Source organism: Chroicocephalus ridibundus, chromosome 5 (genome assembly GCF_963924245.1).
Source record: "Chroicocephalus ridibundus chromosome 5, bChrRid1.1, whole genome shotgun sequence".
NCBI classification, from domain to species: Eukaryota; Metazoa; Chordata; class Aves; order Charadriiformes; family Laridae; genus Chroicocephalus; species Chroicocephalus ridibundus.
Genome location: NC_086288.1, coordinates 62,912,067 through 62,984,155, shown reverse-complemented (window position 1 = coordinate 62,984,155; position 72,089 = coordinate 62,912,067).

Below are 72,089 nucleotides of genomic sequence, written 5' to 3'. Positions count from 1 at the left end.
CTGCTGACAAACATATGCACTGAGGTTCAGAGTATAAACCAAGCTGGTGAGTCTAAAGAAATAGGAAGCATGAGTCTTTTTTTTTGGTTTTTTTTTTTCAGAAAAGGGGGAACTAAACCTGAATTCACACTGTCATATTAAAATAACCAAATCTCTAAGTGAAAAGGGAGATTTATCCTCTAGCTATGCTTTAAAGGAAAGCAGCAGCTATCACTGCGTGCTCAGTAATCAGTAAGTCTGAGGAAGCTTAGCAGATCATACCCCTCAAAGGAGGAAGGCAGTAGGTGCCTAGAGTCTGTATCCTTGAGTTAGGGCTGAATTGCTGAACTACCAGGATTGAGATACTTCTGACAACTGCAGTAACAGCGATTTAAGCATCTGGGCAACTTTAAGGTCAAGAACTGAAGTGCTTACAGATTACAGACCTGTCAAATATAAAAAAAGAACTCTGCAGGAGCTCTGGACCTCACAGGTTTAGACTAAGACTTCAAAATATGCTGCTCTTCCACTTCAAGTACTTAAATTCTTTCTGAGATCCTGCCTTTGGTGACTTTTTGTCAAAATTTGCTTTGAGTTTGCCCAGCAATCACATCTTCTTACAGTAACCAAATAGTTGTGAAAAAATTATAAATCCCAGAATAATTTATGCATTTTTATCCTGTAAAAAAGGCCTAAAATCTAATGAGACTTATATTTGATGTTTTGCATTGCTTAACTCTGCTCGTAATACAATGCTTAGTGCAAATGTATAGTATTGACCTCTATTGGATGTAATATCTGGTGTTCTGATAAAATGTATGACTATATCATATACTGTCTGTGTAAAAGATGTTCATGCAGTCTGAAATCTGACTTTTTCCAATGTTAGCCTTGGCCTATAGCCACTAGCAAAGAATATCTTCTAGCCAAACAGCAAATACCTGTGCTTTTGTTGCAGAATATCTTGATTTTATTGTTATCAAACTTGAATATAATAGTCATGATAATTCCAAAACGTTTTTCACAGTTTACATAAGATGAGTGTTTTGTTTTCTATTTCTCACAAGATTAAGGTAAAAGTTTCTGTCTATATGCTTCTCCTCTCACTATCTTTTGATTATTTCAGAATACTTTGAAGTGTTCAAATCTGTTGACCATTCTTTAAACTCTCCTTTACTAAGAAATCTCCTGGTAATTATGCGGGGTTTTTTTCAATCGCATTCAAAGAAATTTGTGTGGAGTCAGTTCTTCTCATTGATTTTGAATGGTTCAGAAACCTTTCAATGAAATGTTAAGAACTCTTGTATGCTTCTTTTTATAAAAAAGTTGAGGAAAAAGTTTCCAAATAGTATATTGTATATGTATAACCCGTATACATATGTTATATTATGTATGTGTACACTCTGTTTCTGTTAGAAAAGTATTTCTGTTGTTCTCCTCCTGTATTTCATCTGGTTTTAAAATCAGAAATACCCCGTAACATAAATAGCTCAGAAATACTTTTGTCTTTTCATCACGATGAGAACCTCATCTAATTAACCCATTTTAACCTGATTAACTTGGATAGCACTGCAGAATGAATGCATAAATGATAACACTGTAATATATACACATAATAATGGTAATTATTTTACTGCAAAAATTACTCATTAGCTCCTGGCATTATAGCAATATTTCTGACATTCATTAAAATGTTGCTCACCCACCTCAGAAGAACACGCCAAGTAATCAGAGGTAGTTTGTTCATTAATTCAAAGCCCTATGGAAACTTGACGCTCTTATCCACGTCAGAAAAATCCACCAAGTATTTGGTGACACTTTGTTCATGAATTCAAAGTATTGTAGCAAGCTGTCACTGCTTATCTTAACTTTCTTAACTCAGAACATTTGCCTACAAAAGCAACGTGATTTGAAACTGAGAGCATCTATCGCTTTAAATCCTTGTATAGTAGGACACAAAGTGATAAATTCTTTTTTTCTCCTTTTTAGAACACAAACCTTGATTAAGTTACAAGCAGACAAGCTGATAGCCTTTGAGTGCTAGGAACCATGACAATCAACCAGTCTGGCCTCTTATATTCACACACTATAGAAATTTCCACAATAATTTCTCCATTATAATCCATATAAGCCCATATCTCCTTTTTTAGCTAGAACACCTCTTTTTGTAAGACACTGGATTTATTTAAAGTTTTCAGGCAGTGAAAATCCACAACTTCCCTAAATAAGATTTTATAAAGATTAATTACTTTTACTTTTAGAAATATGTACTTTCTTTTTCAACCTTGAATTTATCTAGCTTCACCTTGAAATAAGAACCCTGGATCTCATTATACCTTTGCAGCTAAATTTAAGTACTCGCATTCTGTAATATCTTCTCATGAATGTGCTTATAGATAGTATTCAATAGGTTAACTCTATGCCACAAGTACACGGGGATATAACCTCAAAACATGTACTCTACCCTATATTTCAACATCCAAGAATAATTCTATGACGATCATTTAAAATGTTGCTAGATCAGCATGACCTTCATATAACATTCAAATAGAGCACTTCTATATTCTTAAGGAAAAAAAAATAACTTAATATTCACTTTTGGGCTTTGTTTGACACTGAATCCTGATGCACTTGACCCTAAAATATCGACACAGTTGTTATCTACCTTCTTGTTGTATAAGGTTTCCATTCAATAGATACTGATTGCCATATAAAAGACCTACATAAGAACACTGTTGACAAGACATTGGCACTAATTGTTATCACACAGAGCTGAGAAATGGAGAATTGGATTGACTTTCTATCTCAGTGAGACAGGAACAAATTCATCAAAGATTGCCCATCATCTCTGCAACTGCCAAAGCAGCTATGGATTAGGTCAAGAAAGATCAAACACTCAGTGCTTCGCTTTCAGTATCTTCATCTCCATGTTCACAGATTGGGAGAAAAATAGCTTTTCACACAGCTTCTATATAGAAAAATAACATCTAAAAAAGTAATATTCTAAAAAAAACCCCACACTGTTTTTAAGACAAATGCAATGTTTCTGCATATTCCATTGTATATATCTTAAGCTATTTATTGACTTAGTTCATACTAGTAAGTAATTTAGCACAGCAGAGGAAGATCAGTAGATCAAAACAGCTGTACGTGAGATGCAGCAGCAACACCCTGTATGGTCTGTGATTTTATTTTAGACCACCTTTAATCTAGTCCCCTGGACCAAACATCATCACCATATGCATGTTATGAAGGATCAGTAACTACCTTGAACTTTTATGGTGATGAAGTGCACAGCTAAAGCAGAGCTCCCAGATTCATTTCCTCTAATGAACAGCTGGGTTTTGTGCACCAAAACTTCCCGTTGAAGCAAAACAATGTGTTATAAGTGCAATTTATTGGAAGAATAACTTCAGAACTGGGCTACTGCTTCAAGTCAAAATGCAAGTCAAAACACCTGTTTGTCTGACCAAGAACTAAGTGCCTTTAAAACAGGGAGCTCTGTAAATTAGAGAAATAGTTCTATAATTGTTTAATAATTTGCTGTGCTTTCTGGAGTGTCAGCCAGAGTTTTCCACCTTGGTAAGAAACAGTCAGATGTTTATTATCCCACCCACTAAAATGTGTCACAACTTTATGATTCAGGTGTATATAAAGAAAAAGTTTGGTCAAAAATACAAGTCTTATTCTAGCCTCTAGAGCTGTCTGCTCGGGCACTGACAGACCACAGGAAGATATAATCCCATAACTTCACAATATATGTTTGAAATTCTATTTCTTCTGGCTTCACTTCTCAAGCCATTATATCCAGGAAGAATCTGTATGAATGTCTCAGCCTGATTTCAGCAGCTCTCATTCGAGGAGCCAGCTCCTAAATTCAGAAGCTTTAGATTATACCCTTAAAGGATGAAACCCATACGACATGCTCTAGTATCAATCCTCTTGATTAAACCAGCAGTCAAGTGTGTTCTACACTCAATGAAGCACCTAAATATTCTAACTACCCTAATACAGCATATCATGAGCCTTAAAAAAAAAAAAAAAAGGATGATTTGGGAGTGTTTAAGTCATTGACGTTGCCTTTTAATTAGCTACTTACAGTAATGATACAAAAGTATCATAGGCAAATAGTATTCCCTAAGAATCCAGAAGTATAATATTCTTTAAATACATACAAGGTGGCCTAAAAGACTGGTGACAGGATTGTGGTCATGCTCATCAGAAGTATCAGAATTCACATCAAATCATCTATAGCTGCTTCTTGCCAGTCACCATTGTCTTCGCCTCATCCACAACAGTGCTTTGGAGCCAAAAGACCTAGTCTTAAAAACACTGCGTATATCTGCTTCTTTTCATTCCTTTTATGATATGTCATCGTGTTTTTATTGCCACGCTTCAGAAAAATACTATCACCAAGTTTAAAGGTCTGAACAGTATTCATTTCTGTTTGTTCTTTCTCATAAATCCTCTAACTGGATTTATACCAAAACCTGTTTGAAAACTTTTCCAAAGGGACTGTACAAAAAAAGTGCAACCTATACAACGTTTTCATCCTCTTAGCTGATAATTTTATAATCCTGAACTTTTTTTTTAATTATGTAGATAACAATGTTCCAAGTTTATTTATTTGTAGGTACCAGGGGGTTCCAGGTGTAATGCTGAGCAGATACATGGCATAAAGCATGTTTGCTTTTTCTCAAATAGCTCCTTCAGTTTCACCACAGATGTTTTTAAGCAAGTTCTGTGACTATAGAAATCTGTTATTTCAAGAAACCTTGTAATGCGTTCATACCTTTGTGCTGCAAATTGACTTTCAGCTCCCTCCAGAAAAGCAGTTTTTAATGTATAAACAAAAGAAGAGGATTCCTTCTACTTTTCAAATTATCTTCAGAAAAAGAGATGCTGAATTTATTATGTAGAAAGGGATGCAACTGGCATTTTCCTGAGCAGGGAATACATACTGCTTAGTATAGTGTCACAGCAGATTATATCCCATGAACTCTGCCTGTGAATTATCCTGGTACCTGTTAGCACTGCCGCGGTCAGAGGTCCGGCAGCTGCACCAAGAGAACTGTTATTGCCAAGAGGGCTGGGGAGGTGTTAAAGCTCAGCCACTGACATGCATTGTTGCTGCAAAATTTCATATACAGATTCTACTCTGGCTTTTTCATTTGTCTCTTTGCTGTTCTTTTATTTGAAATGAGCTGTTGTCACCTTCAAAATCGATGCGAGAAGGATGCAAGTTTGCCTTTATGTATCTGTTAAGTTAAGTGAAGAAAAGGCTCACAGAGATGTGTGAGGCACAGGGTCAGGCAGGGGAACCTCAATAACACCATAAGTTAAGAGGGACCAGGCATCTGTGGTGCCAGTAACTGGAGAGACCAGACTGCATGCACACTGTGAGTGTAAGTGTGTCACCTTGTCATCACCAGCACACACCAAGCTGAACTCGTCAGGGAGTAGGATACGTGGCTTGGGGAGCCAGGTACGGAAGTGGCCATAGGCCCGGGGTGGATACGTGTGTGCACCTCTGCGAGGGAGACAACTGCTGGAGGGGCCTGGAGGTCCAGGCTGACTGCTAGAGAGACCACGGGGTCCAAACTCCGACTGAGAGAGAGACTGAGCGTGTGACAACCAGAGAGAAGAGGATGCACAAGCCAGTCACTGAGCAGCCTGAGTGTCCAAGATTGGTTACTGGAGGGATCCACCGTGTGGGTGTCTGCCTGTCCCTGTGTGCACGAGGGGACGTGGGGACCTGTACCAGCCTTAGAGGTTGCACACCCAGGTGACAGCAAGTGGGGAGACTGGGATCCAGCGGCAGCGACTGGGCAGACTGTGTCTGAGCCCGGCTGCTGGAGGGATTCACCTTGTGCATGTGTACAAAGATATTCCCATCAATGGATCTTCATCCTGATCAGCCACAGGGGGTGACAGGATGACGCCACACGTGCTGCTCGCTTTTGCATGAGCGCTGAATGCTGCTGTTTGTTTTGATCTGTGTGGCCAGACATATGTAAAAATATATATATGGTTTGTGAGTACGTGTGCCTATTAGGAATGCACGCTCAGCCTCCCTACCGGCTGAACCTCAGGAAAAGGCGCTGCAGCAGTCTCACCTCTATCGGGCTCATGGATTCAGCAGCCACTAACAACACCTGACTTCAGTAGGTGGACAGGCAATATGCTCAACAAATATGTTTTCTGCATACACACTCCTTTTATACATAATATAAAAAGAAGTATAAAAGATACATAAGCATTTTGATATAAAAATATTATTAAATATTATACCAGTTACATATTCTATTCTGTGACATTTTCAACGTATGATATCGGAACTTCATATATGTCTAAGGCAAAAATGACTGGCTTGCAAATGAGAAGTCTGCTCATAGAGGTACTCCCACTCGATTTGTACACCAGTGGCACTGTAGCTGTTATAGCCAACTCAATCAATTTCACTCATATTTGAAATATAACAAAGATAGATAAATGGATGTATAGCATAAAAAAGCTCAAGTATTTTAAAACTAAAAGGGGCCAAATCCTTTTTCTTCCATAAAGTTCTCTAGAACAGTGTAACTACCATATGGATGTCAAGCAGACAGGATTTGGCTTACAGTCAGCATTAATACTCAAGGCTGATGAAATCAATACACCGGCCGCTTTAAGATGAACATCCATTGGAAATGGCAATAAAGACCTTCTCCATCCTTCTGAAGATTACTGCTGTCACAGCAGAGCTATGGAAGGGATCACGTAAGCACTAAGTAACTTCATGCAAAGTATGACAGATAGCTCTAGATACCCAGGGTTAGACTCCTAGAAAAAAAAAGGAATTCACGCTCACTTCTTTTTAACTAAAAAGTAAAGCAAATATTTTTTAAAACTTCATTCAAATGCCCCTAATGCACGCCTGAATGTACCTACCAACATAAGAAGAAGTTGTAGCCTTTCACTCTTTTCCGAACTGAGCACACAGAGGTTAAAACTCCACCAAAGCTTGAAATCTTTGTAAGCTTCAGTGGAACTCGGGAGCCAGGGAGCTATCAAGAAAGTAGACAGCACCTCATAGGATGAACCTGTATTGCGTAACACCTGTATAATATTATATAGTATATGATAAACTGTCTTGGACATTTCATACTCTGCAGTAAATTTTACTCCCACAGGTAGTTCTGTTACCATCATTAGATTTTTTCACATGAATGCAAGTTCAGTGGATGCAGAAAATTAGTTTCTGCCTCAAGTTTTCTTGTTACCATAAGCATAAATCACACTATGCTAGCTGAATGTAGATTCCTGTCATTTAACAGGACATAAGTTTTATTAAAAAAAAAAAAAGAAATTATTTACCTTTATAATTCTCTTATGTGTCTGCAGACACTTTAATCAATAGCTACAGATTCATTTTCTCTTCTTGATACAACAGCCGTTTAACATGCCTCCAGTTTTAAAGTGTAGAGGAGAAATGACTACACCGGCTTCATCACTGCCACAGGGTTTCCCAAAAACTACTTAAAGTCTTTCAGCGCAGACTCATACTTCCAAACTACAGTCACTTAACAGAGTCTACGTTAAATCCCTTCTCTGTAGCCAAGAGAAGCTGTTCAGCCCGGCAGCCTGTTGTCTCCAGTCGGGGGTTGGTTTTGCACTCCTCATGTTACAGCGGCGTCGGGATGCAGCGGAGGATTCTAGATTTGTGTGAACACAGAAGGGAAAACCTTTGGGTCACAATAAGTGGGACCTGGCTTTCAAGTTTTGCTTCAGGTTCTGTTTCTCTACTATATCTAGCGAGGAACGCACAAATACTCCAGGGTGGAGAGCGTGTCCCCCACCTGATCCCACCACCGTAGGTGAGGAAGCTCGGCTGCAAGCTGGGTGCGCACCGCTTCTGCCCTCTGCCCTCACCAGCCGGTCTGTTCACAGCACAGACCGCAGCCTGCTGCTCTGCACCACATGTTGGAGGGAAAATGCCAATAGCTTCTTGGCACCCAGAAGAACAATTAATGTGCCTAAGTCCGTTTTGAAGCTTCACACAGAATGCTAAATCCAGGAGGAAGTGAGATTTCAGGATATGTTGTTCCTACTCCTAAAGCCATTTGCAGAACTTGGCCTTAATCCTCACTGAATTCACATTCTATTACAATTCAGCATCTGAAAAACCCCGAGAAAGCTTTTTGCTCACTAATTGAGATCTATTTTAGCTCTAGTAGTCGTAAGAAAATGTCTATGGAGCTGAGGACTCCTCTTATCCAGTTGGAGGTTATGTTTAATATTCTGGTCGGTTGTCTTTTGCATATGGATTTGCTAGATAACTGAGCTGCCAAATTAGAGTAATCCGAAAATTAAGAATAATCATCCACTTTGTAACATTTTAACCATTTCACTTTTACAAAGGAGAGTGTTTTCACAAAAGATTACCTTCTTCTCTATTAAAGCAATTGATAATGAATTCTGCACTGCACATAAGGTACGCCAGGCTCTACTTATTTTTCCCACATTCCAAAATACTGCATATCTTACAAAACCATTTATAGCAAATTGTTATAGGTAAAATGGGACATAGCTTTTGGTCTTTCAGGCTTTACGTGCCCTCAGGGTACTGATTTACTGTACAATCATAATTTTCAGAATCTCTAAATTTGATATAGCTTAGTCCATAGATGTTCAGTTTCAAACAAATCAGTTCATGTTTTTGGAAATAATTACCTGTCTTTCTATTTGCTATTGTTATTTCCCACAAAGGATTAACTTTCACTCTAGAAAGGAAGACAAGTTAAGCACTACTGTATCAAAGAAAATAAAAAAAAATGCATCTGCAACTACCAATTAACATGTCTGTAGACACAAAGGATTTCAAAATTAACATTTTTTTTCAGACTGAAGTTTCCTAAGATTAAGCCACAGTAAACAGTAAACAGCATGGTATGTGAATTAGGACAAGGCGAAGAAAAGCTAAATACAAAAGGTGGTCTTTCCTTCCCAGAATGCTGTGTTTGTGATATTTAATTATTTATAAGATTTGAAGATTCCAGTGACAGTAGTTTGCCTGTTCTTACTCCTCAAAGCATGAGCAGTAAGAATTGGGGTTAAAACTCTATTTCCCAGCTAATTGTTTCAGCAAAATAATGGAGATTAAAAACCAGCCTATCTTGCCAACGTCAGTATTCCACAAGTTCAGATCTGTCTTGACCCGTGGAACTAAGTCTCTTCTTTTGAAGCAGTTTTGTGCATCAGGCGTACTACACTGAGCCTGGCAAGACAACTTTGGGTTGGGTTTAATTTATTTCTAAGCCAACAGTTGTGACCAGCTATTTGCAATAAAATTGACTACGCATTACCAAATGCACTTGTTGCATGTGGGGTCAGTAGTCTAAAGTGATAAGCAGTGAAATATTTATATTATCGTGAATGCTGCTTTTACTTTCTTGACAAAAGTGTTAGCCAGAATTTGGGGATTGCACAGTTGTTTCTCCCAAGGCAATGAATGGCTATTCTTGTTTTAATCTTCTTTATGCAAAGTCATTTCTACTGGAAAGTGCTGGGAAGAGAAATCTTTCTTCAAAAGATATGAATCTGCCAATTGTGCATGAAGTTCGTGCGTTACTTTGCTGGACATATAGATCAAGCTCAAAGGCTTAACCAAATTCAGGGACCTTTCAGGCGCGAAGCTGAAATGCACCATTTCCTCTAATCTTTAGAACTGTGAGAATACAGCTGGTACCACATTTGGCCACTTTGAGTATGCAGCCTAAAGGACTCAGTATCCATTTACAGGGAGCATCTAGGAGAGCTTGATGTCTAACTTAAAGCTTAAAAAAAGGATATCTGACACCAAAAAGCAGCTATCATAGCACCATATTCTGTGTGGACCTCATTTTCATGGTGCCAGCATGCTCTGAACACACCTTGGTCTAGAGTCCTCATTGGCCTGTCACTGGAATATCACTTGGTCTTGGTGGTAAATAGGTGCCTACCAAGTGTCTCAGACTGAGAAAGCTGTTGGCGTACAAAGAGATGAAAAGCTACGCTCCTGACATGGCCACCATCACCGTAGAACATTTTTTACTCCCAGTGAAAACTTGCCCCTTTCACAGCCTTGCAACAATGGTAAGCTTTGAAATCTACAGCTTGTGTGTTACTTGGAAACTAAAATGATTTTTTTCAGATCATAGTTTGGATGCACGGACCTGACACAGGAATTATGAAGATTTGAGATGTCCAAACTGTTTCCTAGATAAAGCATTTTCTTATGTGTTTTTCTATTCTTACCCTTAAGTGTAAGTGGTGAAGATTATAAATATAAAAATAGATTGATCAGCTATTTTATGTCTTTTCATGCTTTTCTGTCTAAAACTGAATTGGAGTGCTATTATAACAGAGCTTGTGAAGGTCTGTCACGCTATGTCAAACATAGCCGGTGTCAGCACTACCACTAATCTTATCAGCAAGCCTTCTCTTGGCAATATCCTTTCCTACACCATGTTTTGCCATAACCCATCATTTCCAAGAGGGAGCCTGACTCACAGGTCTACGTGTTTATGCTGCTGTATTTCAGGATAACCCTGTTGCAAACTATGTGAAAGCCTGAAATGGGATGAGGCAACCCCAGCAGAACCGTAGGAACATTTATTTATATATACTCTTTATATGTGTATATATACAAACACATACAAGAATGAGGTAGGAAGAAACCCAGTACACCAGTGAAATACCTGCTCTGAGAGGAGCTAGCTGAGACCTGGTAGCTCCAAGCCAAAGTCCCTACTGTTCTAAAAAGCAGGAGGAGGGAAAAAAGTATAATGCACATATAACATCCCTTCTAAATTTCAGTAGCTGTTCTTTACACTGAAAAAAAGCTCATTGAAAGCTTTACGGCAATGCATACAATAGCATAAAGGCACTATTTACTACTGTGTTTCTCCTGTTGGTTTGCCAGCGTACAGTAACGCCGTGCAGTGCACCACTGGCATACGCGGATGTCAAATAGTAGAACGCTACATCCCCTCTGACATCCAGGGCAGGCAGGAGGGACCATCACCCTGCCAGAATAACGTGTAGCTACAACTTTAGCAATATCCATATTGAAAAGAGCCGAATCATAAAAAAGTAATTCAATTCCACAGTATAGACTGATATAAGAAGTTATCAGAGGAAGACTCCAATAAACAGCCTTTAGTGCTTGCCTTGTGCACGGCACTACCCCAAACTACAAACTTCAATATTTGCAGTCACCCATCTTTGGTATTTACATGTTCAAATCATATTTTAGGGGAGAATGTTTAGGTATTTATGTATGAGTGGAGAATTTAGTTGCTAGCCATTTGAATGTGGATAGTTTAGCTTTGCTTCTGCTGTTGCCAAAACTGTAATGGAGATTTTGATGAAGGTTATTTAAAAAAAAAAAAAGGAAAAAGTCTGCAAATTTCAATAACAGTCATATCAAAAATAAACAATAGTAAATAAGTATCTAGTTTCTTAATTATTTAATTGCTAAATTGTTAATTATTTAATTGTTAAACTTTGGTAATCTATCATTTCTGTAGAGAGATATTTTAAAAGGAAAATCTATTTATCAATTCCACACACATAAAATTCACAGTTATGTTATAGCAACACAGAAAATTAGAAGTGTTCATGCTTCCTATACAAGAACATTAAACTTTCTTTGAAAATTACTTTTCCCTCAATGACAACTAATTTAACATTCCAGTCGTCAGCTACAGTTTCATCAGAGAAATGAACACTGCAGAAAATGGATATTATAATCCTTTTAAAATAATGGTTTACTAACAGCTATGCATTGCACACAAAAAGAACGGCATGCTTCTTTTTCATTTTAATATGGACAATTAAATTCAGATATACTCATACCTTTTATATTGGGTTATTTTATTGAATTCTTATCTATATAGTGTTGGAGAGGCGATCCCATAACTGAAGTTGTGCTTATAACTCTCACCTAAGTCTTTGTTTGGTACAAAGTCATATCATAAATTTCAGTTTGAATTTTCTGAAAAATTGTCTCTGTACTGCCTGCAGTTTCTGTCTGATAACTCTAAAAACCTCTTCACATACTATCTCATCAAAATGAGCATTTCCAAAACATTTGCTGACTATGACACTTCAGTTTCCATTTTCTTAACCAGGGCTCCTTTTTGCCTGGCCTCTTCAATAAAATAGCAGAGAATTTGAAGCCCTGGAAAAACTCAATTAATTTTTACCACGGACTAGTAGGAAGCAGCTTCATAACATATGCAAATTGGGTGTCATTTCAGAACTATATTTTAATATAGTCCAGATAGACATTCAGACATACTAAACAAATGTTGCCACATTAGGCAACTCATGGGCCCTTTGATTCGAAGAGTAAGACTCTCTCAGGTTTTTCTAATTGTTTTTAAGACTGTTTTAAAGTTTTCCTGGTTTTCTACTGCATGCAAGCACCACCCAGTAAACAGGCCATTTCTGGCTACCAGCAACGTGAAGAATTTCCCCCCAGCCAGTACAAAAAAATCTCAAAGCCACACGAAGATAACACGGGAAAGGACAGAATCAGCCAGCTAAAATGGGGCTCTCCTTCGAGTATTAATTTGACAGGAGTCACAAAAGGTTGAGATACAGAGGCAGCGTCCCAGCCACATCAGGTCTCCAAGAAAGATAAACGATGTTCTGTAAATTCCATTTAAGGATGCCCTCTGCAGTTCAAGAGGAGTAACCATGATGGAATGTGTTAAATAAAATTCAAAAGATTTCTTTGACTTGCAAAGCTTTTAGTTGCAGAGCAGAAACACACATGATACACACACATACGGCGTGTGTATACACACAGATACAGTGAGACCACATTGTCATCCAGTGCATCAACATGCTGGTGATACTGATAACGAGCAACCAAAAGTCTTGATGCCACGGATGCATCTTTTGGATCCCCAATGAACCCCATTCACGTATGACTAAGTTGTAAGTTTTTGAAGGCACTTTTTACATGACCACGTAGGAGCTCTGAGGCAGAAGGAAAGCTAGAATTCACTTCAGAAAGCAGCACCGGGAAACTGGCTTCTCTTTTCCTGCAGTTTTCCATCTTTCTAATATTATTGGTATAGACAGTCTTCTGGTATATATAACACACCAGGTTTACAGAAAACACAGCTTTGTTTCTCCCCATAAAAACAGTAATGCTAACATGCTATTAAAGGTGACAATAGGAAACAAATTAAGGTGGTCTAGGCTTTGAAACCATAGTCACTTTGCTTTAACTTACATGGACTCTTTTTAATACAATGTTCTATATCAACTTGGAAGCAACTCTTCTTTTTTTTTTTTTTAACTGGCAGCAGATATGCTATTACAGCCCTTCCTTTTAGTCAATACGACTTTACATATAACAATGTAAGGTAGTTTCTTGCCTTTGCCTGTTTGTCTTTGAAGCAGTAAAGGAATCCTTTAAACTTCACCATATTTGAAGTATAGTTTGTAATATATAATAGAAATGAAATGAGGTAATTTTTACGTACCTTAAACCCTGTAAAACTGGAGAGCAAGATATATTAGTATCACAGTAATATGTTTCTGCCTGTGTAACACCAATAATGATGACACAATGGTTTTGTAGAAGATTAAGTTCCCTATCTGTGTTTCAGTCCTGTGATATAACTGCAGGCTTCATGAAACATTAAACTATCCATGAGCAATTGCAAAGGGTCTGAAGTCAGAAATTAGATGAATTTCAAAAGAGCAAGAAATGAGAGTCACCCTGTAATCCCTTAATCAGCATCTTCTAACTTAAAAAATGACGCTAATTTCAGCTTCTTACCCACTGAAACTTATTTATGAACATTTTCCTTACTAACATGTAGCAACTATAAGTAATGACCTCAGATGACCTTTACTTTCCAAGTAGAAGGCTTCAGGTCCAGGATAAGTATCAAACTTGCATGATTTTTTACCATTGTCAAATATAAAGGTCAGATAGGGGACATTTGAAAAGCCACAACCCATAACGAATAAACAAATCAAATTTCAGGAGCCGTGATCCTGAAGAGCATTACAAATTAACGCCATCAGTCAATGAGTGACCTTTCATAAATTTACAGACGTGTTTAATCAAAAAGCGTAAGTGGCAATTCAATGGTTAAAGTGGAACATCAACTCCCTTTCTACATCCCGCTTAACATCCTATTACTTTGAAGTGGAGCACTGAATTTATCTGCAAACTCTATAGCACTAAATATTGAGCAATATACCGAGGAAGATGTTTTCTGAGAATTAATGGAAATGGGATGAAGCGTACTTATTTGCTGCTTAAATACAAATTACCTGCTTTTAATGTTCCTTTTTTTATAGTTTCTCCCACTCTCTAGCAGTAGCTACTTCTTGTGCCCATTCCTCCCATCCACTTTCACTCTCCAGAGCTCCAGCTCATACTGTGGCTCCATGAAACAGTCAATCTGTTACTAAATAGAAAGGCACCAAAGATCGAAGTAAAATGAGCCAGTTGTATGAGACAGAGCTTTGAAAAATTCACTTTTTTAGTTCAAAAGGAGTCCAAAATTTTGAAGAGCTAACTTTTTTTCCATATAGACATTATTCCAGATCACATATCACCCGTTCGACTGCTTGCAGAAAGCCTGCATAAAACTGTTATCGGGTGGTCTTTGTGAACAGAAATGCAGCTGTGTCATATCTGATCAACTTGGGACCGTCAGGGAATTGAGTGCACAAATCCAGCGATACTGAACAGAGAGACATGAATTTAATAGCAGACTGAATGAAAAGCCAGGGATGCATTATTATTTCAGTTCCCAAACCAGGTAACTTCTTGCTTAAAAAGGTAGAGCAGGCTGGTGAAAGGGAAACCTGAAATTGTCTTTCAGTTCTTTCAAAAGTTCCACATTTTATTCCTTTAAAAGCAAGTTTCCTGGTAGAGTCTGGTAAACAGACTCTACCTGCAAAGACCTGAGGAATGGTGATGAGTGGAGGAACCGTGGCAACATAATCAGTGAAAACCTAATCAGTGAAAATTAGAGCACACTGAATCAGCTGCTCTTACGACTATCAAGAGAAAATGATTATCCCTGATGTGAAAACCACTGAGGTGAGTCAACAGCAGAAACTCTCACTCTCACAGGCCTTCAGACTAAAAGGGGATTACTGCCCACAAGGGTACAGGATTTACTACGGGATGGAGGGAGGAAGAGAATCTGTGGACTGTGTAAAAGTTATTATGGGATGTTTCAAGTGAAGTGTGGAAATGTTCAAAATTTTTAATGGGATGCTTAAGGGAAGGACTGTAGATGGGGAAGGAGGGTGACCAAGGTGAACAGGGGAGGAAAACACACAAGAAAATAGAGAGGAAACCGGAGAAAACCACTTTCATGTGAACAGGTGGCTGATCGGCGGGTTTGTCTGTCCTCATCACAGAGGGCAGGAACAGCTTCAGGCTGTTGGAGAGACTCATGTTTATGTGAGGGCTGTGTGTGTTTCTGTGGGTGCCAGTAGTGTCACCGTTCTTTGTGGTGGTCCAAGTGGCCACAGCCACGCCAGCTTTGTGTGCGCATACTGGGAGTGCCTCGCTTCTGGGGACAGGGAACTGCAGTGGCTCCCCACGCACTAAGCCGGGACAGGAGGGTCCCACAGGCCCCCTAGTCCACCAGATTTGTCTGCCTCTAGCAATTTCTGCAGAACAATTTTGAAGACTGGAAAAAATGATGTTTCTGCTATTATTTTTCAGAGAGGTATTGCAGACAGTCACCAAATCGTTTTTTTGAGCTTAGAAAGTTGAGAGTTATGACTCCAAAGATTCTCCGTCCCAGGAGATATTCAAAACTTGACTAGTCATGAGCAACCTGCTTTAGCTGACCCTGCTTTAAGCAGGGGCTTGGACCAGGTGGTTCTCTAGAGGTCCCTTCCAACCTCAGCCATCCTGTGATTCTCTGACGAAAAATTCTGTCCCCCTTTTCCAAATGTCCTAAAAATTATGCAGTGGAAACGGAAACAGAAAAGCTAAGTGAAAGCTCTTTGGGGACAAAAGCCACTTCTCAAGAAGCTCCATGGTCTATATGGCCTTGGCACAGAGACTTAAGCTTCTTCCACCTATGCTGTGACCCGTGTGCCTCTGTAGCTGCATTAAAGCAACGTGTCTCAGCAAATCATGTTAGACTGGATTCCTCACATGCCACTGCAGGCCTGTGGTTCAGAGCTGCTTCAGATTCAAGCAATTCAAAATGTGGAAAGATCATGAAAAATATAATACAGACATCTAAAGCAGGATCCTTAGAGATAGATACAATTAAATCTAGCTCCCTGTTTTATTATAGGGCCAGTAGAAGCCAATTGAAAAGGGAAAAACTAAAACCTGAGACCATTGTCAACATAAGGTACAGTACATTTATGGCAAAACATTGCCTCAGTGGAGAAACTGATACTTTCAAAAATAAAAATAAAATGGTTTCCTATAAAACCTCAACTCTTAAAATATTTATATTCCACTTGAACAGACTTGTCTAATAAAATACTTCATGATCAAGAGGAATCACTGAGCATTTAGTCTGCCTTTGCACATATCTCAAGCTAACAATATACCCAATTACTCCTGTAGTCACATCAGTAATAAATGGGTTTGACTGAATCATACCTTTCAGAAAAAACACCCAGGACTGATCTGGAAATATCAAGACGTGGAGAATGCACCATTTCTCTTTCTAAGTAATTCCTATGGTTAACACCAGCAACAGTAAAGATGTGTGCTTTATTTTTAACTTGAATTTTTTTGATTTTAACATTCAGCCATTAATTCTTGTTATGATTTTCTCAGATAGATGAAGGAGCCTTTATTACCCAAGATTTTCTCTCCATGAAACTTAATAACTGTAAATCACTCAAGATGATGGTGTAACATGCAGAAAAAATTACTTAACTTTAAAGAAAATTTAAGAAGCAAGAACAAAGAAAACCAAACAAAAGCTCCTGGATGTTTTTCCTACCACTCTCTAACACTTGTAAGAGTTAGCATTTGGGATCTTTTTAACATTTTTGTGGAAGTTTTTTACGGTTTGAAGACATCACGTTAGTATTGAAATAAAAACTGGTCTAAACTGTATGGTTCAGGTAGGTTGGAACCATTATCCAAATCCCAGATATGCTTATTTGGGTATGAATATAAGATTACTATTTCTAAATTGGCCAAAATAAAGGATTTCAGATTTAAGATTCAGCAGAGTTTCCTACTTTTATCACAAGTTTTATCAAAAACAGAAAAAAAAAAGCTTTTCCTTTTTCTTGGGTATGTGTTCCTAGGAACATAATTCTGTAGCTCAGTATGTTTAGTTTCAACTTCCTGTATTTAGCTTTTAGCATTATTTAACTTCTAGAGACAAATCTTAGCTATTGTGATTTTTGTTTCTGAAAATATTAATACAATTTCTAGTATTATTATATGGGGACACATTCTATCAGAGATAAACAGATCAATACTGAAAAAATAAGAGTGTATCTGACTTGTGAAGCCTTTTAAATTGTAATATCACCCTGTATGTCAGACATTCTATTTAAGATCACCTCTGTCAATGTACTCCAGGATCTCATGGGCTAGAAAAATAAAGAACTCACACAAAAATATCTTGTTTTGGTTTTTTGGAATCGTTTTACTAGGGCACTGGAAGACAGAATAAAAACATAGTGTCACAACAGAAAATACTGGTTATTGCACTGCTTCATTATATTTCTGAATAGCCATTTTGTTTCAGGCTTATTCAGAAAATCATTTTCTCCAAGTATTATAGCAGAGCGAGATATCCCCTAGGTAAGCATATATCATAGATAACCACTAAGGCCAACTTTTAATCGTACCCTTGATTCTTTTAGCTCCTCAAAAACCTTCCTTCTGGAGTAATATTTCTGGTCTCGCACTAAAGAAAAAGGAAAAGCAAATGTCTCTGCTTGAGTTACTATGGCATAACAAATAAATTCTGATTCAAAACAATTTGTGACAAGATAGACAATGAACTGGTCTGATTTTATGGAGTTGACTGAGATCTAGAATTCATTCAGCTATCATCGGAATCACATTACCATGACAGATAAATGCATTTAAAGGCAGGAATATATGTAGTCACTTTTGCACCTACCTTCAAAGATGTTGTTAAACAGAGAAGTTTAAATCCGTAAGTGTTCTCATTCAAATTTTACATTTGAGTTTTCTCATTCAAAAAAAATAAGTAGCAATTATTAAATTCCCTAGAACTGGTTGAGTTCCCGCTGAGAAAAAAGTATTCTGCGTTCAGAAAGTTTTAACAACAATTACACCACAGTAACATCAGGCCAGATGGTTTAATAGAGAGGGTATTTCAGATCTTGCAGGCTTAAGTTTCCAGGTTGTCATGGTTTGGGCTGGGCCGGCCACTAAAACCAATGCCAGATGCTCTACGGACTGAGCTATCCAGCACAGGATTTTACATGGTCTGCTTGTTAACTGCCTCCACCTGTACAGGATTTCTAAACTGGAGGCTTTTTTTGTCAAGAGATAACCCACTCCTCATCCCAGATTGAAATTTAATTTTTCCATGATATATTAATAGCGAAAACCAAACAAGACCCAGATTCACAGATGCAGTGAGGAGCCTAAACCTTACCAAAATCAAAGTGGCTTGGGCTTCTCAATGCTAGCCCCAAAACCCAACAGAAGAAATCCTAGCAGTTACAGATGAATTGTACCTTTGCCTTTCCTCCTCTTGGCTGGACATGAAAACACGTTTCTTAAGGACCCGCAAATAAAATCAAATTTCTTGAGGGATTGTTAGCATACAGGTGCCTGAAGTACATACAGGAAATCACAGAAACTTTTCCTTGTCCATCACTGATCTTACTGAATTTTGAAAGCAGACTTAAGTCATTCCAGGCCAGAGTCAGAGAAAAATTGTATGCCCCTACAACACCTTGCTTCCATTCTTAGGACGTTGCTCCTTCTCCTTTAGCTTTTTCCAAACATGAAGGTGGGGAGACAAAACTGTAGCAGGAGAAGCTTTCCAGCCCTCCATTACAGCCAGATCCATGAGGAAACACTCAGGCCTACTCCCAAACCTCCCAGAACAGCACGACTTATTACCTTAGCTGCATCACTTCTCTGTCTCTCTTTCTCTTCCTACCCTTTTTCTGCCCCTTCTAGAGGGCTTTGAGCTGGTGACAGTGAATGATCTTCTGTTATGTGATTGAATTTGAGTGAAAGCCAAGCAGCTCTGCTATCATAAAGGGCTCCTAAGCTTTGCTGTGAAAGGTAGTAACAGTAGGATGGTTTAGAGATCACACTAATATTTTACATAATGATACCTGTTACTGGGGCCCAGCAAGCTGTTATTGACACATCGCTATATTCAGTGACATGTAATTAACCATTATACCACTAACCAGTATCAATGGTTATAACTTTGAGGATCTTCAACCTTCCTACTGAATAACTTTCACTGGCTTCAAGTTTAAACTAATGGGAGGCTGTTTAACCTAAAAGCCCTGGGCCTGTAGGAAAGTACCCTCTTTTTTTGTCACTGGGATGTTTACCAGAATGCAATTGTACTGCAGTAGCAAAACATATGTATGCTTCTCTCTGATTGGAAAAACATCCCTGTCAAACCTTGGACATATAGCGCTACCCCAAAAAACAACACAAACATAAAAGAAAAAAAAACAAACTGATACTTTTTTTTTTTTTCACTCATATGCAAGGAGAGTTATTCTGGATGACCCTCCTGGCAGTAGCAACCTTGCAATTGCACTTTGCTTTTAGAAGCTGGGAAAGCAAAGCATGTGGAGAGAGCTATACTTACCTACCGATACTATGATATCTTATTTTTCCTTAAATCACTAGGTATTTGATTTCTGTGATAACAGAGTGTAGTCCCTAAAAAAAATGAAATAAATTAAAAAGAATAAAGAAAAAGGCCTCACATCTCTATCTCGTGTGGTCGATGGTGAATGACTGTATAAATACCCTGAGGATCTTGGTTTAAGACTCCCGCTGGAGAGTAAAATATTGACATGTGATTCTTTATGCTTGTATGTTTTGTCCTGTTGGAGCATTCCAGGCGTCACCTTAATGTTTAGTTTATCCTCAGCAACCTGTCTAAAGTTTGCCTCTTAGACACCTTCACAAGAGAACACAGATGTAAGGGCAGGAGCATGACAGTCAAGTCCTTAAGAAGAAAAGTTATAGTAGACAAATATGAGTACTTCTGTTTCTTTCCTATGGTACTGTTAAAACTAAACATGGATTGCATCCAAGTAGCACAGTTCAGCGAAATACATAAAGTTTTCCTGACTGAAGCATAGCATGAACAAATAGAAATGCATCTGCACATGTGCCTTCTGAATAGTTAGTTCTCAGAAGATCAGGCTTGGCACTAAGACAGGGTTTTTAGTGACTGTCTCCATCACGTTCCCACTTACATCAAACACAGTCATTTTCTAATTGAGTTAAATTTCCTGTTTCATTAAAGGGTGGCTCCAGCCTTGTGCTTTGTGGCAAAAAGGCAGCTTAAGCTCTTGCCTATATAGATTCCATAACCAGGCTGTCAGTCCTAGCCTAACTTATTTGGATGTATTGCCCTATCACATCTTATGTATTAGAAGCTAGGTGGTTGTTTTCATACACCAAACTACCATTTAAAAGGCTTGGTCTGTTTTTCTCCATTGTACCAAATGTCACTAAGTAGCCAGAGGAACGCATTTTGATATATTAGTTAAGTGCATATGAAAACACAAGAGAGAACATGATTTCGGAAGAAATATTGAAAGACTAAACTGGCATGAAAACATCTCAGCAAGTCTGTGGAATTAAGATCAAGACAATCACAAAGTAAATGAAAACATGAAAAATTCAGATTGAAAAGCCATAGATGATAACCGACGTTCAGTCAGTTTTAATTCATTTATCTCCATTGCACAGAACTCATCCGTTACAGCTCCAAGAACTGAGCCACAATTCTTTGTTTCTGAGCTGAAATGGTCTAAATTTAAAATGAAATGAGAAGGAATCCCAAGGTTTTTATTAAACCCAAGGGAGCTAGGCATTATCAGATGAAATTTTAAAGAGAAGGGGAGAAAGGCGCATAAAGCCACCTCCTAGTCAACAAGTCCAGTGCTGGCACCAGTAGCTAAAACCAGTTTTCCTTGTGCATTCAGGTGACCTAGATATCCAAAGGTCTGACAGAAGATAAATCCAGATAATCAGGTGGTTTCAGATAATATCAGATCCCAACTACCAGAGGTACTATCAGGAAACTAGAATCCATCCATCTAGGACGTTACCTTAGGGCAAGGTGAAAATAATCATAAAAAAATGTGGAGAAGTTACTCTATATTACATGCTGGAACTTCATATGGATAAATACTGCAAAGACACTATTTTTCTCTGAAATAATGTTACAATCCATATTAAAAGCAAATCCTGTTAAAACAAAAGTCTTGGACTAAACCAGGATGAAGATTTCCCTTTTTACTATATAGATACTATACGTTGAGCAACACAAGAAATTTTAACTTTTGGTGTGAACTTCTCATAAATGCTATTGGACAAGTTATAAATGAAACTTCTGGTAGATCAATGAGCAAGTTAAGCTAAAATTAAGCTTTCAGACTCTGAAAATTTGTAGGGTTTGATTCCTTGTTTGATTCCTTGAGTTTTGTGTTTAGGAACATTGTTTTTCAATGCATTTTTAAACTACAATAGTCATAGCTAGAAGCTCTATCTTTTCCTGTTTACCTCATTTCCCCATGCTGCCATTTCTATTGACTTCACTTAAATGAATACAGTTGCTGAAAGACTGTAAAGATGAATGGGATATAAGAGACCAAGAAAAAAAAAAAAAAGAAAAAAGCAAGCAGTGGTTTATTTCTGATACTACAACTTTCTCTCTGAATAAGTAATCAGTGAACAGAATATTGAGTAGAGAAAAAAAAGGGAAAGCAAAAGTAAAGAAAAAGAGGAGTGAAGAAAGACAAGAGAGACAAAGAAGCAATGCGTACCACCTCCAGCAGCCTTGATTTTTCACCAGTACAAGCCATTACAACCGTAATTGGCTTTTGGTATTGGCAGCTGCTGCTCTTTTGACAATAATAGGCAAAGAGCATAATATTACTCTGGTTTATCCATGACATTAATTAAACATTCAGCTCTGCATCACCCACGATGATTCACTACCCCTGCACAGTGTAATAAATATACATTCCTAGTTCATTATGAAGGGTAAAAGTGAAGCAGAGAGTCCATGACACAACAAATCATTTTGCAAGCAATTCCACTTCATCCTTTACAGCTTTACAGTAGATGAAAGTCAGCAAAGCATAAAGGGGTTTCATAAGACCATCTCAATTTCCACCACAGGCAAATGGCTTCAGAAAGCATGTCTATGCACAAGAGATCCTTTTCCTTTCTAAATCAATTCAGCACAAGCTACTGAAGAAATACAGATATGGGAGGCAATGGGATCCACACTTCAGTGTAGGAAGTGATTGAAAGTCCAAAGAATGGATCTAATACAAAGCCTACTAATTTCATGAGAAATATTTTTACTGTCTACCACCAGCATTCATCAGTCTTCCATGGGTATGGAAGCTCTCCTGTTCAGGGACCAGTTTAAGGGATAGAACATAGTTGAATGAGGTTTTACTGCATTGCACTATACCTGAATATCCAAGCCTATCATGTTTCCAAAAGTTTATGAACTTACAGATGTCCATACCAGTGGATGGAGCACTTATGGTACTTTTATACACTTAGTGTATAAACTGTTACATCTTCATTGAAAAGAATTTTAAAAGGTCTAGAGTATACCAGGTGAGGATTTAGCCAGCTATCCAAATTACATAACATAAAGTAATTTTATGAAATTTTCTATTTGAACATGTGATTGCAAAACTGTTTTGAACGCTTAATCAGCCTAGGAAGCATCATCCTGAAAATTATTATTTGCAAGTGTACTTGTGTTACAGCAAGAGTTATCGTATCTTCAGTTTCCTTACCATTGATCACAGCAGGGGTCATTTTGAAATGGTAGTGCCGATATCTGATAGTAATATACTGATAGTTCTATGAGGATTTTTTATGATTCAGCAACCGTAACAGCTCCTTGCCAAAGGAGTAGAGGTAGTATTGAGAAAGCATCCAGTCTGGGTGCTGATTTTCAGCAAAATCAATGCTTTCAAATTATTTTGAAGTGCAGAGACCAGGAGGCCTATGAAATATTTACGAGAAAGCACATCATGTCTATAGTGGTTCTAGTCTGTGACTGCAACATATGGTTTACAAATTGAAACAGGTGCGGTAGAACAGGTGGTCGCAGCCATTCAAGGACATAGCTGGAATTTACCATGAGGGGAAAAAAAAAATTAAAAAAAAAAAAAAGGAAAGATTAAGCATCTCAGCTTATAAAGCAACTTGCAGAACTAATGACAGAAATCAGAGCTCTTCATTGAGGCAAGACTGAGACCTTGTGATTTTGTTACATTCTAACTTCCTAGAATAAGTTTACAATAGCTGTCTTCTGTCACTCTTACCTTGCCCTAACTAAATTTTTGTTAGAAATGTATAATAACATGGGAAAAAAATCGTGTTTCCCCATCTTGACTTTCAAAGAAGTTAAACCAATATGTAAGATGATACAGAGAGTTAGCTGACTTCACGCAGATGTCAACAAAAATCCTACTATCAACTGGTTCTTTTGTTAACTGACTTTTAGACCTTGCAGTAGCTATTCCCTTGCAATAATATTAACATTGGTGTAATGCTTGATCTACTCTGAATTTGCACTTAAGTCAATTTGCTTCAGCTGTACAAAATCTGCAATAGCTCTAAACCAAACTCACATGCAAGGGACTAGCACATGACCAGCGCAGCTCTCACATCCCTCGAGTACTCAAGTACATCTTAAAAGATCATCCATCTTATACTTTCCTCCTGTGTAATGATAAGTTTCATCATTCAGTATATTCTCAGTATTAAAAACTGAGCATTTCACGGATCTTTGACAAAAGCATCAGTGTCCAAAAATTACTTGTCTGGATGCTTCAGTAGTTGCCCCTTGGACCACAAAGAAAGATCACTTTTGAAAACAGAAGTTTCAGTAAATAAAATAAGCTCAACTTCAAATATACCTGGAGTCTGCACTTCTTTTCAAAAATCATCAGCAACTGTTGGTCTGACTCTGGAAGCAGCTGAATTCCCACAACCCCAGAAAGGCAGGAGGTTGAAGTCATTCACGCTTTCTTAAATGTGTTGGACTTTTGCATTAAGATGTAAGCATTCTACTAAAATTGATCATTGTATTTTTTAATATTCCCAAACCACAAGAATTTAAAATAAAATTAACTTGTTCTAACCTCTGCTTGAGACCAAATTCCTTTTGGCATTTATGTACTGAAACGCTATTTGCAGGAACACAGGAACTGACATGCCAGATCAAACCAATGGTCCATCTAGATAGTATATTAAGTGTGCTTATCAACTCTCACAGTTTTCCTCTGAAATTTCTGATTCAAAAACTTCCTGCTTATTTTTAATCATGTAGACAACAATCAAACCAGACCATTAATTCCCGGGGGCAATTTACCATATGTGCTTCAACGTCATTCCTATGGATTTCAAAAATGCTAAAAGTGTGATGCTTAAATCACATATTTAATATGCTTTTACTAAATTGTGCTGTCGCATGCAGTCAGAACAAGTATTCGGCCAACAGCGGACCAAATTCATTCCTAGCAACGTGCCACAAAAGCCAATGGAGTTGCACCAAGGATAAAAGTAGCCAGCTATGCTTCGTATTTACTGCTTCTTTCCATACACCTGCATTAAAGAAAGAATAAAATAGATAAACACTCACTACTTTTGCTACTCTTAAAGCAAGTCAGTTAAAACTACTTTAAAACAGTTCGTTTACTAGGCAGACACAGTACTGTAGCTGAAAACTTACAGTTAAAGCTTTTTTCTATAGTATACTCTTTTTAAAAAAATCCGCTTTATAGGAAATGATCTTATTCTTTGAGGGTGCTTGCATGTGTAATTAAATTCCATTAAAGTTGATGAGATCTAAGCAATGTTTAAAGTTAAGCACATGTTTAAGTACTTCCCTGAATTAGTCCTATAACTGTCAAATTCTGTATATCATACCAGTAAGCAACCTAGGTGTTTCTCTCTAATACTCTTTTAGGACTTCAAGAATGACTCACATGGGACAGCATTGTTATAAATAGCATATTGCTGCAGAAAAGAAGATCTAAATTAAACTATTAGATGAATAGTTTATTTTCTTGGGCAGGTCCAGTTTTTTTAGTGCTTTTCAGGATCAATTTTATGGAAAAATAATGCCTGAGAGTAATTTTTATTCTTCCATTAGTTTCTAGTCTCTCAAAAATATTTTTAATCTTCAATCTCTTGCAGGAGCTTCACTTGATCCTGTGCATGCAATGCGCATCAGATCCAAGAAGGCATATCATTTGGTCCTTTGTTTAAACCACTTACAAGACGCTCAATATTCAAGGGTTCCCATCTGTTGGAAATACAGCTGCTTAGAGCATTAAAAGGTAAGCTATGATTTAAAACATCTTCAAGCATATTTTACATAAACAAATCATTCTCTGCTTATAATAATATGTCAATAAATCTATTACTCCATTTCCAGAAAATTTTGTGGTTTGGCCATCAAATGAAAAAATCTCACAAAAGCAAAGAAATGCTTAACCCAAAGAAGAGCTGCCACTGGCATAAAAAAATAACACGAAATGACACGGGAAAAGGAGTTTGCATTGGTGCATTTGTCAGTTACTCATTTTCATCACAAAAAAATGCAAGATGATTAGCCTGGCCTTTAAAATTCCCGGATGGACAACAGGAATTAAACATGCAAGACCTCTAACCGTGCAGTATTTCAATCACAAGTTATTTCACTGTTTCTTTCCCCCTGAGACACTTACTGAAAGCACTTATAGTAAAACAGGGAGGATTTGCAGGAGCTACAGGTGGTGATCTGCTGACCCTGCAAGTACACTATCAATGCACAACTGAATAGGTTAGATGTGTGGTATATAAGCAGGAGTATGTTTTTCACTAATATTACCAATTACCAAAAATATGACATGTATCCGCATTGATTGTGAAACAAACAGCATCAACAGATGTCTAATGTAAGTCCAACATGCAGCTGTGAACTCAAAAAAAAAGGCAGCTTTGCCCTACATAATCTTCTGAAACTGCACAGAGGTTTTTGTAAGTGAACCCAAAGGTTCTAATCATAATTATGTCCCAACCTGTTTTGGAAGATGAGTCCATTTTCTCTTGACATGCTGGGAAGAAATCGATCTATCTATTCCTGTTCTCCCGCAAAAGACAGAGGACTATACAAGGGGCTCAAATGAGATCAGACTTTACTTTGAGCAACTTGGCAAGTTACAGAGAATCTGCAGAAGTTTTTCATTCAGTGGTCATTTCAAGTACCAAATAGCACTTTTAGGATTCGTCATGCTCAGGTAAAACTGAGTTTTTCTGGCTAAAATCGCAAGATTTTAATTCCTATCATTTACTTTGCAAGTTACTATGAGAAGCAACCTTCATGCCAATTATTTAAATGCACAAATATGAAACCCAAAAAAAGCTGTTGCATACCTACATCCTACAGAAACCATAATTCCAGGATACTGCTGTTGAGGAAGCTTGCAGTAGTAAGTCTAAATGCACCAACTAAAACAAAAGAGATTCCTAATTAAAATAAAACCATCGCAAATCATAAGAGCCGAAGCCATTCTTTGTTTTGGAACATTCTAGGTCTGTGTATGTGTGCCTATATGTACACACATGCGTGTACATCCATACAAGATGCAAGGTGAGCTCTCTGACAAATGACCTTACACTGTTAGTTAATATTGCAAGTTTGCATAGTGCCTAGGGTGGTTTTTTTTAATTTAATTCCTCTATTTGTACATGAACAGTATTAAAAAAAAATCCCTGAGGACCACTCTATTTGATACTGGATGATTTTGTTCAACACCACATATTTTTAATTTACACTGAAGCAGAACTTGTTAGAAGTAGGCTGCAGTTGCTTAAGCTTTAAATGTCAAGTAGGGTCGGGGAGGGGGGTGATGTTTAGTTAATGTAAAAGACAGTTTCCTAAGTAGAATTAAAGAGTATAATTTGTCAGATAGACTATTTAAGTAACATGGAGTGTCCTTTTCAGCTCACAGCCTATTAGGGGGCGAAAAAAAAAAAACAAAAACAAAAAAAAAAAAAACAAACCGCAATTACCGATTGCATTTCTGCAGACACAACAAGCCTCTAAATACATCCTGTAAGAGACTGAAAACTCGTGTTCTGACCTGCATTGCACCTCCATAAAGTAAGAAAATGGAAAACAAAAAGTGAGGAACAATAAAAAGAAAGACGGGTATTACATTTAAAATAAAGATTTCTATGGTTGTTAAACTGAATTTGGTTTTCTAAAGTTGGATACCTGATTGCAGTCTCTGAAAGAAAATAACTTGTAATTTACAGTAAAGAAGTGACAAACCTGAAGCCCCACTGAATAAGAATTCTTTGTGAGTCATTCCAGTACAGCCTTTTTCTTACTTTTCTCTTAATTAGAACCATAAAATAGGGCAGAACATTTAAATATGAACAACAATAATAATAATAAAGCTTCATTACAGAACCACTTTTAGCCCTAGGATCGCAAAATGCTTTAGAATGGTAGGTATTTCTACCCAATATATAGCATGGCTAAGAATACAATCTGTCTCCCAAGTCGTCTTTGAGTGCTGCTTCTTTCTTCTCCCTCTCATATTTCTTCCCGGTTGCTGCAGAAAAAGAAAAAAGACTGGAGTATTTAGTCAAAAGCAAAAAAGTAAAATAAATTCAAGACTTCACTTCCATTTCAATACATCTGTGCAGAGTGGAAAATCAGGGTTCCCGTATTTCTTTCCAGGATTTCACGGGTGGAAATCGGCCTAAGATGTGTAGTATATATTTAGTGAGTTTGATTTGTCCAAGGTGCATCTCGGTCACTGCACATTGTCTTTTTCCATTGATCTGTCCATATAACCTCAGGCGTAGATATAAGGTTGCCTGAATGACTTCAGGCTATTGTCCCACTTGTTGTCCCGAGACAAGTGCTCACAGATTTCAAATTCTAGATGGATAAGACTTCTGAATGGGAAAAACGAGCAAATATAGATAAAAACGGATATATGGTTACTATGTGAAATGCATCCATTTTCGCTTATGGGAGTTTAAAAACCTTCCCATGCATGCCTGTAATTATCAAGCCTCAAAATTTACTTGTCAGAACCTGGGGAGAAGTCGGGATGCATATTTTTCAGTTTCTTATTGCGCCAATCATGTTCCCTAGTATGCTTCTCCTGACATCATACGTCCACAAAGAAAGCAAACACCCAAAATTCAGCATTAGAAAGACGCCTTTAAAAATATCTAACAGTACGTTTAACTAAATATTAGTTAAAATAAACATTTTAAACAACAATTACATCAAAAAATGGGAGAAAACTCATAGGTACCTTAATTTTCTTTGGGATAGCACCCATAGGCACAACACTTCCCAGGACTTACTGCGGCCCTTTGCACAGGTATCCCCTCCACATCCAGCCCCAGGAACTTTCTGCATTCCAGCTCCATCAGAGTATCTCCTCCTTTAGCCCCTTTACCTCCCACTTGTATTGCCTTTATGGGGGAGAAAAAAGAAAACTAGTAAGGCCTGGTGGGAATGTTAAACTTTTCTGCTTGTCTGCCTTCACAGACGGTTAGGGCAGTTTCCTTCTTTTATGTCTTTCTGCTAACCTCCAGATGGATACTTTCCTTCATCCTCAGGTGGCTGCAAGGAACTTTACTCCCTCCCGAACCCCTAGAAATTGTGACAGAAAACCACTTTCTAGTTTTCACAGGGTGCAAGGAATCACTGGCTGGAGGTGTCTCATTATTTCTGAGCTCGGTTCCCCAGGATGCAACAAACTGTGCTGTGCGCTCTCATCTACGTGAGTTGGGATCCTTTTAACTCATTGAGTTTAACAACAATATAACTTAGGAAAAAAAAAAATGCCCACTGGTTTCACTCTAAAACGAACTCTGAAAGAGGATGCATATTTCTGCAGTTAATTGCTTTGCTAAAAAAAAACCAAAACGGCTTATTAGGAACGTATTCATTAAAGGCAGTAGACTCAGGCTCCCCCTAAAATAAGAAAAAGACTGAGAGACACAGTTTAGCTATGAAGTACGTGTTTGAAGTTCACTGTGTCCAGTTGTCTGTTAAAATTAGCTGTCTGATAAGGAAACTTACTAAAAACAATACACCCAAGTTTAACAAAAATTACCAATAAAGGTTTTCTACTAAAAGTATGGCATGGAATATTTTAGTCTAGCTGAAACTTTGCAAACTCTGCAGAGCTTAATTTGGCATCACATTTTTTGCACAGCTCTCCTACTAGCGTAGTGCAGTATTCATATTCTCTTTCAAAGCTCAACATACAAAATTTCTTTTTTGATGGCTTTCTAGAAAATGCAGCCCTTACAGCTCTGGTAATAAGGAATGCCTGCCAGCAAAATCCCTGCAATGATCATCACCAACACATTTTAAGAGACTCCAACTACTTTGGTAATTCTCTCATCAATTTTGGTAAATGCTCACTTTAGAACATAATGTATTTTGTAATTATGCAGTCAGAAATGTGGGCATACTGGTTTGTGTGGGGAACTGAAATGCTTTTCTTCACCAGTTCTCAGCTTCGTCATTGCTAAAGCTGCTTCTCCTTTTCTTGTATTCCTTACTGTTTACACATATGTCAACTATAAGCCTCCCAGACCTTTTTAGAATTTTTAAAAATACTGAGTTTTTTTTAAAAAATAAAATTATACAAATCTCAGTTTCAAGATATATATATATAAAAATTATTTTTTTCATCTCATAGGTCATCAAGCTTCAGCTGAAAAGTTTTATCATTTCAAAGAGAAGGATTCCCCATTTCTATAAAGCATTTTCTCCTGCATGATGTTTGGATGGTTGATTGGAGCCTTATTTTCTCCCAACTACTTCCCCCTGGAAAACTAAAACTTTGGTGAGGTTAGAGGAATAAACAAAAAACAAAAAGATTGTAAGAAAGCAAGTAATTTACTTCAGCTAGAAGCCAGAATTCCTGTAAGGGAAAGTGTTAAGAAAGCCAAATATAGGAGTGATTACTCATACCATAAATTAAAAAGAAAATATAGTTTTATTTAAACTGCTTAGACTATTTATCATTAAGCACTGTATGCCATTCTCCTTCTACCCAAAATACCTGCATTTGGAATCCCCAGGTGGTAAATAAATTGACCACCTCGAATCTCCTTTTAAAATCATATTTACTGCTAGAATTTAGAATTTAGGATTTAAACATTTTACGACACTGGTCTTCTCTAATTTTTGCCTCTACTCAGGAGTCCTCAGGATTTTATGTGGGAAAACATGATAATCATAAGAAAGTGAAATTGGCAAAGCTCAATCCATATATGCAAATGAAATCTCATACTAGCATCCCAGTTAATTACTAGAGTAATGGCTTCCTGATGTCCACAAGTCTGATTCATAAACAGTACCCGGTCACTCACAACCATGCGCGTGAAACTAAATCATCTCACTTACTTACAGCCAGTGGGACATCCACAGGCTGCTTTCTTCTTCTGTCTTCTCCCATCCAGTCAGCTTCATGTGAAGTTTTACACCAACCTCCAGCTACTGCTCCAGGTTATGCGCTTTCAGTTCTATCTACACCTCGGGTGCTGCACAGCCACGTTTTAGATCTTCTGCTTTTCTGCACCACTAAGCCAGTTTAAGGTGATGAGCTTTATGAGTAGGAAACCTACAGAAATACAAGACTCCTGTCCACAGTTTCAGGAGTCCTACATGGAGTACGTCGTCCACCTTGGGTCCATGACTCAAAAAAACCCACCTAAATTATCATGCAATCTAAGCCTCTTTCCTCTAATATCAGTAAAGAATTTATTTTCCTTTATCTCCCTGACACACTCTTATTTTCCTTCATATAATCTGGATTCAAAAGTGACTGGTTTCTTGGCACTGTCTATTAAATTTCCTGGTTCCACACTGAAAACACTATTTCCATAAACCAAGTCTCTCGGAGTATTTCCATGACTTCCCTTACTCAGGCCTGCTTTCCGGAGCATGAAGTTTAAAACTCAAACAAAAAAACAACAAAAGCCTGTTCTAGAGAGAGACTAACTATAAGCAAACTGAAAAAACTGCTTAGTAGTGAGAAGATTAGGTTGACTAGTTCCATTTCCTGCTCTGACTCAGATTTCCTACGCGAACGTAAGCAGTGTTTTCCTCCCCTATATGGGCAAAACTCCCAAACCAAGATCAAGTTATGAAGATAAATGGATTTATTGTTTTTAAAATGCAGTTATTATTATGATGGGAGACACATAAAACCAATGTTTCCAGAGAAATCACTTAAAATTTTTACTTATCTCCAAATAAATACTAAACCAAACATTTTCTGATGCTCACAACCATTGCCTTCTTTACTTTTAGCCCCCTCTGCCTTTCCGGCGTGAAAACCTATCTGCCTTTTTCTGAAACTTGCAGGCTGGCTTCACCATATTGCTCAACTTCCCTCTTCATTAGAACACATTGCCCTTCCCTGTTTGCAAATTTCCACCTCCATTGGATCACTGGAAAAAGGATCTAGGGGAAAAAAAAAAAAAAAAAAAAAAGCATTTTTATCTCACATCGTTTTACTTTATAGACCAGCCTCTCAACTGGTCATTGCTCCCCAGTAAAGGGTAATGCAGAAGCAAGATCTGAAGCTGTCTTTATTACCAGAGACTGTGTCCTTGTACGCTCATTATTTTTGGTTCTTTCAGTAGCTATCCTTAGTGGAACATTACGCTTTCTATCATCTGCCTGAACCTATTTTTATTACTTCTTGCTTGCTTCCACTAGTTTAGCAAATTATATATTGTGGTATTTTTATATAATTGTATTTCAGCTATGCCACTGAGTCTTACATTCACTAACGACTGAAATACGAAACTTCAGTAAATTCCAGTGAATCTTTTCATTTTTCAATTAGAATAAAGTCTAATTTAAACTTCCGTATAGATCCTTACAATCTGAGCTTATTTTTTGCACCATTCCGTGTTCTCAAAGTCAGCGGCATACACTGGAAAGTTGCATTATACCAGTACTTCCCATTATATTCAAGGTGAGGTGTAACCACAATTTTAGATAGAAATAGTATATCCATCATTGATTTTATCCTCCTAACAGTACAAACTGAGAAATTGTTTGTCTTCAGCACTACAACTGCACTACACACAGGATTTGACAGACTTTTCACACAATAACTCCCAAACCTTTTTCGCTTCTTGGCCAGAATTCTATAACATCTTTCCTTTTTGTGCATACAGTATTTTTTTCATTTGAATTTGTGATTTATTATCATATGCTTGCCAGTAGCCTTCCACATTTCCAATCAACACATCCACCTAAATCTTTCTGCATTGTTTCTAATTATGTTTCAGGTTTAATAAAGGGATTTTGTTTGCTTGTATTTTTTCTAAATGTAACTATAGAATAATAGATTGTCTTCCTATTATAGAACTAAAAGGTCTACATTATGGGTTTGCTTTGTTTGGGAAAAGAAAAGAGACAGTGGGAAGCAATAAAAAGGTATAATCCAATTCCGCATTCTGGAAAGAAGAGGGTCTAACGTTACCATTTATGGTGTCAGAAGTGGTGTTTCTGGGAAGTACAAGGACGGGTTATGATTTCCACCTACCAGTGTCCTGTCGTAAATAGTCTGCAGAGTAGCTGTCAGGCCAGATTTTTCTAAATCTGCATTGGAACCCTTCCCATCATACCACCATTTCACTAACTGTGATTATTTCAGATCTTAAGCACTTAGAAAAGTAACTATTTATGATACACCTCATATTTTCCTTTGCTTATTAGAAAATGCCAGGAAGGTAATTTATATCAACAGGCACTGAGTTGACCTTAATAGTTAAGGCATATTATTTCAAGGATACACACATTTCGGGTTTTCAGCTCATTCAAAATCTGCCAAGCAATTAGTAGTAGGTGCTAAGTAAATTTAATGCACCCTTTAGCCTTTGATAATAAAGTAGTACAAGGGGTGACATGGTGCATTTGTGCTTTAGCATCTCACAATAAGAGACAATAGCGATTTGTTTTCATTGTGAGGATTCCCTCTTCCATCTGCTTCAGCCTGCATGTACAGGGTGGACCGAAAGTATGCCCTTAATTAGCAAGCCTAGTTGATGAATGGCATGTGTTCCCTCAGTCAGCAACCCAAGCTGGTGACTGGTGGCAATCAAAAAGGGTTGTAACACTAGCTATGTCTTCCCTGTCCCAGATTACAAGAACCCGCCATTCACTGGGCCCTAAAAATGTAGACTATTTCACTTAGAAACTTTCTAGCACTTGCAAAGAAAGCAGAGAGAGTGATTTGCTACTCATAAACATAAGGCAGGATCACAATTACTAGCAAACATAGCCTATACTTTCTGCTGGCTGTTTTAAGGTTAACATCTTTTGCTACCTGCCAAGGTAAGCAGCATCTTTCACTAATGGCGATTCTTGGGTGAGTTATTCTTTTTCCCATTTACTCTTTTATGGCAGAATTGCAATGACTATATTTTAGACATAAAAATTATTGCTCAAAAATATAATGATGCAAAATAATACATTTTAAAATACCTTTATGCAAGTTCTGATGCCAGCACTTTTCCACTGATATGGTAAGGACCTGATCCAGTTCCTATCGGACAGTCCACTGAAGCTGTATTAATCCCCCTGCAAACTATGTTTACATCTCAGAATTAGATTAGGCCATGAGGAAAAAAAATATAAGCAGTCGCGCAGGAAAAGAGTGTGTTTCTTGTTGCAGAGAAAGTATATTGTGCCTTGCAAAGATAGTTACTGCAAACGGCAATAGTCCTGCATGAACTATATGGAAATGGATTTCATTTCAGCACATCGCATTACAGATCCTAAGCCCAACCTTGTCATTATAATTTGTCATACAATTATGTGTGGGTCCTATCTCCCTAAAGATTCTATCTTTTACTGCCTCTGGCTGTCGTCTGGAAGAAAGTTCTCGATCATAATGCAAAAGACTTTCCAAACCTCGAAGTTAATGACCATAGCGATAACTGTTATTTATGCATTCTACTCCCCAAAACCTCTGAAGCATCAGTGACATCTGCAAATTCCAAAAGGCATATGCCTAAGCATGTGCTAACAGTAGCTTACTGGCAGCAGCATGATGATGGATTTTGGACCTTTTTACCTTAAGGATCAGTCTTTTCCAGATTTCTCAAGTATTTTTTTGGCTGGCTTTACAATAGGTTGCTTCAAAATTAATTTGGTGATCATGTACCTACTCCTAAAACAAGAATCTAAGTTACAGAACACCATGGCAACTTCGCTTGCTGTCTCCACAGAAAACTTAAAGGTGGTGTAAATAGGGGGACTGACAGACACTCTCGTCCTAGGCTGGTTTTAAATAATTAGGGCAGGACTGTAGAGATACTAAACTAGATGTGCATACCGATGTTCTGAGTGCTCCATTTTCTGACGTCTCCCTTTCAGCGTGATATTGCAAGAGACAAAACAATCCTATATGATGTGAGATCTTTCGTGTTGAATGCATAATTTATCTACGCATTCCCTATTTCAGTATCTATTGTTTTGAAGAAGTCTCTTGTTCAAATATTTCTTAAAAATCTTTCTCAAATTACCTGCTGCATTTCAGGGTTAACCCTTGAAGCACTCCGCCATTCATATTCCACACGGCAAATCAATGACTGCTGCTCATTTGTGATTCCTGCCAAATCGCTACACTCTGCTCACACTGAGACTAGCTCGAGACCCTAATTTGGTGACAGCTGCTGGGAATGCTATTCTATAAACTGAATAGCCAAAAAATATTCTATCAGCTAACAGCACACAGTCTTCTGAGATCTTATTTGAATATAGGTGGTGATAGCACATTTCCTTGTAACCCATATGTACTTCACAATATGCTGAGTTTGTACTTACTGCAGTCATTATAGATGCTTGCATTTCTCTAGATAGAGTTCATACAAAATCTTGCAGGAACAGGGTCAAAGCTTAAAATTAAGCAGTCAAATGTAGGTGCAAGTTCTTTTGGTAACTCATTCACGTCAGCTAAACTAGTAAATGCTTTTGTTCAGACTAAATAACGATAATTTAGGAAACAAGAACACGCACGCACCGATCAGTGTGTTAGAACATTTCCTGACATAGGCAACAAAGTCAGATATATCATAACAGCCACAAAATCACGCTTTTCGTAAACTGATCGGTCTTCAGAATGGAATTCATTAAGTTTCTTACCTCCACTACTTTTGTGGGAAGTCTCTCTCACGCTTCACAGCCCTTTGTCCCTATAGCGTTTTTTTTTCCTTTTTTAAAAAGCTGAACAGCTCCTATCATTCTTTGTTTTTAAAAACATGGAGTATTTACAAGGAAAAGTCACTAGCTCTCAGCCCCTCCTCTATAGCCTAAAGAAACCTATTTTAGTGTCATACTGTAAGATAGGTATTTTTCTGTTGATTCTGATATCCTTCTCTGCCCCTCTCCAAATCCTTTTAGAAAACGTGTGATCAGACCTCTATATACAATGGTGCTTGTTATACATACCTAGCATAGGGTGCTTTATAGAACATCAAAATGGTATTTTGTGCCCAAACCTGCACTAGTAGCTTAAGTCAACTCCCTTCAGAGAGACAAATTTGGGTATTTTACAAAAATTGAACAGTGAGATCAATGGTGTATATCACTGAATACCATCTGATTGTATTGCCAGGTCTGGCCACAGGGAATCAGGAATAAGGGAAGAACAATGTCACCGCTACACTGTGTGTTAACCTTTAGAAAGTTCAGAAAATTTGGGGCATTCTTCCTCCTTTTTTAAATTGAGTTGCAATTTGTAACTTTTGAGCAGCCTGCTCTAGTGGGAGGTGTCCCTGCCCATGGCAGAGGGGTTGGAACAAGATCATCTTTAAGGTTCCTTCCGACCCAAACCGTTCTGTGATTCTCTACTGTCGCACGTGGGCCCAAAGTGTAAACAAAGTCACAGAAATGACCCAGGCAGAAAGAAACCAAAAGCAACCGGTCCTCCTCACCCACCACTCAACCCTAGAGGTTACAGACTGTGATATAGGGGACAGCAACTAGCAGCCAGGAGCTGGAGACATAGTTATAAACAAATATAATAACAGACAAAAAGATAACAACTAGCTTTTGTTAATCCTCAATGCCTTTTGCATTGCTGCACGTATTTTACCATTGATTTTCAGCCAGATTCTCAACAATTATCAGAGTGGGGGGGAAGAAGTCGGGTTTGGGCTTTTTTTACACAAGGCAAGTTCTGGAAAAGGAGCGTCAAACTTACCGGTAAGTGAGAAGCTGAGAGCATTTGCTCTTCCTCTAATTTAATTAAGTCAATTTGTGAGGGAAAGGGTTACTGCTTAAGCAGGTACGTGGCACCCTGTGAAGGGGCAGGTGAGTACTGGTGAGACTGAGAATTAGATATTGTCCTACAAATGTATTTTGCAGGAACAAAAGGAAACTTACTGCAAAAGCATCCTTTAAAGACCTATGAAGTAGAGTACTTGAAATACATTGGCTTTAGGCAAGTCCTTTCATGTACATTTAAATTATCTATGGACTCAAGTAGAGTCTCCAGAGGGGGCTGGCAGGTTTCGCAGCCAATGTTCAAGCCCTGTTTTAAAATTGTGAACAAGAACTAGAACAGGCCTGAATGTAGGGTTTTCAACCGTGTGTAATAAACAATGTCATTAATCCTTACAGCGGGAAGATAGGCCTCCTGCCGCATCTTGACTCCCTCTCTGAAGTTAAAAGAGCGATTCAGAGCAGGAAGCTAACCAAGGTGCCATGAGCCAGCCTCTGGAGACAACTTTTTCTCTCCACTGCCTTCACTAACATCCTGGTTTTGGCATCTACGACTATCCCAGAGAAGATCTCACCCATGCCTCACAGAAGAGTCACTGGAGAATTTTCCCAGTGTTCAAGTTCAACTTTGTGCCGAGATTATTAATGAAAATTTTACATGATATCAGTCACAAGACTGATCCTGGAGGAATTTCATTAATAATATTTCCCCTTTAACAAAATCCATTATCATCTCTCCTTTAGCTGGTTCCTCACTTCCTTATAATTCTTGTACCAATCTTTGTCTTTAGTAGTTTAACTACTAGTTACCTGGGTAATACTGTAGGAGATTTACTTCTCTAAACACATTTATTATTCAAACAAAGACAACATTTTAACCAGGCATACTGCACTTCTGGGAAAATATGTATTTCTTTTTAACCTTTTTTCTAAGTGGGATCACTTCCTTGTCTTCCGTTGTCCTCAAGTACTTTCAGTTGTTCTTTTCACCAAGAAACCTTACAAAACCTTGCAGGTTTAGAGCTCAAACCTATAGAGTTCTGCAGTGATGTGACATGTTTTTGCCCTTTCTCTTCACTGAAATTTGGTTGCATTCAGATTTTGAGGTCTAGGTTCAGTGTAATACAGTACAGGAACCCACAGAGATTATCCACCTTTCTGAGCATATAGGTTGCATTTACACCAATAACTAGGGTCGACCTTAAAGTTACCCTATGCTGTCTTTGTATCGATCAGGGTCAAGGATCCCAAATTTCTCAGGTCAGCAGTCAGAAATACTGAACAAGAGACATCCTGTAGGTATAGTCTATTCACCTTGACAGCCCAGTTTAAACTTGGTAATTCCCTGTACCTATGCTTTTGTTCAGTGATAGATTATCCCTCTTGAACTTATAAAAGTGTGATCCATGTTTTAGCACAACATAAAAGTGCAGGAACTGAATATGTTACTTTAAGAGAAAATGTTAAGTGGAGAAGAGCTATATTTTGCTGACAGATTGCAGCATAACAAGAACACTGGAAAATGAAGTTATTTGCTGGTAGTGTGGCAGAGTAACAGTGAAGCATGTTGCTTACACCCCATAGTTTCGCAACCCACGGAACCTGAAGTCCTTAGCTCCACCCTGGTTGTCATCCACACTGCCCTGCCCTGCAATCCCGTCACGCTTGCAGGAACGGTAACCTTCATATCCCTCCGTCACCCTAACCCTGCTTCTTTCATTGGCAAGTCTCTCAGCTTTTCAGGGTGCAATAAGGCAGTCAGCCCCATTCCCGCCGCGCACAAAAACCTTGAACTCCAGCTCTTTCTGCCATCCCCTTCGCTACTGCATGAAGCACGGGGGCAGCCTGAAAAGATCCTGCGTCATAGAAAGGCTTCACTTTGCCTATAGATAATACGACGTGGGCAAAACCAACATGAGTGGTAGGTAGGGCACAGATGAAGAATGAGGCTCAGGGAGCCTAGAGGGGACTATGTCAGCGCAGACTTGCTCAGGAACAAGAAGACCTGATACGGTTGTGAATGTGATTCTGCAGCACGCCGCTGCTTTACAAACAGCCTTACAGAGCATCCAGAATATTTTTACAGAAATAAGAGCTTTTTAACAATGTGGCTAGGTAGTCAAAGGGGAAAAAAAAAAGGGGGGGTGGGTGTATTTAAATATGCCAAACATAACCAAAAAAATAGAATTTGTGCATGTTATCAAAAAATAGCTAATAACATAAACAAGCAGATAGGGACAAAATAAGATGCAGACGGGAACCTAAACTGGCATTTCTTATCTTCTGAGTGCTTGACTTTGCAACCTTAATACTGCAGGTTTTGAATGCGTAATTTCCCCATTTTGTTTTAAGAACACTACAACCACAGAAAGCACATCACACAGAAGACTCATCAACAGGGTCAAAAGTTGGGTTATCACTTAATTTTTCATTTTCATAGAGACTAGCTTCTTTTTCTTGAAGCGTTTGATTATGTTTGAAAGCTGAAAAATACCTCAAACAAATGAATCCATCAATAGCCTCCCCATTTTATTTACAATATTTTAGGGAGGAATCGCTGTAAATGGGCTTTTTCTGACTACTTGAAAGCAGCATTTACGTAGAGATTAATACACTTGAGGCATTCCACGGGACACAAATCTGTTTAATTGGTTTCTCTTGACTGTACTCATTCTACCCAAGATATTTTTTTCAGCACTTGAAAAATTACAGCCAAAAAAATCCAGTTTGTAATCATCTTGCTGAACCATACAGCAGTCCTCTATTAATTTTCTATTGATATATCCTTTGCTCATTGGCTGAAAGTGCAGCCCTCTCTGTGAAGTTATAACAGGAGCAAAAAAGGTAAGAATAATCTCTACAAAGCAATGGCTGATATGAGCGGCTTGCTAGACGCTGTGCAAACCGCCATGCTGGTAACTGCCACCAGCTGACTCAGAAACTGTCAAAAGCTTCTAATCTGCTTCACTTTTGCCTCATTTGCTGCTGCATTTTTTGCTTGATGGTGAAATCTTGACAAGGCATTGCTGTGGCTTTGTTTCAATTTAGTTTATACACTGATCTAGCTATACCACAGCTTTGGCAGCTACTAAAATATACTTCATTCCCCCGTATCCCCAGAGATTTTACAGTCTTCGTAATGTTCAGATCCTATCAGCAACTGAGTTTCATCTTCTCAGATAAGTGAAACTTTCCATTCCTTCCTGTTCTTTACCAGCAAACATTCCTTTTTATCACAATTTTCAAGCCTTCATCTTTGGAGCATTTATACTGAGGTCAGTGAATTTGTCATCTTTCCTTCCACAGAGATGCTCCTGTGCATCCTAAAGAGACTACCAAATAGTTCTCAGAGGACACAACACACTAAACCCCAGCTAGGAGGATTTTTTTGCAAGATTGTTATTCTGTGAAACTTCTTGCGTGACATTTATTCAATCAAATTATTATTGACTTCTCTTACCCCATTCCCATCAAAAGTAAAATATTAAAAAGTGGTACAATAAAGTGAAAAATAAGAGTTGGTGGATAAGGATCATGCATTTTACAATGAATTGTTAATCTGTCAATAAAATCAATAGATCTTTCTGGGTTTTCCTGTCTATGGAAAAGATAAATATTTTACTGTAAATATAAAGAAGACGGTTGCAAATTTTGCTTGTCACTGCAAAGGCACAACGTACGGTATATTAACCTTTCAGCCCAGAAGCATTTGTCTATATTGGCGCTAACCAACACTAGCAAACATCACACTTGTGTCAAGAAAAGAAATAATTTGTTGCTGAATGTGTGATGAGGCTAGTCAAAGGGAAATCAAGTTACAACCACTTTCTTCTTAGCATGCCTCTTAATTAGAGTCAATTTTTAAAACTTTCTAGCTGAAATATTCATGACAGAAATAATAGTCTAACTAGAAAGCATTCGTTGAAGATGCTTTTTAGCATATTGCACAATGTTTGTACAGCTGCTTAATCCTGTAATTGACATCAGGTCTTCTTGCTGGGTTTTTTTTTTTTGAGAAAATCCAGCTCAGGTAAACCAGATTTTTTTCAGTCTTCTTTCAAGACACAAAACTGAAGAAAAGTGTATTCAAGAGGGATGTTTGAAGTGGCATGCAGAAACCAAATCCTGTTAACAAATAATGAAAAGTGTGTTTAAATCCCATAAACCTCACTCAGTTTCTTTTAATGTTTATAAACTGTTTACTGAAATAATAGTGTTTCTGTTAGCGATGAATGCAACAGTGAAATGTTTTTTTCTTTAAGGGAAAATATAAAAGGTAATGCTTTTTTCCTAATAAGATTTGTACTTAGTTATGGCATAGCACTGCTGACGTTGGAGGTTTAAAGCTGAGTTACAATAAGATTTTATTAATGTTTAGTGACAGTGTGCCTAGCAGAAAGGATGGAATTGATGGATAGTCATGCTTTTTTACACCACTTGTTCTGTGACTCCATTATCCCTGTGCAGCACAGAATAAGGCTGGCTGTTCGGCACACGTAATAAGCCCAAATTTACCCACGCCAAAAGGGGTGCTACGGTAATTTCATTCTGTACACTCAGTCCTCATTCCTCGCATCACAGGGTTTTTAGGCATAGAAGTAGTCGGTTTTGTTGTGGGTTTTTTTTTTTTTCTTTTTTTTTTAAGTCAGATTAGTTCCCTAATTCCCAATTCACCTAACATGAACAAAGACTCGCGCTGACACAGCACAAAGAGGGGGAGGTGCTGCGTGGAGCCGGGGAGAAAAAATAAAAAGTCAACAGGCAACAACACTTTGTACCATGAAACTACAGCTTAAATCAGGAGCAGCTTAATTTCTCTAGAGTGGGGAATGAGCATCAGCTGTAATTACTGCCTGTAAGTGCAAACACTCACTCATTCCCCTGCCTCGGAGAGGTTGAGCTGCTGCTGGCCATTTAAGACAATTCACAGTTCCCTTGCCACTGTAAACAGTTATAGCCAATAATGCTTCTCACTTCTTCTCCCTTTTTAAGAGGAGTTTCTATTTTAACCTACATCATCTCAGTGATCTGGTTTACATCAGGGCCTTGGGAAGGCAGAGACAAAACTGAACGGGCTGAAAATTGCAGAGCAGGCACAGAAAAGCCTCTTGTTAAGCTATAGCCCACAGACTTGTGTGGCTACGGGCAGTAAGTGAGGATGATGGATGCTGTACCAAGTGTCCCCAACATCGCCCACAGAAAATGGCTCCATGACAACCTTATGTACCTTTCCAGTGTGGGGTGGTTTTTTGCTTGGTTTTTTTTTTTTTTTCGCTTGTAGTCAGAAAAATCTTTCCTATTTTGATTTAAATATTTCTGTTTCCAGAATTAAGCAGATTTAATGTCCTCACCCACTGGACAGTGCTTGGCTTCTAAGATTTGTAAGAGGATTTTGAATGACAGACCTGGCTCTACTCTGAGGACAGAGGGCAAATCTTCTGGGCAGCCGTGAACGTATCCCGAGGGCACACACCTTATTAAGTAGGTTTGTTCATAGGCCTGCTGTAACCTAGTTCAGTGCACCCTTCACAAGCGAGTTCGGCTCATGTTCTCATCTCTTTCTAGCTGGTTTCATTTTTTTGTCCAAGCGTCAGCAACACTGATTGAAACATGAGTAAAACGTGACCTGGAACTATGCGAGACTACATTTATTTTACTTACTGGCACTTCTGAAGCCTGTACCAAAAATCTACTTGCTATTGACCGAGTGTAAATTTCCACTCCCGTCATAGCTTGCTAAAGCATACGATAGTTTTTAAGTCTGAACAAATACTTTCCATGCTCTAGGACTAGAATGAGGCAGATTTGCTCCATTTGAATTTGAAAGGCTAATTCATTAGCACATTACGCCTACATCAAAACATTCATCCTCAGAGGTGCTAAAAAGTCATCTGTCAGTTTTCTAGAATTTTCAGTTCTATATCATCGTTACCCATATTACAAGAGAATTTTCTTTCATGCCAAAAATGATAGCTGTGTTTTGCTTTATTTGCATGAACCCAGTGTACCTTTCTCACCGTCTCTTAACTATGTCTTTTCTTAATTCTTAAGCAGACAGATTGGGCTGCTGCTTCAGCTAGTAATTCCTCTGATGCCAGCGTAGTTACGCTGCCTTGGTACTGTTGTGCAAGTTTCTTTTGATAGACTAGTCCACACAGCAAAGACGTAAGGATAATTCACTGAAAAGAGAAAACACAGGCACGGCTGCAGGAGGGCACCGGGGCGGCTCCCCACCCACAGCTGATACTTCAGCCTCCTCCGACAATCCTGTTTTCTCTCTGGCAAGCAGTTACATGCTTAGCTCTCAGTTACATTCTTCTTTCCTTTTTCTTCCCTTTATCCTCAGATTCCTAAGGGAACGAGAAATGTTCCCGAGAATATTTCTATTCTCATTTAGCCAATTAAATTCTCTAGTGGATGTGCCATACACAGACCTACACACACTCACTCAACAGTAAATCAGAAGCAGTATTAAAGCATTTTTCAATATGAATAGCTGGGGCATACTCAGGTTCCTAATGAAGAGGATTTTCTATATACTTCTTTTTTTCTCTTTTTTTTTTTAGCTTGGTTTACCTTATCATCATTATAAGCTGCAGCAGGCTTTGCGAGCCTGAAGGACAGGTGAGCAAGCAGAAAGCAGATGAAAGAGGCTTTTTGAACAAGTCACTTCTGGCAGCATGGCAGAGGTTGATCTGAGAGGATAGTCGGAGGCGGAGAAGAGAAGAGCTGCGTGTGGTCCTCGGACAGGTTCTAGGACAACCTTGTGCAGCTGCTGTGCAGGAGGGCAGGCAACCAGCAGGAAAGACCAGGAATACTCGCGACACCCTCGAGATGGCAACTGCGGGAAGGGAGGAAAGAGAAAGGAATGGAGGAAAAGAAAGCCGCAGTTATGTTCGAAGTTATGCTGAAGTTTGAAAAGGGTAACAGGAGGTTTTATTTAATGCAATAATAGAGAGACAGCCACCGGGATTTGAAAAGAGGAATTACATCTCTGTGTCAATAGAAAGGAAGATTACTCCGGTAGCTTCATTTTGTAAGAACAGAAGGGATAAGGGATTGGAGGCCTATTTGTGATAACAGATTCAGAGCTCACATCTAACACGCTAAGTTTAATAAACAAAACGAAAAATACTTCACCACACATTCACCATAATTGTAATATATTTAGCTACTGAAAGTATTTGTTGATCCTTCCTCTCCCCCTCACTTGCCCTTATGTCCACAGACAACAAAAACTTTTCTTTCCAATTCTTTTCTTAAGTGAGAAAATGTAATTGCTATTGAAGATGCTGCCACTAGTATTGCTTTTCTTTAATCATAGAGACATTCAGCTGAACCTTTACCAATTGAATTTCAGAGTGTTTACATAAAACTTGATGTGGATACAATTCATTTCTGTGTGTTGTAAAGACAATGGTTTTTATTCTGCAAAATGCAGCACATTTCCATATTTATCATTGTAAGCATAGAATTGCCTAAAGGCGGCACATCTTTAATTAATTTTTACTGCAGTGTGAAAAGAATCCTAAATCATTAATCATTTGCCTTTTGCTATATACCGAAAGAAAATTTTCCTGTCCCTTTCTACACACACACCTACACACACACATCTTGTTGAACTTGACTTTTTCCAACAACCTGGTTACAAATTGAACCCCTTTCAACCCCTTGATCTAAGCTCATCTACCCATCAGAGGAGTCCCCCAGTAATGCTGGGGTAGTTAGAGTCACCAGTGGATGGCCAGCAACTTTTCCCAGAGCCTACACCAGTTTCAACAGGCACAGATGTTGCATTGAATTTAATATCTAATGTATATTTTCTAGCTGATTGGTTTTAGCTCTCATTCACCTTCCATAATTGGCTGACAATTGCTTCCTCAGCCCAGTCATCCTTCTGTCTTCTACTATGTTCCATTACACGAGGTGAATAAATAGCTTTCCATCAGAGAAGGCAGCTGTATTTCTTCCACATATGTATTTTTTCCCTACATAAATGTCAGCATATAAGATGTTACACTTAGAAGTTTCCAGTAAGGCAGGTTAAATGAATGTACCTGATCATTCCTTCTGCTGCCTAAACAAAGCCTGGCAAATAAATTTATTATACATTCCAGAAATTGTATGAATATTAACTAATCTTTCCAATAACCCTCTGCCACTGGCAGTCATTACTGGCCCCATCTGAACGATGAAATAATGAAGAGAGAGAGAGAATAAATTGCGCCTCCAAATTACTTCTACGACTCAAGATTCTAAAGACTTTCTTACAGAAGTGGTGAACCTTACAAGGTTAGGCAAGTAATTATGTGGTGGCCAAATTAAAATCTGGCCCATATAAGGAATTCAGGGTCATGTGCAGACAAAACGAGATACATACACTGAAATTTCACCGAAACCATAACATGCACCAACCTGTGATCCTTAAAAACGCACCAGCCTCTGTATTAATTGGAAGGACTAACCTTACATTTAATGGTTTAAAGTTCCCAATGTATAAAGTATGTCTGAATATCCCAAAATTCTGTTGTACTTGATAAGCACGAAGAGTTAAGTTACCATACCGAAGCACGATCAGAATCAGAAAGAAGGCGTCTCTTTGCCCAGGTTATAGAAGTGAGGTCTCATTTAGGGAAGCAGTTTTACGTCAAGCCTTTGTGCTGCATTTTATGCCCAGGGTGAGCAATTTTTACTCGGGCAGACTTACAGGCAATCCAGCTGAGGAGGCTAGCCCACACAGTGAGCCACTCGATCCACAGCTCCTGGGAGACAATACAGAGAGATTCAGTTTCACATCAAAGCCAGCTAAATACCTTGTTCTGATGATTTTTGACAACTGAAAATAAATCTCCTTAATGCTGAAATATAAATAGTCTTCATTTGTATGTTGCAGCTAAGTGCATAGCTGTATTTTAACCTTTCCTAATCACATTTTTTCTCAATTCAGCATTTTCCTTACATTTCAACCAAATTCAGGATATAAATTAGTGTCAACACATTTGAACATTACACTGGATAAGAATTTCTATTTTCAGGTAGCATTAGCACTCTTGCTTTAAAATGATCTTCTGAACCACGAAGGGAGATTCTGAAAACCATCTTTGGGATATGCTCACAAGCTTGTCTAACAACACACACACGTTACCCTCAAGGTTAACATTTTAGAGCCAAATAGCAGAGGAATCATTTCAGTGGGGACACACAAATTGAGACTACACAACTTTTGACTAGAAACAGACCGTGGTGTACACTAGCTTTTCCTTCCCTTCACTGCTAACATTTGCTGTGTGTCATATCAACAGATTTAGGTAGATAGTTTCTGAAAGTTATTGCTAAGATTAAATGCTACTTTTCTTAAAAAGACTGTCAATAATGGGTATGCAATAAAGAGGTGAACAAACATTAAAATTCTCTACAAGGGGTGTATATTCATCATAGAGTACTTATAAGTCACTCAGTACTACATCATATTAGCTTCTGCCTATGTATAACTTCTGTGAAGGCTACTCTTTAACAGGTGATATGCCTTCTGTGAAGGCAGCTCTTGAAAAGATGTATATGATCTTGGCATCTGAAATGGGTTAGAAATATATGTAAAGCAGATTATTCTTTCTCCATACATTGAGGGTTTATTATGGCTTTTCCTCAAACAAGCATGCCTCTGGTTTTGTTTGAAAGTTGAAAAATACATTATTTTTTTAAGATTTTTTTTCTTTCTCCATGATGGTACTATTCTTTTATATATTCAGAGTATATATTCATATATATGAATAGATAATGTGTTGTGTATTCAGAGTACATTTTTTATATATTCAGACTACATACAATTCAACAAAATGACTGTAAAATTGCTGCTTCATAACAAAAAATGATTCCTTGTATGTGAATAGAATTAGGGAAAAGTCATCTCCATTTAGTAGTTAGGGGCAGATCATTGTTTAATTGAGATCAGAATAAGAATAACCACATCATATGGCACCTCGGATCGGATCAGCTCGATGTCATTTAACATAATCCTTTATGTCCAAACTCCAGATCTTAAAAACTGTACATCACTTAATTAAGTAAAGCATACAAGGTCCTGAAGATGAAAGTTTCTGGAGCTGTCTGAAATTATAGAACACAGCTTTGAAGTGTAATAGAACAACTAAAAGATCATAAACAGGAAAAAAATCCACTTAAATTGTGTCACAGAATGGGTCAGCTCAGCAGGAAGTATCATTTGTCTGTGAGAGTTTAAAGCCTGCTTCTATTACTTATGTTCAAGCACTGATGATTTAAAAGATTTTTCTGTGCCTTAGATTTCCATAGCACTTCTTACAAAACTGCCTCACCACCAAAGAAAAGTATTTTAAAAATGCTAAATATACTTTCATGGTTGAGGCTTAAGAACAACCCATTTAGGTCTGTTGTAGCAAGTGCAGCAACTGGCACAGCAATAGCCTGGGTGTTATTCTCAGCTCTGATATTTTGCCAGTTCTTTTGACTTTTACCCAAGAAAAGTTTAAATCATTTTAATGAACTCCTGAAATCCTTAATGTGGTGTGTAGTTGCATTTTTTGTTATTTAGCTACATTCAGATTTTGAAATAAATTGGGTTTTGAACATGTACAAGCAAGAAAAAAAATAATTTAATTATTTCTCTCTGCTCTTGTTTTGTTTTTTTCAGGAAAAAAAAAGCTCTTTCATTATTTATTATTTATGTTATAATAGCATGTAAATATAAAAGACAAGAATGAACTCTCCCTTTTCCAGACAGAAAAGAGAACACACATATATTATGAGACACAGATTGAATTCAATAGAGTAACAAGAATACAGAAGTGTCAGCCAACTTTTTTTGTACAATATAATTTTTAAACAGCTTGTAGATAAAGATACACTTGATGAAACATAATTAAAGAAGACTGAAATCTGCTATTTTAAATATTATAGTGCATGTAGTTTACTTGTTACTCAGGAGTGTTATTTTCCCTCACTATAAAACATAAATTTAAAGGACTGAAAAATAACAACACCTATTACAACTTTGGTTAAAAAAAAAAGGAAAACAATCTGACCAAGGAAAAAAATCTGAACTTTGAAACAAGCAAAGATATCTTTCTCAACATCTATAATGGAATAGATAGCAAAGGATAAAAGATAAAAGATAGAAACTCCAACTACACTGTTGAATTCTTTCAGAAGATTGTCATTATCGGTACCAACCTAGGTAAAAAGGGGTTCTCTTTAGAAGAGTCTTTTTCAAATCTAAAAACAAATCATGACACAAAGGACTTAATTATTTACTTTAAGTATGACAGAGGACACATACTTTTAATCTTGCAGATTTTAATGGGGCAGTCAGTCTGTCTCAGCACTAACGACGTTTCTTTCATTATGGCAGTTGTTTTCCATATTGCAAATTCATCCTCTCAGCATCAGGTTAGGGTCGTTACCCTGAGGGTTTTCATCCATATTTGGCTGATGGGAAATTAAACTGGTGATATCACAGATTTGAAAGAAAGCAAAGAATGCACATCTTTGCTCCCAAATCATGACATATTCAGTCAACCAAGGCTTAGAATCTCCATGTTCTACCAAGAATAAAGAACAGACACATGTCAGTGGAGCTGCTCCAGAAAGGGTGTCAGTGGAGGTTGTTAGCCACCAGACCTAGCATACTGAAGGGACATCAAGCCTTCTCCATTAACGACAGGAGGACTGTAGTAGGTGTCGTGTTGTGGGGAGGGAGCAAATACTGCAGAAGTTATAGAATAATCTCTCTTCCTTATCTCCCATGTCTCTTTTTCTGAGGAGCTATGATGACATGACAAATTCATGAAGAAATATAAGGGAGATACAGGAAGAAGGGACTGCTGACCTCATTTCATGGAGAATTATTTCTTCTCCCCAGCAGCAATCCTATCTTACCCTGGAATGTTATGTCTCCAGGTTTCATCTTTCTTGGAGGTAGTACATCTCAAGTGGGGAGAAAAAAAAAAAAAAAGAAATCTTGGGAGCCTGCCAGTCTTGGAAATAGCCTGAATGACTTGTTTGACTGAAGGCACATCTCTCATTGTCTTTGACTTAAGGCACATCAGCTGATTTTGAGATGATCACAGAAGAGCAAGATAAGGCTGCTTTGGCAAATATACTGCAGGAAATAAGGAAAGGTACCTGGACCAATAATAGGAATTTACAAAGTTAAGGAAGGAGGTGCCTGAGGTTTAAAAAATCCACAGTTCAATTAAATGCTAGAACAAGTGCTGCAAAGAAAAAGATTATCAAAGTTGGAAATTATTTTTAGGCCTCAACAGGAAAGAAAAACATAACCCACAAACTTCTTTCTTGCTAAAGCTAGCAACTTATATGATTACTGAATAGATTGACACAAAACAATTGGCTTTCCAGAATCTGCTCTGAGCAACCTCAGGCTCAACCTAAAAATAGATGTAAGGAGCCAGCCATCAGGTCAGCGAGTTTTGACTGGGTTTTGCCCCTGCTTCCCATATCTTGCTATGAAAACAGAAGTTTTGTGACTTTAGAAAGCACTACAGTTCTTTGATACTGTGAGCTGCTTCAGTTTTTCCAGTCTGATAATATCTTTGGGAATAAAGCTTCAGAGGGCCTGTGAGGGAATGTTCAAGGGTCTAAGAGACAAATGTAAATTCTTCTTTTATTTTGTTTTCTTTTTTTTTTCTCTTTATGGAGGGAGGGAGGGGGAGGAATTGAGTGACAAAAGTCATATTTATGGTCTGAGTCTGTTTTTTAAATGGCAATTTTTGATTGGCAGTACCAAATACCCAAACATTCCAATATTTATTCTGAATGCACACTTATGTTTCATTCATATCACAGCCTTGTGCAAAATCTGAAGGGCTGCACTGGATGCAGATAAAGGAATTGCTTAATCATAGAATCATAGAATGGTTAGAGTCAGAAAGGACCTTAAAGACCACCTAGTCCCAACCCCCCTGCCATGGCACCTCCCACTAGACCAGGTTGCTCAAAGCCCCATCCAGCCTGGCCTTGAACACTTCCAGGGATGGGGCATCCACAGCTTCCCTGGGCAACCTGTTCCAGTGCCTCACCACCCTCACAGTAAAGAATTTCTTCCTAATATCTAATCTAAATCTACCCTCTTCCAGTTTAAAAGCGTTACCCCTTGTCCTATCACTACAAAAAGTCCCTCTCCATCCTCCCTGTAGGCCCCCTTTAAGTACTGAAAGGTGTCCCCAGAGCCTTCTCTTCTCCAGGCTGGACAACCCCAACTCTCTCAGCCTTTCTTCATAGAAGAAGTGCTCCAGCCCTCTGATCATCTTCATGTCCTTCCTCTGGACTCACTCCAAGAAGTCCACGTCATTCTTATGTTGGGGGCTCCAGAGCTGGATGCAGTGCTCCAGAGCTGGATGCAGTACTCCAGGTGGGGTCTCACCAGAGCAGAGTAGAGGGGGAGAATCACCTCCCTTGACCTGCTGGCCACACTTCTTTTGATGCAGCCCAGGGTGCGGTTGGCTTTCTGGGCTGCGAGTGCACATTGCCAGCTCATGTTGAGCTTCTCATCCACCAACACCCCCAAGTCCTTCTCCTCGGGGTGGTTCTCAATCCATTCTCCACCCAGCCTGTATCTGCGCATGGGATTGCCCTGACCGACATGCAGAACCTTGCACTTGGCCTTGTTGAACCTCATGAGGCCCACTTCTCAAGCCTGTTAAGGTCCCATTAATACTGATTGTTTATATACAAATTTTGCTGGATTAGGACCTTAGAAGACACAACTGCTTCTCTAACTTCTTCCCTCTCCTAGCTTCTCACAACTTAATACAAGTGATACTTCACCCTTCTCATATTCCTGCCTATGCAGTCAAAAGTATTTTTGCAGTAAGGAGTATTGCCTTGAAGAGATAGGTTAAAACTCTAAATAGAAGGGACTTTAATTATCGATTCATACTCACCTTGAAACTATTCAGCATCACTAAAATTGTCTCTCTCTCCTTATTTTTCGAAAAGCAGCAGCTCGGTACAATACAACTTGCACCATTGCAGCACAATTGTCTTCAACAAGATGCCAACCCAGTCCATTGACTTCTCTGACAATTCTTTTTTCAATCCATAACTGAATTATATAAGAAAAAGAAATATAAAATGAAGTGCATCCCTGCCCCTGGCTTCCATAAAACTCTTTTTTTTTTCTGAGGAATTAACAGCAGAAATAAGATTTCATAACGATGCCATCTTATCTGTAAGAATAACATCCTAATACTTAAACCATTCTATATGAAGTTCAGCATTAATTACTTACCAAAACGTCAATATCAATTACTTAATGAACTATTCAAAATGGCATCTCAATAAACCTAATGGGATCTTTAAGATCTAATTCAGCTAAGCCCTACTTAGCCCTACAGTGATCATGAAATGATTGAGTTCAGGATCATGGGTACTATCCACAAAACAACAACAAGAAGTAAAATTACAACCTTGGATTTCAGGAGGGCTAACTTCGACCTCTTCAAGAAACTGCTTGGAGAGATCCCGTGGGCTAGGGCTCTGGAAGGCAAAGGGGCTCAAGAAAGCTGGTTGATATTCAAAGACCACTTCCTCCAAGCTCAGGATCGGTGCATCCCTAAGAGAAAGAAATCGGCCAAGGGACGCAGGAGACCTGCATGGTTGAGCAGGGAGCTTCAGAAAAAGCTCAAGTGGAAGAAGGAAGTTTATAATAAGTGGAAGAAGGGACTGACCCCTTGGGAGGATTACAAGAATGCCACCAGAGCATGCAGGGGTGAAACAAGGAAAGCCAAGGCCGCCTTGGAATTAGACCTGGCTAGGGACATCAAGCACAACAAAAAGAGCTTCTACAAGTATATTGGAAGCAAAAGGAAGACCAGAGAAGTTGTAGGCCCACTGCTGAATGAGGCAGGAGCCATGGTGACGGAGGATGTGGAGAAGGCAGAGTTACTGAATGCCTTCTTTGCTTCGGTCTTTTCTGCTCGGCCCAGCCCTCAGGAGTCCCAGGCATTGAATAAAGTAACAGGGAAAGAAGACGACTTCCCTTGGGTTGAGGAGGAGCGAGTGAGGGACCAATTAGATCATCTAGATATTCACAAGTCCATGGGCCCTGATGGGATGCACCCGAGAGTGCTGAGGGAGCTGGCAGAAGTCATTGCTGGGCCGCTCTCCATCATCTTTGAAAGGTCCTGGAGAACAGGCGAGGTGCCTGCGGACTGGAGGAAAGCCAATGTCACTCCAGTCTTCAAGAAAGGCAAGAAGGAGGAGCCGGGGAACTACAGGCCGGTCAGCCTCACCTCCATCCCTGGAAAGATGATGGAACAGCTCGTTCTGGGTGTCATCTCAAGGCACGTGGAGGAAAGGAAAGCTATCAGAAGTACTCAGCATGGATTCACCAAGGGGAAATCATGTCTGACTAACCTGATAGCCTTCTACGATGGCATGACTAGATGGATAGATGAGGGGAGGGCGGTAGATGTGGTCTACCTTGACTTAAGCAAGGCGTTTGACACGGTCTCCCACAGCATCCTCATAGGGAAGCTTAGGAAGTGTGGGTTAGATGAATGGACAGTGGGGTGGATAGAAAACTGGTTGAAAGATAGAGCTCAGAGGGTTGTGATTAGGGGCACAGAGTCTAGTTGGAGACCAGTGACGAGTGGTGTTCCCCAGGGGTCAGTACTGGGTCCAGTCCTGTTCAACATATTCATCAATGACCTGGATGAGGGGATAGAGTGCACCCTCAGCAAGTTTGCTGATGACACCAAGCTGGGTGGGGTGGCTGACACACTGGAAGGCTGTGCCGCCATACAGAGAGACCTGGACAGGTTGGAGATCTGGGCAGAGAGAAACCTTATGAAGTTCAACAAGGGCAAGTGTAGGGTGCTGCACCTGGGGAGGAACAACCCCATGCACCAGTACAGGTTGGGTGCTGACCTGCTGGAGAGCAGCTCTGCGGAAAGAGACCTGGGAGTCCTGGTGGACAACAGGATGACCATGAGCCAGCAATGTGCCCTTGTGGCCAAGAAGGCCAATGGCATCCTGGGGTGCATCAAGAGGGTCGTGGCCAGCAGGTCAAGGGAGGTCATCCTCCCCCTCTACTCTGCCTTGGTGAGGCCGCACCTGGAGTACTGTGTCCAGTTCTGGGCTCCCCGGTTCAAGAGGGACAGGGAACTGCTGGAAAGGGTGCAGCGGAGGGCTATGAGGATGATTAGGGGACTGGAACACCTCTCTTATGAGGAAAGGCTGAGGGATTTGGGTCTCTTCAGTCTGGAAAAAAGACGGCTGAGGGGGGACCTTATCAACGCTTATAAATACTTAAAGGGTGGGTGTCAGGACGATGGGGCAAGGCTCTTTTCAGTGGTGCCCGGGGACAGGACAAGAGGCAATGGGCACAAACTGGAACATAGGAAGTTCCACCTAAACATGAGGAGGAACTTCTTTACCCTGAGGGTGGCAGAGCACTGGAACAGGCTGCCCAGAGAGGTGGTGGAGTCTCCATCTCTGGAGACATTCAAAACCCACCTGGACGTGTTCCTGTGTAACCTGCTCTAGGTGACCCTGCTCTGGCAGGGGGGTTGGACTAGATGATCTCCAGAGGTCCCTTCCAACCCTATGATTCTATGATTCTATGATTCTATGATTCTATGATACTTTAAACTGAGTGCTATCACTGCTAGGCTACAAAATTTCTGCTTTGTTACATGTGTGCTCTCTTACCATGTATTTCTACCTGTTCTCCGATGTTGGCACCCTTCTCTCTCTTCTGAAGTGTCTATTTCTTTTTTGTCCATTGATCATCATTTGTATCATTTCATACACAGTATCAATACACAAAATTTAAATCTTAACAGCATGCTAATTCTACCTTATCCATACGAAGAATAAGAAATCATTTCCTCAGGGAACAAATGGGCTTCCTGATACACGCTCACAGCTACAAGTTGTCCGTGTCATTGCAGAAATATCTGAGTCAAGTTGTAAAGAAATTTGTCAATGTCTATAACAATCCCCTGGACAAAGCTTTGGGAATATAAAATGACACCTCCCGGTAACTGAACACATTTTTAAAAATTTCTTGTAACAAAAAAATTGTATTCTAATGATTCAATATGAAACAAAAAAAAAGTATCTTTTACTTGCTAATTGGCTGGAGTAGATATATGGGTTTTGCCTGAAAAAAGGCAAAATATGGTTGTGTGCCTCCCATTATGAGCCACTATAATTACTTACTCAAGGAGACTGGCAGAAAAATAATGCAGTCTTATTATCATGAGACATACCTAGATGGAAGGGAACAGACCCACAAGAAGTAGTCAGTTTACTCCAGTCCATTATCTGATAAAGCAAACCTGAGCGAGAAAAAACAGAAAATTCTGTAAAATATACAACACTATTTAACAAATGATTTTATACCAAACTGCCTGTGGGCCAGTGGCTACTGATGGGTGGCACATGAAAAAATGAGGCTCAGGTCCAGGCTCAGTTGCTGGCTTGCTGGGCAGCTGAAGCCAGACTGCAGCTTTTTGGAGTCCTCTGGACCTCATCTTCTCCATCTAGGCGGTGAAGATAAAGCCAGCTCTTCTGTAAAGTGTTTTGGAAGATATAAAAGTTCAGCGTCATAACTATCTATTATATCTCTGCTTTTATTAAAAGCAGAAATTGTTTGATTCGTCAAACTTCTCCTTTTACTGCATTTTATATGCATAATTGATTCATCCTCCCTTTAATTATAAGATATCTTAAAATTTATTTTATGCACGGAAGCTGATATTTTTCTTGAAATATCACCTCCTGCCTAACAAAATGCTTCAATGTGCTTAAAGCTAAGCACAAACATAGTGCCTTTAAAGTGAACAGAACTAGTCACATGCAAAGATTATGCATCTGCTTAAGTACATTGAGGCATGGTGATAATACAGTTGAATGAAACAGCTTCCGTTATTCATTTTGATATGCTGAAATAAATGGACATAAAAGAGTATTAAATAATCACAGATTTTTTAAAGATAACTGTAGGAGTCTGTGATAGCGGAACCTTTAACTCCATTATGATGCTTTGTGAATCCCAACCTTTTTTACCAGTGCTCAAAACTGCAGTAAGACTTCATTTTACCAGCCATGTTAAACACGATAAATAACAGGTTCTGTAAAAGTACTGCAAGTACTTCTGGTGAATTCTGAAGAAGGGCTTAACTTTATGGCAGGGTGTGCAATTCACAAAGTTGTGCCGGCCTAACCACGCCAAATGGCTGAGTGGAGCTCTGAAGCTCTTACCACCGTATCTACCCCTCACGGCTACGTCAGCCGCAGGCGCAGCAGCACCAGCCGGGGCCTCACTTCGCCGGGGGTGCGGTTAAAGACAAAGTGATGTTCTGTGTTAACACACAGCTAAACAATCGCCCTGCGCTGCAGCACACCTTGTTGTCACTGGAGCAGACGGTTATTTTATGCCCTGTGCCAGACTGGATCCAGCTGGGCTTCGGAGAGAGGAGGGGAGGGTTAGAGCCCACCGTGCATTTGCTGTACTGAGCAGGGTTAATGCGAGAGGAAAGGCGTTAGTCCAGTTAAGGAGAACACGGAATTTTACCCTCGATAATCAAGGCCTAAAGCGTATGTCCTTAATGGATACTATTGTGAAAGGAAAACCCTCGTATCTTTTTCCTAGGCAGATCTCAGCATGCCAAAGAAAGCAGCCCTTGAGGGGCTGCTAAATCCACACGTCGTGGGGAGTAAGCACAAGGAGTAAGGAGGGGCGCAGCCAATACACAGAAAAGGTCACCTGCCTTCATTACCTCCCATCTCTCTCACAGCAAGTAAGAATCCGTGGTGGCCTGTGTCCACTAAATCCTGTATGTTGCTGAAGCGTTAAATCTATGGGCTACCCTCTACTCGCAACGTAATCTAATTCCACATGACTTGTTGGAGGAATGTCATCTAATATATTCAGGTATTAATATGTCACATTTACAGAGCTAGACTCTCCTGGCCGTTACTCTTGGAAAGCCTGGAAAGCATTCTGTGGTCACTGACTCGAAACAACAAAAAACAATTCTGCAATCCACAATAAGTGGAAGGAACAATCTTGAATAGATGGGTATTATTATTTTTAATGAGAATCAGCCATCATTGCTGTTTCTTCCTGTATTGACAGATAACACCTTTTAAATAAGAAAAGCAGAATACACATTATTTAAAATCATGTATGGGAAAAAAGTACTGTCCACCTATTAGCCAACAGCTTTAAATCTAATGTTGAGCAAATTGCAGAGAATGATTTGATGACAAAGTACTTTATCAATGTGTTTTTCTTTTCCATAATGCTACCTTTGTTTGCTGAACTTGCTGGCTATAAACAACTTATAATGCTCACTTTTGATTTAAACAGTGCTAACATTTCTGCATTTACTGCAATAATACTGTGTGAGCCATAGCACCGTAAAATAAGACATAAAAGCAATTTGCTCTCTATATGATATTGATTTTTAAATAAATGAGTAAAGTTTGTGCTTATTCCATGCAGAAAGCAAAAACAAAACTAGTATTAATAAAATTACACATATAGCTTTTTCAAACTTATCTAAAACAGAGCACTAGTTACGGAAAAGGTTTGTGGATACGTCTTTAAAGCCCACAGAATAGTACCACACCTTCAGTGAAATGCTTCAGGAAGGAACATGTCTGTTCCTCTAAGTGTAGGCCAAGATGACAATTTCTGGACAAGTTAGAGCTTAATGTTTGAAAAAGGAACATTTTAATGCAAATACATTGCCAATATTTGAAGCTTCGTTATGAAATCCTACTTTCCTCCCAGCATTATATTTCCAGACCAACTTCACTGAACCTCCTACAAATCACACCATCGTTAATTTTTCTGTTGTGTTTATGGCCCCAGGGTACCAAGCATTTTGAGTCAAAGAGAATTTGTTTCCTGATTTTTCAAACTACAGTTAACAGATGAAGAACATCAGAGAAAATGTGGTCCAATTTTTTTCCAAGTCGCTCTTCCCTGACTCTCATATCTGATATTAAGGACAGATGTAGAGAACTTTTTATGGCACTAATTGACTTCTCATCTATCACTGATGAGATGTAGCTGTAGAATGGATTAAGCAGTTCACTCTGAGTGACATAAGGAACACAAATTTCTGCCAAGAAATTCCTGTTAAAAAAAAAAAAAAAAAAGATGACAGGTTTTAAGACTAGAACTAGGTGATAAACAGCTTCCTGGGTTTAGCAGTGAAAAACAAAGAAATCCATAAGGATAATCAAATTGGATTTTTTTTTCCTTGCACAATTAAAAACCAAGTTAGATATGGAATGTCCTGTCTGAAATGAAATTTCGTGTTTGATTTTCTTGTACTCGTAAAAAAGTAAATGAAGTAAAGGGCCAGATTCACCAAGCTGAAGATCATTTCCCACTTTTGCCTAGGAGCCTATTGATTAGAAACTGTGGATGACCTGTGCTCATTCCAGCTTCTCAATAAGCAGAGTTAACTACATTTTTGAAGCTTACTAACAGAGCGTACAGAGATCTGTGCAGGGTCACAGAATCTTCATGGTTGGAAAGGACCCTTAAGATTATCGAGTCCAACCAAACATGAATATGAAATAAAGGGAATGGAAAAAAAGGATGAGCAATGAGGTAACAAAGTCTTCAGATGACAGAAAATTACTTATAACAGTTAAATCTAAAACTGCAGAAAATCAGCTCTGAAGATACTGAATGAACGGATAGCTGATGATGAGTGAAAAGAGTTGTACATGGTTGTACATGGGGTGAAAATCCTAAGTGTGCCCATAACATAATGGTCTCTGAATGAGCTACCACTCAAGAAAGAGTTCTTGGAGTCATTGTGGATAGTTTTCTGAAAATATAACCACTATAGTTAGCAGCAAGGAAAAAGGGAGGGTGGGCGGGGGCGGGGGAAGAAAAGCACGTGCAGTAAGAGAGAAAAAGAAGAACATAAACAATGCCACCATGTAAATGCAGAGTGCACCCACTGCTTGAACAATATATACAGTTTTGGCCATCCCATAGCAGAAAGCATAAGTGGGAAAAGGCTACCATTGATGGTCAGGGGTTTGGAACCCTTCTGTATGAGAAGAGAATAAACAAAGTAAGATTTTTCAGCTTGGAAAAGAGTCCCTGAAGTCAGGATGATTTATGATGTTTTGGAAAACTGTTTTATAAGGAATAAATGGTTGCAACAATACATATCACTCTGGTCATTGAATCATGACTAGTATAAAGACAGTGAATAGGAAATTACTATGGCACTTTATAGTTATTAATTATAACAATTAGCAATAACATTTAAGAATATATATGTACATCAATTAATTATATATATAATGATCTAACTATAAACTGTAACAATTAGTTATAGGCACTTATGACAATGTTATTAAATTGTGGGACAGGGCCACATGATGCTCTGAAAGCCGAAAGTTAAAGTGATTTCCAGAAAGTACTGGAGAAATTCGCAGGAGTCAGGACCATCAATGGCCAGTAAACATGATGGTTTTGGTCCAGTATTGGCTCCAAAAATTATCTCCATTTGTTTGAGAGAAACTGGGAGCGAAAACCTGGGAAAGTTTTTTTCTTCACTGCATTTTTAAACTTTTTTTCTAAGCACCCAGTATTGGTCGCCACTGGTGACAGAGTACTGATCTAGGTGGATCTTCAGTTTGAACCCAATACAGTAGTAGATATATTTTGTAGGGTAGGAAATCAGTCCTGCATTATTAAATTTAGGGATGCATATGAAGAAAGAAGAGTAGCCTGAGAAACTTCAGAAAATCTTAGGCTGACACTTGATCTTTGGTGTTAGAATTAAAAATATTTCAAGATTATGTCTTGCAAATTCAAAGGTTTTATACACAGCAGTAATGCAAAGAATTTATATGCAGACTACGTTAAAGGGTTCCAACCACTTGTAACAGACAAAGGATACTTTCTACTGCTTCTGAAAACATGTAATTTCGTTTATTATCTCCTAAAAAGTTGTTCTAATAGGAAGAAAAATGTGGTCCAGACAGTGCTATAATTTCCGCAGAGTTCCCCTTACTAGCAGAGCGCTAGTGAAGTAACCAAGTCTCTGCTATATGAGAGTGTTGGAAATTAAACAGTGCCACTGCCTGTATGACATAAATATCAGACAAAATTCTTGGTTTGGGCTTTTAATAATAGAATAGAAGCTGTTTAATCAAATGCAGTCTTCCATGATTTTAATTCTGAAATCTTGTTGATCGGGAAGCCACACAATATTTTTCTTCCTTTGAAGCCATGGACTATTTTGTCACTGTTGTCAGTGGGACCAGGTTTTCACCTCTGAAATCCAGGAAAGAAATAATTCTCTCTTAATTGGAGAGAAGATATTTTGGCACAGACAGAAGATATGGTGACTAAAGTTTGCAATGTTTACTTACCCGTTCTGCTATATGAGAAGTATCTCAGATGTAATCAGTTCGAATTATTATTTTCAAGTCACATTTACTGCTGAACTCCTTTATTAGAGCCTTTGACAATTCCTTTCAATGGTATGGAAGCCTAACATTTACAGACACTCTTGTTTTAGAGGATGTAGCAATAGAAATGTAGAATTATATTAACTTAAGCAACAAAAAGTAGATTTTAAATGGTTATATAATATTTTTTTCTGAGAAATCTAGACACGGAAATTTCTGAGGAACTTACTCGAAATAATCATCTTTCTTAAACTGATTTTATTTCTGTATATTGGAGGGATCGTTTTGCAGGGATTTCTGTTATTTTGTCTCTGTTCCTCTTTCTTACCTTCCTAGCTACGCTGCGACCTTCCCCACAGAGAATACCTGCATTTCCTTGACTAGTGAAGCCCTAGTTCCTGTACCTAACCCTGTCTGCCATGAAGTGATTGAAACCCTGGCCTCATTGCTCCCTGCTGCCAGCTGCACAGCAGGCACTGGTACTCAGTGCTCCTGGAGCCAGGGCTCTCCTTCTTGTAGTTTATCCAAACAGCTGCATATTTCCAGAGGCGTCTTTTCTGCTGCTTGGTAATCTCAAACAAAATTGCTATTTCTGAGCCTAGCTCTTCCTCTGAACTGTCAGCTCACTTTCAAATTATCTAAAAGCTTTATTTTAAAATTTCATATAAAAGGGGGTGAAAGTCTCTATTTTAATGTAGAATGCTAAGAATTAGTTGCCTCTGCTCTCATGGGATGCTGCTACAGACTTCAGGCATATTTTTTTAAAAGAACAGTGTAATTCTGAAAACCAGGTTTGCATATAAAATTGGTGGTTATTATTGTTACAATCTCCTTCTCTCCCCCCAGTATTATACTTGAAGAGAAACAAAGAAAAAGAATTGACACGAGTTTTTTTCATGTTATTTTGCGTTGGGCTGGGTCTCAGATGCCTACCTTCTGCTGATTTAAATGGAATCTCTGCATTGCGCTTCTTTTCTCATTTTCCCTCTGAGGTCTGGGCACTAGCCCAGTCCTAGCCAAATCCTCAAGCCTTCCTGGAAAGGAAAGTGCAACAGGAAACAGAAAGAAAGGGAAAACAACCAATTCTGTGAGACACCAATGAAACCTGTGAGAGAATATGAGGGTTACAGAACTAAAAATGGGTTAAAAGGATCCGGAGGGAGACCCTTGGCAAAGCAATCCTGACAGCACCCACTGCCCCCAGGGGTGTCCAATGGTGCTGGTGAATGTCACTGCCTAGGGCTCTGCCTGGAGGGATGGGAGGATGAGGAGGGTTTTCCAGCAAACATCCCCAGCATGCTCCAGCATGAGATTCAAGAACAAGCTGTCTCATTAGGATCGCTTACCTTCTCAAGAGGGAAGGATGGCCTCTTGCCTTGTGTTTCATTGCACGGTGTCTAAATACCGTTGCAGTCAGTCTGCTTGCTCCTTAGTGCCTTCGCCATTTTTGGTGAATTTCTCATGCCACTTAGCTCAACAGAAGTTCTGAAAAACACACCAAACTTTATGTATGGTACATCTGTAGAGTTAGAAGTCCAGTTCCTTATAGACTTCACAGAAATACTCAGAGGTTCCTTTTGAAGTATTTGCCTTTGGATAAGCAGAAATGCAAAAATTTACACAGGGCTTTCACCCTCTTTCTTACAACAGATTCCTCCCCACTGTCTTTGAGAATGCCCGGCTCCAGCTCCTTATGGCACCTGTCTTATGTGGTGCAAAATACCACAGTCCTCCCAGTTTTAAACAAAGATATTGGGTGAAACACTCTCTCCATCAAACATGCTTACTCCAGCTGGTTTGATAAAATTTGTGACTTACACTTTTCCTTCCTGGAGCATGTGATCAGAGATAAACACTGTCCAGATGGTCTTCTTAAAAATTAGGCTATTCAGCTATAGTAATTGCCAGATAAAAGGTATAATTCATGAAAACAAAGATTTAAAACTCCTGAAAGAACTACAGCATGACTTTCTACTTAAGAGTGTAAAGAAGAACTTTGTCAATGCCGACAGAGAGGAAAACAATCATTAAGCTCAACCACTCGGTTATATAGTATTTTACCTTGTTTTAAAGCAAGCTGTATGTTTTTTGTCCAGAATTTGTCACTGCCCAACTTGATATTTCACAGGTTACACTACCTTTGCGTGAACAAAGTCTAATTCTGGCAATTTCACTTATAAAACTCTGGGAGTTTGCTAAAAAATTGCAGCCATGCTTAAACCTAGATAACTGTACTCCTGACCAGTAACCAATATTAGAATTTTCGCCTGCAGCTCATCAGGTTTTGAACACAGGTGCAGGACTAGTTACAGCAACTCTAAATACTGCTACGGTTGATGGGACTTTACGCTGGCATGAGAACTGGCATGTACACTGAGAGAAGGAAAGGGTACAGAGACCAGACAGCAAATTTATCCTACCCTGACCGTATTGCTGCATGTACATCAGCAGACTTCTCACAAAAAGAATTCTTGGTGTCTCAGAAGTATGAGGAGCTGCTGCCCCTAGGCTCCACCCTGGGCCTGCGTGGTGGGTTCTTAGACTCTAGGCCACTTCGCTTCAGGACCTTAGAACCATTTTAGAAAGGTCAGAATTACATGACATTATGAGCCCTTGAGAGCTGTTCTAAAATTCCATGACAGAAAAGGATTTCAAATTTGTGTTACCTTAAGATCATTATCTTGTTGAAATGTTGCGGTTTTCTATGGTGTAGTTTCAGAGATCTCTTAATTGCGACTTATTTCTTACATTAACCTTTAATTAACCAATTGCATTTCCTTCCATAAGCACCAAGATCAGTCATTTCTTGTAATAAGCTCCCACTCAAACCATTCTTCTCCAAATTGTCATTGCGCATACAGGGAATTTTTCTTAATATCACAAGCTTTCTATTCTCTCTATGTATTTTACTTAAATCAGAGAAGAGTCTAATCAGACCGATTAGACTTTCAGTGAATTACTTCAGACTGATTAAATATCTTTGTTAGAGTTCCAAATAGTTATCATAGGACCCTTACTCTGTGCTAACCCTAGACTACAAACAACAGAGATTATCCTGTAGGTTAACTGCACTGTATCTAAACTAGAAACAACACTCAGAATTTAATTCTGGAAAAATGCAGAATCTCATGATTTCAGTATGTTAGCTTCTATTTGTTCAAATAATAAATGTGCACTCTCTGACTTCGTGAATAATTTGCCTTTTAAGAGAAAATAAGCAAGAATTACAACTAGGGAGTTGGACATTACAAGGTCTGATTCATATGCTAATCCAAACTTATGCTTCCATAACTCAATTGAACTCCATGGAGTTACAGTGACTCAGAAAGGGAGTAACATAATGACAAATTGGGTCCAGCATAGTTTAAAACAGGTTTCACCTTGTCTTATTTGAAATAGCACTGCCAAAATTCGATTGAGGTAGGTCCCACAAAAGGCTAGAAAGAAGAATCTCAGTGCCGCACCCTGAGAACTCTAGGAATAGAATTTGGCTGAAAATAAGTAATGCAAAAATGCAAGGTCATACAGGTAGGAACTTACGTTACTTACATTACATGAATTTACACTATGCACGAGAACTTGTGGGATGGAAATGGGAGAGGGGAGATAAATTTGTCATGACTAATAATCAACAGTACAATGTGCCCACGTGGAAAAGCAAAGTCATCTTAGAAAGGTACTATGTGAAATATTTTTGGTAGGTAAGTATTCGTGACATATAAGCTACTTCCAAAATTTTCTTCTAAATACTCCGTCACAATTCTGGTCACTTGTGTTGTAGAACAATCACTCTCTATGTGGAGCAAGCAGACAGGGAGGCAACCAGTATGATCGGAAGGTTGGATAGACTGTTTTTCAGGGAAAACTAAAAGAATGCCTGGCTTCCTGAATCTCTTAGAAGAAAGTCCAAGAGGAGTATGTTTGCTCTATATAAACACATCACAAAGTTAAACATTAGAGATAGAAGAGCTGTTTAAGCTAACAGGCAAAGAAGAGGAGTGCCATGGAATAAACTCAGAACAAGGATTATTAAAAGTTCTTGCCTGACAGATGAGAGTGTTTGTCGAACAGTTTTGCAGTAGCAATAGAGAAACAGGGGAAAAAAAATCTCATGAGATTTAAAATAATCAAGTTGTATAAATTTCTGTGGGTCATGGTTGTTTGCACAGACAGAACATTAAACCCACCAGACGTGGAAGATTCAAGCATGTGTTACCGCATTCCCTGATTTGGGAGATGGCCAGTAACCGCCCCTCCTGAGATATTAAGGGTGCATTCCCACCTGCCAGGAGAATTCCATAGCTATCAGGCTTTGTGCCACAGTGGGAGAGCAGGGCAAAGGAATGGTGTTTCGATCTGTCTTTTGCAAGCTGTTCCACCCTGCTTGAAATGACTCTGTATCTGTGGAGGCACCCAGGAGAAGCAAATCTTAACGCACTAGGTTTGAGCGGCTGGACGATGCTCTCAGTCATAGGGTTTAGTTTTAGGTAGCCCTGCGAGGAACAAGGAATTGGAATCAGTGATCCTTATAGGTCCCTTCCAACTTGAGATATTCTACAATTCTATGATTCTAATGTGAATTATTGGTACACAAAGCACGAATCTCACAACTATTTCTGCTCAGTACTTCTAATAAAGCCAGAGGCAGACATTTTGCTGACCAGGAAGATTCCTAGTGCATATTTAAATATCTGCAGGACTAGACAGAGTGAAGTAGCAGTTTGGGGTATCTACCTTTGAACTTAATTTTTAAAAGTGATACTATGCAGAAAAAAGTACCTTTGCTCATTTATGAATCTGTCTTTTAGATGGAGTACATTTCAGCTAACTAAATCTGATTCTAAAAGTCAGAGTGCTGGAATTTAAGCCAATTTAAATGAGATTTGCTTCAATGATTCTAAGGAAACACGTGTTTTATACAGAAAAGTTTTCAGCATGATAGATGCAATTTTGCACACATTTTTTAGCCTATTATCAAGATACAGCAGTATATTGTGTTATCATATTGTCAAGTTAAATAAGAAATAGTTTGTTATTTCTCTTTAACAAATTCATTCCATGCATATATTTCATTTAGGGAGAAGGGTTAATTGGCTTATATTGACTGAAATGTTTTACAGAAAACAATTTGACTTTATTGCAAAATGAAAACATCTTTTTTGGGAACCTCCTTCTAGTGCTTTAAGGATTGTCATTATGTTGAACATTCAGCGGTAAATGCGTCTCACTGGAAGCGAGAAAGAAAGTCTATAAAGTCAATATACTGTCATGCCAAATATCTTCCCAAAGCAAGATGGGCTGCCAATTCCTCCTAAAGAAATCTCGAAGGGAATTAAATTATATTCTTCACTGCCTAAAAGTCCCTAAACACAGGTTAGAGCAGGTTTTATGAGATGCTGTGCTTGCAACTATATGCAAGTACATCTAAAAGAGCGCCTTGCTATGCTTGCAACTGCCTCACTCCCATCAAATCCACACAGTGAGCAGTGACCAGTGACCGAGGTGAAAAAGTTCACAACAATAAACTATTAAGTAGCCTTATACAACATGCATTAAAATCAACAGAAAACTTTCCAGTCACTTCAGTAAAAATTGAACAGGATCTTATAGGAATAAGGATAAGGAATAAGGAAATAGGATCTTGTAGGATATCAAGAGGATCGAGGGGTTTGGGGTGTGGGCTTTTTGCCCCTCAGTAAGACATTGTAACTTCTGGGTTTAGGGCAATTCTAGTAGGGAACATAAAAGACAATACAAATTTCAGACATGCAAAAGGACAATTTAATTCCTGATCAAGCCTGAAGAAATTAAAGGGAAGATTTTGGTGCATAAAAGCAATAATGCATTATATTAGAACACGTTACACTCTCACTTAAACTCTTGGCTTTTTCCACTCATTTTTAAGTGAGCAAGAATAGCTCCATGACTTCGAGTGCATTAGGGATGGAACACTGGACCTTCAAGCTCAAGAGGCCAAGTTCATTTTGTTATTCACTTTGTTGCTTCAAGGCAGGGTAAGCTATACCTGTGTTATTCCTTTGGCATGAAGGAATATTATGTCAACTAGCGGTTGTTACAAGACCTTGGCCCAAAGCAGCTAGGGATCCTTTTTAAATTGAACAAACCACGCTGACCTGAACACTCACTGATAATGTCTGGGATGACTAAATACCTTCTCTGCTCTTCCTTTAATTGTCTTTTTTTTCCCTTACTAACAACCACTGAGTCTTCTTGTGAAACAAAAAAATACTTCATCAGAGAAAAGAATGGAAGATACTTTGTTTTGGGAAAACACAGAAAAAAATCTTTCCACATAAAACAGAGTACCTTTTACTATAGTCCACTGATCCATACACCAGTGCAAATATCCAGTAGCCAATTTCCATTTTCAGAATCACTGCCACATCCCCAAGTACTATAATTAGTCACGCAGTCGCAGATTCTTGAAATATTGGCAGTATATTAAGAAAATACTGCTTAATTCTACCTAGTGGTTTCATCTCAAGGCTGCAGAAATGTTGGGCATAATTCACCCTCTCTTCGATTCTGTCCATGGCTGCAACAGGGTAAGCCAAATAAAAAGACCATTTCACTAGCTTCATGAATACTACTTTTGTTTGGTCGATTTCCCAGGAAACCTCCCATTGCTGCTTTTCTTTCTGGAAGATTTTGAACACCATGGCAGTCTGTAGTCACCTGGGGATGGGACAAAAGACTCTTAAAAGGCTGGGCAGAGGCACAGAGTGAGCACATGAAGCACGAGAAGCCTTTCCCCATTCTCTGTTCCTTGCTTTTAGAGGGATGGTCTTGCCTATTTAAATGGTAACTCTTTACTCCCGAAGCCGTTGGCAATGAGATCACTAACAGCAGCCCGGTGGCATATTCAGCCCTATTTTGCCAAGCTTGCATGTTCTGGAGTTACATCAGTCGTAATATTCTAGTAAGGTTAAAAAAGACAACAGTTAAGATATTATTAAAGGTGATCAGACATTGATCAGAACCAAATGCCTAGCAATTTGCTGAACAGCCTATGGTTTTCAGACATCCCTTCCATATAACTCTGAGCTTTCTAAAAAAATCTCTTTGTTTTTCTCTTTGAGTCAAATTTTGCAAGAGTAGCGTTTTACACTTTGAAGAATTCTGTCTAAATCACTGTAAATTATTAAATAGAAATATCACAAGCTTCTGTACAATACAAAGATATCACAATGTAATGCAAAACAATTAATATTTGGATAAGGATCAGTGAAGCCAAAATGAGTCAAGCTACTTAAAGGCAATCTCTTCAGAACAGTGCTTCTCTACAATATTTTTCAAGTTTTACAAGTTATACATACCTTGTAGATGAAATTCTTCAATATTTTTCATTAAAATTTATTTTTCCTTTGTCTATTCTTAGCTGTAGAGTAGATGAGTTGGTGATCCTATTGCTAAGCACAATTAATGCTGCTCAGACCACCACAGTTGTTATATTTCTTGGCCTTCAGTACTAAATTTCTTGTAAGTTAGATCTTTTGAACATATAACGCAAACACTGCAAGTTCTTCCCTTCTGAGAAACCCATATTCTAATGCAGACATACATGTGTTACACAGGAAATAATTCAGATACGTAGGAACTGCGTTATCACTTGTAAAGACATCAATGATGAAAGCCTTTCTGAAATCAAATATATTTCAAGCAGGATAGAAAGGACCCTTTTTTGACCTAAGTGGTTATCCCAAGGGCTATTTCAGGTAGGAGGTAAAAATGATAATAGTCATATATTTCTTCAGTGTCATCCTGTTTATTTACAAAGAAGGCACAAAGCCTGGTTCCTCTGAACGCAGCAGAAATCAAACAGCAGGAGGTACAGCTCCTTTGCCCATGGGGTCAAGACTCTTTCTAGCTAGCACTTAGCCCAAAAGATCTTTCTCTAAGCTTTTCACAAAGCTACATTCTCAATGTTTGTTCTCATTGTGTCCTCAAATACTTTTCTCTCCACTTCTCTGCCTTTTCTCTTGTTTCTCTCAGAGAGAGATATTCACTTTTACCAAGCAATGTCACCACGGCATGCCCATCTAAGAAAAGCTCTGAAGTTGCCTTTGTACTGGGAAGTCATACATTTTCAGTGGGCGCCTCTATTGTTTCAGCTATCAATTCCATAGATACTTTGGCTATACACACACATATTTATTAGTAATGACTGTCAGATTGACTAGATTTCTCACAATTCATAAACACACAAGTCTCTTTCTACATGAGAAAAGACAGTTCATTTCAATCACACAACGTACTTGAAAATATTGAAAAAATGATGACTGGATTTTATTACCCTTAGGCAAGTTTGCTGGCATTTAATTACGTAGTCTCATTGGGTGAATCTTAAAAAGGCTCAACATACAGCTGGCAGCCCTGGAGCAAAGATAGACATATTTTTAAATCTTTCCAATATTAAGCATTTCAGAGGAATGATTCCTGACATAATGTAGACAGACGGGAAGGTACTGCCTAAAACTGCAGAGAGGCCTCCCGGTGCCTTAGAACTCTGCAGCTCCTCTGCTATCACGCGCTCAGCAGATCTCCCCTCCTAAAGCCCTGTCCCTGGTTAAGGCAGCTAGTCTTCTGAGGCGCAGTGAGTACAGATGGTTTTTTCCCAAACAAAGCTTTCCCCTTCCAAAACTACGGCTAAAGTAAACAATGCATTTTCAACAACCATTTGCGTACAAAATATAAGCTGTATTGATTCTATCTTGGCTATTTCACGTGAAACGCATTGCTGTAGGCCTACAGGCACCAGAAAAGAATGCAATTAATTGCTTCACCTCACTTGTGCATAATTGTGTAATAGAAAGTAAGTGTATAGGTGCCAATAAAAACGCCTTTTTCTGTTTCTATACGTCTTTGACTTTTTGACTGTTGCACAGCATAACTGACGTGGACCAGCCAGAGACACAATGTGGAGGACAACTACACAGCACGCCATTTTTGTGCTGTTATTCCCAGCTGTCTGTTTGCAGTTTTTGTTTGCGCTGCTGCCTACTGCTAAACCAGGCACTTATGCTTGAAACGGCATTTTTATGGGCTTTATCTACGTTGCCCTCTGAACCAGAAATCACGCGGAGTTTTTATGCAAAAGATAATTCTTAGCATATAGCTAGGAATGGTCATGCTAAGATGGACGCTCCTAAATGTTATTGCTTGTCAATGGGAAGTGACAAAAACATTAAATGAACTGATTTTTACTAGTTTGGCCATAATGATTAATTTCCCGCTTGACAGGGTATTGTGATTATAGGGCCAAATGCAGAAGATATTGATTTTTTTTTTATTTCACTTTCCTTCAGGCTATATGAGTTTTATTTATCAGGTTTATTTACCTCCACGGGGCTTCTTCTGCAAAGCATTATTTTTACGATCACATGGCTAGTGAATGACAGCAGGTACCATTAGATAAACAACAAAGTTAATTGTCTTTTAGTATGAGCAAAGACTTGAGGATTTACCCAGCAATGTGAAGCCTATTAAAACAGGATGAACCTAAACACAGAGGTGAATTTCCTTTCACTTTACCTGTGCAGAATGCTAAAATTATTAGGTTCAAATTAATACCACCTTAACATCACCTACAGAGGTAGTTCCAGGTACAAGGAGCTCAGTAGGAAAGACAATTTGAAGACTTACTGTCCTTTTCCTCATGGCACACCAGCTACTCGGGACATGTGGTTTCCCATGTCCATTTGTACCGGAATAACTGCACCAGAGTTGTGCAATAAACTGGATCAGTAGCTGATTTGGGACAAAATAACCCAGGTTTTTCCTGTTTCAACAGGAAGCCTAATCCTAATGCAGTCAGTTGTGCGATTTTGAAGCAGTGCAGGGGTAGGAATCAGAGAGTCTTCAAGACTGCTCCTAAAATCCAGGATCTACAGCTTAATTCTCCCCCCTGTAGAGCAGCCTTGAAAAATTAAAGGAAATCATTCTGCTGACAGCCAAGAAGCAGATCTGCAAATAGGATCAGTTTCAATCAATGGATAAATACAAATCTTTTTTTTTTCCTGATAAAATACTGTTATCAGAGTACAAACCTAATCATTTGCATTTCCTATCTTGCTCTGTAGACTATTATCCTCTTCCAATAGTTATAGGTTGGTTTTACAGGTTTTTTTTTCTGGTTTTCCTAAAGGAAACAAATTGGATGCTACGAACATAACGAATGCGATATATCACATTTAACTCTGTCTAGCTATCTGCCTGTTCTACCCCTGTCCTCCATAATATTCGAACCCCACTGTCTGTATTCAGCTACGTATGAAAGAGAAGTATTGAAGATAATTACGTTCCTCCAAGTATTGTGAAAATCAGCAGTTAGAGGGAAGGGTAGGGCATAAACTGCTGTCCTGCTGAGAGAAAGACAAACAGATTTCTGCCCGTATACACTCCATTTGCCAGCAGCTTTCTATCGAGTCAGCAAGTGCATCCTGGCTGGCTGATCAGCACGCAGATAGTTCCAGACTAGGTACAGCATTGGTGTCTCTTGCCTGTAAGGAATATCATAGATGACATGAATGATAACTCAGCTGGAAAAGGTTAGAGACAAAAGTCACAAATTATAAGAAAAAAGACTTCATTAGTTCAGCTCTTCATGGAATAGCCAATAGTCTTGGACCACATGAATTACATCATGCACGTCTCATACAAGAATATATTTTCTAGAAGATAAATTATTTGGCATGGTGCAAGTTATGTGTCAGAAAAGAAACGTTAACATCAGGAAAACTGAAACTTTTCAGCCATAGCAAAGTTACACTGTAGAATATGATTAAGTTAGATGCTTTGTCCTGTTTCTCCTGCCTTTTTTTTTTTTTTTTTTTTGCCTTTTTTCCTGACTTGGAAAGTTCTGCTCTTTGCTCAGCTGCTGCTGCATTTTTATTCTCTCAGACGTTTTGTAGGTCACAAGGGTATCGTTCTGACTGAGATGTGGTCAGAAAGAATAAGAAAAATCGATTTTGGAAAACCTCTGTTAGCACTCTTTCATGAACATTTTGTTATATCCATTGTGAGCTTTTAAAAGACTGAACCTGTGAATTTGCTATTGCCATGTCTTTGTATGATTTTTGTAGGCTTATAAGCTGAGAAAGAGCTGCACAGCATAGAAAACACCCCAGTCTTCATGTGCACTGGGACAGATTCCCTTTTGTATTAGACTGTAATTTAATATTCTGTGCACAGGCATGCAGAATTTCTTGCTGTGCACTGAATTATGCAGAGAACTGTAGACCTGCAAACAGGAAGCTAAGCTTAGAAAGGATAATGTATTAAAAGTGCCAGTGAAAAGCTGTTCTGCTTTCTGTGTTCTTTTACTCCCCCTAAAAGTCCTCTGTCCTTTACTAGATCTACGGGAAGATATGTGGTACAGATGTATTGAAAGGTAAAGTTTTTTCAAAGACTTGAAAACTAACAGTCCTATCTATCTGCCAAGCTTTTATACGGTTCCCTTCAGCATAACACCTTGGAATTTCCACTGATCAGGTCTCTGAAAAATCAATGCAGAAGATAAATTAAGTATATCTGAGTGTTTGTGTGAGACTGAAAAGCCTTTTGATTCACTATCTCGGCACTGTTTTTTAGTTTTGTTCCACAGCAGCAGAGTGGAGGAAAAAAGTAAAGACTTGTGATTAGATAAACTCCTTTTAATTTTTCCATTCCATCTTATCCAGATGGAAACACATGGACAATTGGCTTACAGAGATCTTTATCCTCTCTCCTTCATTAGCACCACAGGGAAGTTTCTGTAGTGGCTAATGCACTTACTGACATGGTTTCAACAATTTAATCACCCAGAAGCCTCTCTGTAAGGTCAATGTTCTCTACATTTGTTCCAACTCATTTACTGAGTAGAAAGGTGAACTTTTTCATTCCAGGTATGTCATTATGGAAATCATGTTAATGAATCAAGACACTGGAGGGCATATGTATCTCTGTTAGTGCAAGATTAATGGAGACTTTACCAAGGAGGTTTCAGTCTTAGATTCTTCTGGTAAATCCAGATCTAAAGTTTAACTGTACAGTAATAGTCTGGACTTTATACTGGCATGGCAGCTTCCATCTCAGAGAAACTCAGAACATTTTATAAACATCAATATAGTACACATAAGGAACACTTCTTCTATTACTGAAACACAACTACCTGAGGGCACAAAGAAGTTGTAGCACACAGCACCGCATAGTAAACTGGGATGGAGGTTAGGACACACATATTAAGAATCCTATTCCTGACAGAAAAAGCTTTTTGTCAATTAATGGCAAGCATTTTTTTTTATATTTATATATCATACATATATTATATACTCCATGTTTGGTGTTAAGCTGTAGAGTGAATTGAACAACAAAGTTGGCATGTGTCACGGTGCAAATATTCACATAATATTCCCTAAAAATGTGCTGCAGAAATTATTCTCTGATTCTAGAAAAAGTAATGAAATCAGTTTTGTGATTTAATCAGCTTTCTTACTCATGAAAGCTTCCAGACATCAAACAGAACAGTGAGAATAGGACTGAAGAGAGTAATAAATAGTAATCTAGAATTAGTGGGAAGTGATATTTCTAATTCTTCCCATACTACATATCACTGCTTGTTGTTCCGTCATGATTCAAAGGCCTAAAGGAGAGAAAAGGAAGCGCAGGTGCACTGATTATAGAAATTCTTTTTAGCTGAAAAGGATGGATAATTTCTTTACTTCCAAGGTAGCTTCAGGTCATAATGTGATTTTGGGCTCTATATCCAGCTCTGTTTTAGAGAACAATTTGAATAACTTTGCAATTAACAGAAAGCTATATTCTAAAAAGACGCGGTTTCTCTAATAAAACCTAATCTTGGTTTTTATTAATAGAATTCAACACAGTGCTATTTGGAATTAACCTTGCTTCTTCCCTTTGCTTTACCACTATATTGTAGGAAATTGGTAAAATCAGACTGACACACGTCAGAGTTCATGCATTTAGGAAAAAAAACATGCACTGCCGACCTTTTCATTTTAAATCTTTTTGCAAAAAAAAAGACATATAATCAATTTAAAAAGCTTTTTATATCCAGAAATTCTGCTCCTTTCAGTATTTTTTTTCCTTTAATTTAAAGGCTTTGGGGACAGAAAAGATTTAGAG